At 34.9% G+C, this 69,498-nt stretch overlaps 4 protein-coding genes across 17 annotated transcripts; 2 read left to right on the top strand and 2 right to left on the bottom strand.

The window, feature by feature from the left end:
* Positions 1-27,982: 27,982 nt before the first annotated feature.
* Positions 27,983-32,247, top strand: LOC133300451 (UBP1-associated protein 2A). Of its 7 annotated transcripts, none has more exons than XM_061500002.1 (2): positions 27,983-29,490; positions 31,846-32,247. In XM_061500002.1, the coding sequence occupies exon 1, from the start codon at positions 28,093-28,095 to the stop codon at positions 29,488-29,490; it is 1,398 nt and encodes a 465-aa protein (XP_061355986.1). In that variant the 5' UTR covers positions 27,983-28,092; the 3' UTR covers positions 31,846-32,247. The 7 variants fall into 7 exon arrangements, with proteins under 7 accessions (XP_061355986.1, XP_061355985.1, XP_061355988.1 ...); XM_061500001.1 differs by having other exon boundaries at positions 27,983-29,501; XM_061500004.1 differs by lacking the exon at positions 31,846-32,247 and adding an exon at positions 31,266-31,768 and having other exon boundaries at positions 27,983-29,466.
* Positions 32,248-42,738: 10,491 nt separating this feature from the next.
* Positions 42,739-46,405, top strand: LOC133300457 (ABSCISIC ACID-INSENSITIVE 5-like protein 3). Of its 4 annotated transcripts, none has more exons than XM_061500014.1 (4): positions 42,739-42,752; positions 43,328-44,241; positions 44,353-44,424; positions 46,129-46,405. In XM_061500014.1, the coding sequence occupies exons 2-4, from the start codon at positions 43,432-43,434 to the stop codon at positions 46,207-46,209; spliced, it is 963 nt and encodes a 320-aa protein (XP_061355998.1). In that variant the 5' UTR covers positions 42,739-42,752; positions 43,328-43,431; the 3' UTR covers positions 46,210-46,405. The 4 variants fall into 4 exon arrangements, with proteins under 4 accessions (XP_061355998.1, XP_061355997.1, XP_061355999.1 ...); XM_061500013.1 differs by lacking the exon at positions 42,739-42,752 and adding an exon at positions 42,907-43,099; XM_061500015.1 differs by lacking the exon at positions 42,739-42,752 and having other exon boundaries at positions 42,907-43,594; positions 43,664-44,241.
* A 1,929-nt stretch (positions 46,406-48,334) lies between these two features.
* Positions 48,335-52,324, bottom strand: LOC133300450 (protein PHOSPHATE STARVATION RESPONSE 3-like). Of its 3 annotated transcripts, none has more exons than XM_061499997.1 (7): positions 51,953-52,324; positions 51,488-51,713; positions 50,537-50,613; positions 50,387-50,435; positions 50,221-50,278; positions 50,058-50,127; positions 48,335-49,107 (listed from the first exon to the last, which is right to left on the bottom strand). In XM_061499997.1, the coding sequence occupies exons 2-7, from the start codon at positions 51,591-51,593 to the stop codon at positions 48,733-48,735; spliced, it is 735 nt and encodes a 244-aa protein (XP_061355981.1). In that variant the 5' UTR covers positions 51,594-51,713; positions 51,953-52,324; the 3' UTR covers positions 48,335-48,732. The 3 variants fall into 3 exon arrangements, with proteins under 3 accessions (XP_061355981.1, XP_061355979.1, XP_061355980.1); XM_061499995.1 differs by having other exon boundaries at positions 51,492-51,713; XM_061499996.1 differs by having other exon boundaries at positions 50,393-50,435; positions 51,492-51,713.
* Positions 52,325-54,223: 1,899 nt separating this feature from the next.
* LOC133300456 (translocase of chloroplast 34) lies at positions 54,224-58,225 on the bottom strand. 3 transcript variants are annotated; one of them, XM_061500010.1, is made up of 8 exons: positions 58,195-58,223; positions 57,732-57,849; positions 57,492-57,599; positions 57,245-57,369; positions 56,833-57,097; positions 55,142-55,210; positions 54,893-55,054; positions 54,224-54,793 (listed from the first exon to the last, which is right to left on the bottom strand). In XM_061500010.1, the coding sequence occupies exons 2-8, from the start codon at positions 57,828-57,830 to the stop codon at positions 54,680-54,682; spliced, it is 942 nt and encodes a 313-aa protein (XP_061355994.1). In that variant the 5' UTR covers positions 57,831-57,849; positions 58,195-58,223; the 3' UTR covers positions 54,224-54,679. The 3 variants fall into 3 exon arrangements, with proteins under 3 accessions (XP_061355994.1, XP_061355995.1, XP_061355993.1); XM_061500011.1 differs by lacking the exon at positions 58,195-58,223 and adding an exon at positions 58,099-58,121 and having other exon boundaries at positions 57,732-57,846; XM_061500009.1 differs by having other exon boundaries at positions 54,225-54,793; positions 57,732-57,846; positions 58,195-58,225.
* Between the last annotated feature and the right edge of the window lie 11,273 nt (positions 58,226-69,498).

The raw sequence follows: 69,498 nt of genomic DNA, 5'->3' as shown, positions 1-69,498 counted from the left end.
AGGTGAATAGTCCCACGAAGCAGAACTCGTAAAGTACTCGAAAATTCATTGTATTTTTTCAAAAAAACCTCCTGACTTGTTAAAATCATAATAAATTGGGATTTCAGAATTTCATTGTAAAGTTTATATAATCTAAAATTACACAACTGGAGCTTTACATACATATAAATTATACTTCATTCGGAGGTCTGTAGCCCCAGAACGACAACTCGCAAAGTGCTTGCAAAAACATTTCAAAATCTGAATTTAAATACTACAACAATTCTTTTCGCAAGATAAATACCAGAAACATAAAAGTCATGCTAAGCCTCTTTTCAAAACAGAATATACATCATGGCATGTCGTTCTATAAGAAACTACATCAAGATCAAGTAATCAGAATACACTCAACCGAGACAGCGAGCAAACAGCAAGGATGTCAACAGCATAACTTAAACAGAATAGTCATGTACTCATGTCATCAAACACTTCTTCAAATGCTTCTAAGTCCTCCTGCAATTTATAAAAATTGAGCCCCTGAAGGGGTGAGAAAAATCTCAGTAGTGCGGCAATAAAACCAGTACAGCAACAATATTAGAGTAGGCACAAAATTCCAAAACAGTCGCATCAACATTTAATTTTCCGAACGGATGCTAACATATAATCATAGTGCGTATATAGCGCCAAAGTACTAGTCATATTGCGTATATAACGCCAAAATACTAATCAAGATGCGTATATAACGCCAAAGATGTACGTTCATAGCACCGTCGTGCACGTACTAACAAACACAGTGGAGAATCCTGGGTGGCTCCTCAAAAGGGCTCCAACTGTGACCTAAGCGGACTGAAGCCAAGTGTCCCATACCTGGTACCGGAGGGATGCCTATATGATGCGTGCTCAAACGTATGCTTATTTTTATTATATACTTCAGTCTCCAAGATGAGTGCATGATGTTGTATGCTATGACATGCTTGACACACACAAACAGGCACGGGTGAAACATGATGTGCATATGCATGACTAGATCATAATCATAATAGTATATATCTCTTGTATATTTAATACCAAGCTGCCGAATAACAAATACTTCCATAGGCAGAATTTTCTATCATGACAAGTCCAAGGGCAGATTTCATATAACATATAACAGAATACGAATCATACGGCACATGTGAGCATCAGTTCAAAATTTCATACACTAGCTCATAGTCACAGTAGGTCTCACCACCAAACACATACCTCGAGTCTTTACAGTCGTTTAACCAATTATCATTAACCAGTCACATTAGCTAGGACCTTGCGTACCTAAATAAACATATAGACCAAATCAGAATTTATTACATTCATCGTCTACGCTATATAGCTTTTCCATTCCCCTAAATTCTTGGTTCACCAACGGTTTCATGGTTCTTAAATCAAATCAATTTACTGACTTAAGGTTGCATTACCCTATGTTCTCAAGTGACATAATCCAAAGTTTCCTTTACTAGCAGATTCGATTTTCAGCCTTAACAGTGTGCCCTTGATTTTTATTTACATATACTACTCCTTTAATCTTAAGGATACACAAAAGAGGCTCTTATACATGTTGTCCAACAATTTAAAACATGCAAGGCTGCATAATTATTTTATTCTAATTAAAAGGGGACAGTCCAACAATTTAAAGGCTATATCCAAAATTACATATGCCCACCGGTTCGGTTTCTTATCAGATAGAGGTGCTCATGAGATTTCTGGTTTACATAATCAACTCCCCTAGGTCATGTGTGCGCTAGGGAGTGGCCTAAAGCATGCTGTCAGTTTCATTTAATATATACAGAGGTAGAGGTACGGTACAATCTTACCAAAACAGTCCAATATTCTCCCCGTAGGTCTATTTATATGCCCACAAATCTGTTTGGCTTGCATGCATTAGGTTTATGACTTATTCAAATGAACAGCAACAGTGGTTGAAGCAAGGAGTGGGGAATTTAAACTAGCTTTCTAATAAACGAGCAAGGATGACTATATGTGTACATGTGTCACTACTTGACCAATAAGGGTCACCCAGGCAGATTTCCTTTTTATCCTTAAGTGTAAATCCTTATGTGTACATGCTATATGTATGCTGCCTATGAATGTGACAAGATGGAAAATCATGTATGAGAAGTAATTGTTATGTGGCAGCTTGGTCCGGAAAGTACATGAAAGATATGCTATTATGATGATGATCTAGTCATGCATATACACCTCATAATTCATTTGTTTCTTGTTTGTGTGTGAAGCATATCATGGCATACATGCACGAATTTCATGCTGCTCGTGGACTAGAATATTTATATAAATATGCATACGTTTGAGCACGCATCATATAGGCATCCCTTCGGTACCAGGGTATGAGACACTTGGCTTCAGTCCGCATAAGTCACAGTTGGAATTCACCTTTGATGGGAGCCATTATAGAATATCCACTGTGTATGTTAGTACGCGCACGACGGTGCTATGAACGTAATGATGGCGTTATATACGCACTAGCAAGGAAATGGCGTTATATACGCACTAGCAAGGAAATGGCGTTATATACGCACTATTATGACTATTATGAATATACATGACCATGGCGTTATATGCACGATAAGATGATGATTAACAGCTGTACGGAATTTTAAATGTTGATGCGACTGTTTTGGAATTCTTTGCCTAGTTTAATACTGTTGCATTATTGGTTTTGCTATCATCACACTACTGGGATTTTTCTCACCCCTTCGGAGGCTCAATTTTTATAAATTGCAGGAGGACTTAGAAGCAATTGAGGAAGTGTTTGATGACATGATCACATGAATAAATCTATTTGAGTTATGCTGTTGGCAACCTTGTTGTTTGCTCACTATTTCTGCTGATTGTATTCTGATTATTTGACCTTGTTGTATTTTCTTAAAGAATGGCATGCCATGATGTATATTCTGTTTTGTAAAGAAGCGTAGCCATGATGTATATTTCGCTTTGAAAAGAAACGTAGCATGATTTTTATATGTTTGGTATTTAGTTTGCGAAAATGATTCTGCTGTATTTTAAAAATTCAGAATTTTGAACTGTTTTTGCTAGCACTTTGTGAGTTGTCGTTCTGGGGCTACAGACCTCCGATTGAGGTATATTTTATATAGATGTAAAGCCCCAGTTGTGTACTTTCAGATTATATAAAATTTACCATGAAATTCGAAAATACCAATTTATTATGATTTTTACAAGTCACGAGGTTTCTGGGAAAATACAATGAATTTCGAGTATTTTACGAGTTCTGTTCGTGGGGCTATTCACCTCCGATTCGTGTATAATTTATATGTACGCGAAGCCCCAGATGTCTAGTTTCTATATATCAAATAATATTTTTTTCAAACTGTTGATTTCGAATTTACATTATTTTTGCAAGACAGGCTATTTTCGGGAAAATCAAAGTTGCGCAGCGAAAGCCTTTTAAAAATTTAATTGTTGTTTTTATTTTTCCGAGTCAGTTTTCTAGGCAAGCTTTTCTAATTGGTGATATCAAAAAGATTTTGGAAAAAGAATTTTACTCTTTAACATTTCAACTCTAATCCGCTTAGCAGACAACTCCCTTAGATGCATACAGGGGAGGGTGTCACACTAAATCAAACCTCTTAGTGATTTAATATCACCCACTGTCTTCAATAACAATCTTAAGACAATTTGGTGTTTTGAACCTGTGATCGATATATTCTGTTTCTTATTTTATATATTGTTTCTGTTTTATTTACTGTGTGATTAATCTGTATTATTAATCTGTGTGATTAATTAATCTTTGTGATTAATTTCAGATTCTGTTTGTGTAACAGGAATGGCTAGTGTAAGTACAAACGCTGCCAATCTTACTGCCTCTGTTCCAATGCATGCTGACAAGCCTGAAAAACTGAATGGAACAAATTTCAAAAGTTGGCAACAGAAGATGTTGTTCTATTTGGCAACTCTGAGTCTGGACCATTTCCTAAAGGAAGATGCTCCTAAACTGAATGAAGGAGAAGAATCTGACAAGGAAAAGGTTGCTGCTATTGATGTTTGGAAGCATTCTGACTTCCTTTGCAAAAACTATATTCTCAATGCTCTGGACAACACACTGTACAATGTGTATAGTACCCTGAAAACTAGTAAGGAATTATGGGATAGTCTGGACAAGAAGTATAAAACTGAGAATGCTGCCTTAAAGAAATTTATAGTTGGCAGATTCTTGGACTTCAAGATGCAAGGCTCCAAATCTGTTGTGAGTCAAGTTGAGGAACTTCAAGTGATTGTGCATGAAATTGATGCAGAAGGAATGTCTCTTAATAAGTCTTTCCAAGTTGCTGCTTTCATAGAAAAATTACCCAATTCTTGGAGAGATTTTAAGAATTATCTCAAGCATAAGCGCAAAGAATTGTCACTTGAAGATCTGGTTATGAGATTGAGAATAGAAGAAGACAATAAGATGTCTGACAAGAGGAATGGCAACAATCCTATTATCTCTAAGGCTAATGTAGTTGAAGAGGGATCAAAGTCAAAGAAGAGGAAATATTCTGATGATGGAAATGCTAAGCAAGGAAAGGGCAAAAAGTTCAAAGGAAACTGTTATAACTATGGGAATCCTGGCCACCGTGCAAGGAATTGTAAGAAGGAACAAAGATCAGAGGAAGCCACAAAATTTCAATAAGAAAAAGAAGAGCACTCAAGCCAACATGGTTGATATTGCTGATCAGGTTGAAGAACTGAATCTGGCAGCAGTGGTGATGGAGTGCAATCTGATGGGAGATACTAAGGAATGGTGGGTGGAACTGGTGCCACCAGACATGTGTGTTCAAATAAGTGGATGTTCTCCTCCTATACTCCTACTGATAATGATGAAAAGCTTTATATGGGTAACTCATCTACTTCAAAGGTTGAAGGTGTGGGTAAAGTGGCTTTGAAGATGACATCTAGCAAGATAATGACACTGAATGATGTGCTCAATGTGCCTGATATTCGCAAGAACTTAATTTCTGGATCTCTGTTAAGCAAGAACGGCTTTAAACTTGTATTTGTTTCTGATAAATTTGTACTTACTAAGAATGATGTGTATGTGGGAAAGGGTTACCTTAGTGAGGGCCTTTTCAAACTGAATGTGATGACAGTAAAACATTCCAATAATATTAATAATACTACTACTTTTGTTTACTTGCTTGAGTCTTCTAATTTATGGCATAATAGATTAGGACATGTTAATTTAAAATCAATTAAGAATTTAATTCATTTAGATTTACTACCTAAATTTGAATGTGTTAATAAAAAGTGTCATGTACGTGTTGAATCAAAATTTTCGAAATTACCTTTTAAATTAGTTGAAAGATCAACCGAGTTGTTAGATTTAATACATATTGATATATGTGACATGAAATCTACACCATCTAGGGGTAATAAGAAATACTTTATTACATTTATTGATGACTGCAGTAGATATTGTTATGTGTAATTACTTAATAGTAAAGATAAAGCTATTGTTGCTTTTAAGCAATATAAGAGTGAAGTTGAAAATCAACTTAATAAGAAAATTAAAATGGTAAGGAGCGATCTTGGGGGAGAATATGATGACCCCTTCGAGGAATTTTGTATAGAGTCTAGTATTATACACCAGACAACAGCTCCATATTCACCGCAATCAAATGGGATTGCAGAAAGAAAAAATCGGACATTGAAAGAAATGATGAATGTTATGTTAATTACGTCCGATTTACCACAGAATTTATAGGGGGAAGCCATTTTGACAGCTAATTACATTATTAATAGAATGCCTCACAAAAAGACAAACAACATACCATACGACATATGGAAAGGAAAAAAGTCATCCCTGAAATACTTTAGAGTGTGGGGGTGCTTGGCTAAGGTTGCGGTTCCTAAACCTAAAAGGTTAAAAATAGGACCTAAAATCGTGAATTGTGTAGTCATCGGTTATGCACTTAATAGTAGTGCTTATCGATTTCTAGTTTCTAAATCTGATGTCTCAGATATACACGTTAATACGGTTATTGAGTCAATGGAAGTTACTTTCTTTGAAGACGCATTTTCATATATTAAAATACATGAATCAAGTGGTAACAATGATAATAACGATGTGATACCTCAGGATGCTACAACTAATACTGATCCTGTAGAGGATGTAGAAGATGAACCTAGACGTAGTAAGAGGCAAAGGATAGCACATCCTTTGGAACTAATTTTATGACGTATTTATTAGAAAATGAACCTCGGGCGTATTAGGAAGTTATAACGTCCCCAGAAGGACCATTCTGGGAAGAGGCTATCAATAGTGAGATAGAGTCTATCTTGTCCAACCACACTTGGAAATTGGTAAACCTTCCTCCTGGCAATAAGCCTTTAGGAAGTAAGTGGATGTTCAAAAGAAAAATGAAAGAGAATGACACTATTGATAAATATAAAGCTAGGCTTGTGGTAAAAGGCTACAGGCAACGTGAAGGTCTCGACTATTTCGATACTTATTCACCTGTTACAAGGATCACATCCATCAGGATGTTGATCGCGGTAGTTGCATTGAATGGATTAGAAATACATCAAATGGATGTTAAGACCACCTTCTTAAACGGTGACCTGGAAGAAGAGATATATTTAGAACAACCTGAAGGTTTCGTTGTTCCAGGACAAGAACGAAATGTTTGTTGCTTAATAAAATCCCTTTACGGGTTAAAGCAATCTCCAAAACAATGGCATGCGAAATTTGACAAAGTTATGTTATCAAATGGATTTCGAATTAATGAATGTGACAAATGTGTCTATGTTCGAAATACTGAGAAAGGATTTGCCATTGTCTGTCTTTATGTAGACGACATGTTGATCATGGGTAGTAATAATCAAATGATTAAAGCTACCAAACAATTACTTAAAAGTAAATTCGATATGAAAGATATGTGGATAGTAGACGTTATCCTAGGAATTAAAATTCATAGAACATCTGTAGGGTTAACCTTATCATAAGCTCACTATATAGCTAAAGTTCTTGAGAAATTTAAAAGTTTGAATATAACCTCTGTGAGGAACCTTGTAGATTCTAATCTTAGTTTATTAAAGAACTCTGGTAAAGCTACAGCACAAAAGCTATATGCTCAAGTGTTGGGAAGCCTTAAGTATGTTATGAACTGCACCATACCTGATATTGCTTATGCAGTAAGTCTGTTAAGTCGCTTTACTAGTAATCCAAATGAAAATCATTGGAAAGCTATGTTAAGAGTTTTGGGATACTTGAAGTATACTCAAAATTTTGCTTTGCATTACGAGAAATACCCCACAGTTATAGAAGGGTATTGTGATGCAAATTGGATCACCGGCTCTAACGACACTAGATCCACAAGTGGATATGTGTTCACCCTGGATGGAGGTGCTGTGTCTTGGAAATCGTCCAAACAGACCTGCATTGCAAGGTCAACCATGGAAGCATAATTTATTGCTTTAGATAAGGCCGGTGAAGAATCTGAATGGCTTCGTAATTTTATTGAGGATGTTCCTAATTGGCCAAAATCGGTACCAACCGTATGCATACATTGTGATAGCCAAGCAGCTATTGGAAGGGCCAAGAACGTCATGTATAATGGTAAGTCTAGACATATACGTCATAGACTTGATAACGTATGACAACTACTCTCGAATGAAATCATTACAATTGACTATGTTAAGTCTAAAGAGAATATAGTGGATCCGTTAACCAAAGAGATTCCAAGAGAGTTGGTTGAGAATTTGTCGAAAGGAATGAGTTTAAGGCCTATCAATTGTTGAGCATTGCGGTAACTCTACCTAGAAGAGTGGAGATCCCAAGAACTAGGTTCAAAGAGACAACTAAGTGATGGTCGACTGTTCAAACACTATGGAGTTTTTAAACTCATACTCATTCCTATAACAAGACAATGTATTTATGAGGGTAAGCATTTTGACTTTTAATGATTTCTTAATCTATTGTGTTCAGATGATGTATAGTAAGTTACATCAAAAGAAATCACCTATGTGAGTGTGAAGGGCCGCTTCTATGAGAATTCTTCAAATGCCGATTCTCTAAAAACACTCGCAGAACCAGGCATGTGTCCCACGGCCAAAATGGGCACAACAAAGGACCAACAATGCTAGAGAAGCAATTGTGTGACTCCTATTGTCTAGGTATACACTAAAGTTTGACGGTTCAAGTTGGCCAGACCACCGATTGACCGAGTATATCCGATAGGTTTTCACTAGAGAAGGTTCAAAGGTAACTCCACCTATCTCGATGCAGTTGTTTTTCGTTGAGAAAATTACACTTTGCATTTATACTCTTATGCATTTTTTGCCACGATGATTTGACTTCTTAACCATGTGGGGGATTGTTAAAATTTATGTTGATAATCCATTGGTTATGAATAAGAAGTGGGTTAATAAAGAAAAGAGAAAAGGAAAGTTGAAGGGGTGTATGGGTTAACAAGTCCCACATTGGACAACTAGTAGGAAGTGGGAGAGTTTATAAGCTCTCACCTCCCTCTCCTAGATTGGCCCTTGGGTCACTACACATTTTGTGGAGGGGGAGGAGCTAGGTGGACTTTGGTCCACCACACACACACGCATGCGCGTCGCTGTCGCCATTCGTCCGTCCGGCCGTCTCGATTCGGCTCGGATCAGATCAGTTCGGTTCGGTTGTGTGTAGAGCTGGAAAAATGGGCTCAGCCCGCCCCGCCCGCCAAACGGGGCGGGGCGGGCTGAGTTTTTCAACTTGCCAGCCCGCCAAGCCCGCCAGCCCACCAAGATTGCCCCGCCACGGGGCGAGCTAGCCCGCCAAACCCATTTATTATTATTATTATTATTTTCATTTATTTTAAGTTACTCAAATCAGATAAGATCAAAATATTTTCTTCATTCACACACGCAAACAATCTTGAATCCTGACCCACGTGACATGACAGCGCTGTTCACGAAAAAGTTTTTCTTCGTTGCTAGAAATCTTTGAGCATCACCGTCAGCATCATTTCCTTGTTACTCTTTCTCGACGCCAGCTCCTGCAAGGAAACCACATGGTATATTTGGTTTAAGCGAAAGCTACACATGCATTAAGTCATCTTCATTCTTTTGATAAACTATCGATTAAGTCATTTGGTTTATCAAACCGCATGGTATATTTGATAAACTATTGTAACCCATTTTTTTTTTATTATTTTTGTTCTTTTTCACTATCGATTATCTGCAATCATTAAGTCATTTTCATTCTTTTTTCTTCTTCAGTCACATCTTCATTCTTTTTTACTTGTCAAAATAATGTGTAATGAAGTAATTTTTGTTTTATGTAGGATCCTTTTAATGAACTTTGCTGCAAATCGTTGGAAGTGTCTGCTAAGGTATGTTTTGTATTGTTATGGTTTTCTATCATACTATCATACTATTTTGATTGCACCTTTTCATCTATTGTGTGTTTTGGAAGCTGTGATATGTGAATGTAATATTGAAATGGCTATTGCTATTTTGTTCGGTTTTGTTTTCATTTGTTTTTTCTTCTTCTGTGTGTCTTGGTTGAGGAAACTAAGAGATTTTTGGATTTTTAATTTTTTCTTGTGACTTATCTTTTTAATCTGAATGCTTGATATTATGTTTATAGTCTATTTATAACACTGAATAGAACCCTAAAGTTTTTTTGATGTTTAATTGATACCAGTGTTGTCACGTAATACTTAGTGAGAGTGATGTTTAATTGATTTCACATCATAACACTAGTACCCAATCTGCATTTATAATATGCTCTTCCTTCAGCGAAAAAAATGTGCACATGGATGATAGTACTCTGCATCCTTGGTAGTCAATAATGCAGATGAGGAAATTGATTTTGAATTTTTCTCTTTCTTTAAGGGTTAAAAAAAATCTAAATGCTATATTATGTTTGAAATGAGGTCACTAAATTAGTTTTGTATATTTTGATATTTGCAGAATTGCAGTTGATTATTTTATCTAATATTTGCATCGAAATGGAAACTGTTACAATTGATATCCCTATTGATATTGAATCTAATGATGTGGAAAAAAGTCAAGAAGAATCTCAAAGCAACAAAAGGGTCAAGATATCAACAACAGATTGTTGGAAATTTTTCACAAAATTAGGACCCAATAAGGATGATGTTGAAAAGGCAAAATGTAATGCTTGTGGTCAAGAGTATAAGGCTGGTGGAAAAACACATGGAACAACATCTTTAAATCGACATATTGAAAAGTGTAAAGAAATCAAATTTGAAGATATAGGTCAGAAGGTGATAGATATGCACGGTAGATTGAAGCCGGGAAAGATGGATCAAATGGTGGCACGTGAGATGTTGGCAGTTGCAATTATTGAACATGATTTTCCATTAACTTTGTTGAATATGAGAAGATTAGAGAATGTGTAAAATACTTGAATCCTGACTTTGTTCCTATTTCAAGAAATACTGCCAAGAGTGATATCCTAAATATTTACAAGAGAGAGAAGGATAAGCTGAAGCTAACAATAGCTAGCATTCCTGGTAGAATTTGCTTAACTTCTGATTTATGGACATCTTGTACAACTCAAGGTTACATATGTTTGACAGCACACTTTGTAGATAAAAAATGGAGGTTAAATAGCAAAATTCTCAACTTCAACATATGCCTCCTCCTCACACTGGATTTGAATTGTCTAAAAAAATACTTGGTTTCTTGAAGGAATAGGAAATAGAGAAGAAGGTTTTTAGCCTTACTTTGGATAATGCATCTTCCAATGATAATATGATTGGTCATATTTTAAAAAGTCAACTTGTTATGCAGAATATGTTGTTATGTGATGGAGAATTTTTTCATGTGCGTTGTTCTGCACACATTTTGAATCTAATTGTGCAAGAAGGGTTAAAAGTAGCTAGTGTTTCTTTGATGAAGATTAGAGAGAGTGTCAAATATGTTAAGGGCTCAGAAGGTAGAGCAATAAAATTTAAGGAATGCATTGAATATGTTGGAGATGTTGACAATTCAATTGGCTTGCGCCTGGATGTTCCTACTAGATGGAACTCTACTTATTTGATGCTCCAAAGTGCTCTTAGTTACCAATGTGTGTTTGCATGCCTTCAATTGAATGACAACCATTATAAATTTTGTCCATCAGCTGAAGAATGGAAAAGAGGAGAAAAACTTTGTATTTTCTTGAAGCCATTTTATGATATTACCACCTTGATTTCTGGCACAACTTATCCTACTTCCAACATGTATTTTGAGCAGGTTTGGAAAATTCAATGCATTCTAATTCATCATTTGAATGATGAAGATGAGGTTTTAAAGACTATGGCTAAAAATATGTTGTTGAAGTTTGAGAAATATTGGGATGAATATAGCGTTCAACTTGCATTTGGATTTGTTCTTGATCCCCGGATGAAGTTAGATTCATTGAAATTTTGTTACTCACAAGTTAATGAATCTACAGCTGATCAAAAGGTAGAGCAAACAAGGAGAAAGTTGTACATGCTCTATGAGAAATATGCAAGTAATAATTCTTCTACTTCCACTTCCACTGATCAAAGTGATATTACATCTCTGTCATCAAGTGGGTCAAGGTCAAGGGATAAGAAAGATTGGGAATTGCCAATGTTTGGTGTAAGTTTATATAGTTTATTTACTTTAAATTCTATCCTTTTGTAAGCATAATCTTACTTATAATTTCATTTTTCATGTTACAGAATTTGAAGATGCTCAATCATCACCTTGCAATAAAAACTGGAAGGTCTCAACTTGACATTTATTTGGAATAGTCATCATTGTGTTTTGAATATTATGAACATTTGGATGTATTGCAATGGTGTTTTGAATATTATGAACATTTGGATGTATTGCAATGATGGATGGAAAATAGTAAACGCTTTCCAGATCTATCGTTAATGGCTCGTGACTTATTGAGCAATCCTATCACCACTGTGGCATCTGAGTCCGCATTTAGCATTGGGGCACGTGTCCTTAATAAATATAGAAATAGTCTCTTGCCCAAATGTGTAGAAGCTTTGATTTGCACCCGTAATTGGTTAAATGATTTTGATGCCAATGGTAATTTATTTAAATTGAATGTATTTGCTATATTATTTTCAACCATAATTTTTTGTTAATATGATTATTTTCTTTTTTGAATTATGATTTGTAGATAAAGATGTTGAAGATGAAATTTTAATTGTGGCATCAAATAATGAACAGCATGGTGAATCGTGATTGTGTTGGAAGTTTGAGTGATTTTTTTGTTTATGTTTTTAGTGAGATTAGTATTTTGGATATATTTTGGATGTATTTTGCTAATAGAATTGTCAAATGTTGTTCATGAAACCATAGTCCTAGTCCCACTGTCAACGTCAAAGTTACGACTTTTTGGAGAAAGCAAATGCAATCTGCCAAGTATTGTTATCTAATACTCTTTTCCTTTATTGTTTTTGGTGTTTGCAATTTATATCTAACTTAGCATCCATAATGGAGAAACTTTCAGGTTGTTGCAACGACCAACAAGTGATGATGGCTAAGATGATGATAACTGGAGTGATACGTGATTTTTATTTCAGATTTTTTGATTTTCATACATGAATAGTCCTCCATGTTATTTAGCCTCTTAAAGTGATGTTGCATAAGGCTTTGTTGTATTTGTATGTACGTTGTACGCATGTTTGAATCAATCTTGTGTATATATTATTAAGTATATAGTGCAGCAGCAACATCTAGTTTCTCTAATTTCATTTTCAATCGAATTTGTCTTTACATGTAGTTTTTGCTTTGATTCTTTGAGCAGGCTGATTGGTGATTTCCATAAAAAAAAAAGATTATTTAGAGTACTCAAACAAGTAATTAATATTGTAAAATCTCAACACATAGGCGGGCTGGCGGGGCGGGCTGGCTTTCTTAGCCCACTATCAAAAGCGGGGCGTGGCAGGCTGACTCATTTTTTAGCGGGCTTATGGCGGGCGGCCCGCTTTGCCACCTCTAGTTGTGTGTAATAAAAGTAATTTTTATTAAATTATTTTTTAATTTTTGTCCAAAAATGTATCCGTTGCTTTCCTCCAATTTTCAAACCCAAACGTTTCTACCCGCCGGTTTTTTGAGCAATTTTGAACCGAACCGGTTCTTTCTTTTTGCGAACCGGTCACCAGTTGTGTCTGCTCACCGAATCGGTCACCGGTTGTGTCTGCTCACCGAACCGGTCACCGATTGTACCTGTTCGCCGAACCGGTCACCGGTTGCACCCGTTCGCGGCCGTCAGATACGGCGGTTCATCGTGACCGGTCAGTGTCTATTTACACCTTCAAAAATTTATCGATTTTTTCTGCACTGAAACTCTGCAGCAATTTTTCTTCCTTCCGGTTTGCATATTTCTGTTCATCCTCTAGTGTGATCCCTCTGGCATATTGTTGTGTTCGTTTGGGTTGTTGACTGGTATTGCCACTATTCTTCAGACGAAATCTGTTATATCCCAGGAGACAAGTGTCCATCAACCTTTGGCACCAGTGAGAGGGCAAATTCTCTTAAGGAGACACGTTCTGTGGGCTCGGTTTTTTTCCCTCTAATTCTGCATATTTTATTCCTCTGATATCGTCATCTGTCTGTTTCATTATTCGGTCTCAACTATCTGACAAGTAAGTCCGTTCTTTTATTTTTATAATTGCACAATGATAATTCTGATCATCTATCTCTTCTGCTTTATACATGGGTTCAAACCTCTTAGTGATTTAATATCACCCACTGTCTTCAATAACTGTAACAGACAAAAAAATTGTTGAAGTGGGTCGGTGTGCCTAGTCTGTATGAGATAAGGATGTGTGCATTGGGACTAGAAAGCCTACTTACAAAATAGATTGTCAAAATTCAATAGGTATAATTCAATTTGCAACGGTTTGAGTAGGTGTGAGAACCTTGGTTCAATTTACATTAAATATATTTTTGAGGAGAGATAAAAAAATTTAATTATGACTAAATTTTGATTAACAATTTGTTTGGTAATCACCTCAAAGAGTTTGATTCAAATAATATTTTTTAATCATTAATGATAAATAATAATTAAATGGGGCGATAAGAATTGAATTAATAATATCAATGCTCCGATATCATATAAAGAATCAATTCAACTCAAAAGCTCAAGTTATTAGGTTAGGTTAAATTAATAGTTTTATTCTTCTCTACCATATAATAATAATAATATTATTATTAATAATAATAATAACAACAACGTTTCAATTCAATTTATTTTTTATTTTTATTTTTAATTTGAGTAAATTATTTTTTATTTGAAAAACTTAAATTTTTTTAAGTTATAAATTCAAACTTAACTATGTTGAGCTCATGATATTTAACTGGTATAATGTTGTTTATTAGCTCATCAAACTCGAATAACTTGAAATCTTAAAGTGAATGAAGTTTATGTCAAGTGAGCTAAATATCTTATTGAATTAAACTTGAGCTACCTCTAGAATGATTTAGTTTTATAAACTCATGTCCACGCTAATGGGTAAAGAAAAAAACATTGATAACAACACAATATTAGCGAATTTCACGTAAGTCCACTAAATAAAGAATAGGCATTAAAAATATGTAAAGTGTATTAAAAATAATATATTCCTAATATTTTTCAATTAAACAAAAGCAAAATGAAAGAAATTGCACTATTTAGAATTTAGTACTTGTCATTTGATTTTGACTCGAGTATTTTTACGGGGTATTTGGTAAAGGAAATTTTTTTTTATTTCTCGGAACCATGATTCCTAAGAAATTGTTGGGAAAGTGAATTTTTCGGAAATGTTACTATAATACCCCATTCTAGAACTGATTTGTTAACATTGCTTATGATATTAAATGTAGTTACAATATAGTATTGAATTAAATTTACGGATAAAATTTTCTTTTTACTTTCTTTTCTTGCATAAACATTGATTCCATTCTTAAATAATTCAAACACGTAATCCAACTCATAAATAATGCGAAAACATATTACATTAACTTTACAAAATGCATATGGTCAAATATCAACTCACGAAAATACATAACCATAATATAATATAATGTCCATTTACATACATCATTGTCTCTAGTACATAATCATCATTCCACTTTGGAATTACATAATCCATATTCATTGTCATCTAAACAAAATGTACAAAATGGATTACAAATCATTTATGACCATCATCTAGGCCTCAAAATACATCTTTTTCATATAAATCCTAAAAATATACCAAGTCTCATGTGAATATATCAAAATAAAGCTATCTACATGTCATCTACGCATCATAACATAGAGCAATATCCACATGTCATGCTATCTGTGGCCTCTTGTCAAGTGATGTGCCTTTCATCATCTGTGGTGTACCTAAAATAAATTTTCCAAACACGGGATGAGATATACATCTTAGTATACTAAGGGTCATTGGAGTGTCATTCTGCCCTATAGTTCACTTACTTCACAGGCATAACAAAACATAGCATTCTTATATAATCTCATAACATACAAACATTATCTCATATCCAAGGAACTCTTAAGAGACTTTCGATTCATCCCCTAGGCTGCTACCCTTATAGAGGTCATAATATCATACCCATGGAAAGTTCCCCTCTAGTATGGTCCTTTTATGAGATATTTTGTCTCATAGGCTGCTACCCTCATGGAGGTCATAATATCATACTCACAAAAAATCATACATACCAACTCAAGGAGGTCATACTACCATAACCATGAAAGGTACCAAACACATACATCTACTGGCCAGATATTCTCATCATACACACCATTATATCATCCATCATTCATAAACATATTCTCAATCATTGCATTATGCAACTGTATATGCATTCTACCATGTTATGCTACCACTATCCATAGCTATCAAACAACCATTACTCCAAAGGAGCATGGTGGAACACACAAGAGGATTAACTTCAAGGTCCAAATATTTACCTCTTTTGGTAGACTTCTTCCAAGCTCTTCCTTTTCTCGAATGCTCAACCACCAAAAGCTCACAAATACAACCTATTTCAACATTGTGGTAGGGTGATTAGTAACTCATAAAACACACAATTATTAAGTCAATGACTAAGATTTTCTCATAATTTCAACATACACAACTCACCTCTTTGTCAAATTTCCAAGAAATTCAACCTTGATCCATTGAAGCTTATAAGGGAATTTCCTCAATCAATACACCACTTGGAGCAACTCTACAACAACAACATTACCAAATTAACCATCAAAACTCACTCAAACACCCAATTTTCGGAATGTTATTCACCCAAAACCTAGTATTTTTTACTATCATACAAATCATCAAAAGAAGAGTGATTTCTTACCACAAATCTTCTTGGGATTCTTAGAGAGGACAACCCCAAGCTTGGGTGAGCTCACAATACTCTCAAACTCTCAAAATCTCCATGAATCCAAAATCTTTAGAGGAATGGATCTCTCTTCGCATAGCACCCCACACGAAAATAATGGTAGGAATAGATTTCTTGCAAGTTTCCAAGCATGTTTGGCTTTGAAATTACTTAATTTGGTGGTGTGTAGGTCAAGATATGGAGTTTTTAAGTTTCTCCCTTTCTCTCTCTTTTCAATGGTGAGTTCAAGTTTGGAGAAGAAAAAGGAATAGTGGGCTGATGTGTTTTGGCTTTTTGGTGACTTGATAACTTAATTTAAGTCACTTGAACTTGTATCAATTTAGGCCCACAATATCTTTGGTAACTTACTCATTTCTTGCACTTTTCCACTTAATTTCTAGCTAAGACTTAGCATTTTATTCAAATATGTGTGTTGAACTCAAACCATGAATTTGCTCATTGTAACACCTCATGTGCATCCGGTGTATTAACATACATATGATATTAAGTGCAATATGTTTAAATAATTAATTTCGGAAGCTCAACTGTAAATTCACTTTTAGTTCTTATATGAAATGTGAATAAACTTTTTCTTTTTCCGTATGTATTGCAATTCTTTAACGTTTCTTTGGACAAAATAAAATGGACGGTATTTTGGACCACTGGGGATAGTTCTCACCATGATAATTTCAACTTGATTAACAATTTAATATGATCCACTAGTCCAACATAGAATCTATACATGATTCTTACACATTGTGCTCAAATAAACATACATGCAAAAATCATATTGCCCAGCCGTCCATGGTCCAGGCTATCTCATAACCATCATGTCTCAAAATAATGCCTATAATGTTACTTACATGATTACATCAAATAAACAAAAGAGGTGAAATTAAATAAGTAACATAGACTTATGCATACATTTCTAACAACATAGATAAACTATCAATATGGCATAGACATCTCCTATGCAATCCAAAAGAATAACATGACATATATGTAAGAACCCGCACCGTTAATTAAGGAATTTAATTAATAAATTATGAGAAAATAGGAAATGATTCCATAATTGACCCTAATAATTATTATGAGGCTTTAATAATGATAGTAAGTGAGTAATAATGCTGAAAGTCGTTTTTCGAAAGAAAAGTGCAGATACCGGTTCTGCTAGTCGGTATAAATGAGTACCAAAAAAGTGTCCCAGAAAATTAAGGTAAGTGCATGATAATTACTAGAATGATATGTAGGACTTGTAAAACGAGTTTCAAGTCAAATAATGAGAACTGATGCTAGAAACCGGTACTGGCTTGGAAAAGCGCGTACCGGAAAAGTGCTCAGAAAATTATAAGAAAAATATGATAAATCTCAGAAAATTGTGTAGTTTCAGATTTCAAAGTTTGGGATTAAAATGCTAAGCGTAGCAATTAAAGTTAATACTGTGTGTTTAAGTGCGTTTGGGCTATAAATACCCTTATTAAGGGCACATTGCCCTAGATACCAGATTTTGCTACGTGAGTTGTGTTGGTGGCTGACTAGAAACACAGCCTTTGGGTTTTCTCCTTCCTTTTCTTGAGGTTCAAGGCCTTTTCTTCCTTGATTCTTCACTTTTTCTCTTGTAAACACATTGGGTGAGTGTGAACAATCCTTGTGAGTGAGAAAGAGACTTCATTTCTGAGTTTGGCTTCTGTCTTGAGAGGGTGAGCTTGCTGTTTTCATGTTTTGGGAAGGAGGGAGCTTTCCTTAGGTGTTTTGAAGCTTCAAGGAGCTTCCTTGTTGTGTAAAAGAACCACCTTTGTGCACTATTTTCGTGTACAGTGAGAGACAGAACATTGGAGCTGTTGTGTGAGCTCCAAGAGCACCCTTTTCTAAGTTTGAGCTTTGGTAAGCTTCATCACCTTTGATCTTGAGTCTTTAAGTTTAAAAATGAAAGCTTGATGCATGTTAAGGCTTAAAGATGATAACTTGTTGTTGGGTAATGTTGAACACACCTAGAAATGCATGTTTAGGTGCTTTAAATCGTTAAAAACCCAACCTTGGAAGGATATCTTCACGAAATGCATTTTCTGCATTCTGTCGTGAAATATCCGGATATGTGCCCGATGAATATCCGGATATGGGTTTTGAGTATCCGGATATGGGATTCTGGATGTCCGGATATTGAATATCTGGATATGGTCCCGAGGAATATCCGGATATTCTGGGATTTTGCAGAACAGTAGTTGTGATGTGTGTACAGTAGGCTATTGGGGGTTTGTGGACCCTAGTTTGATGAAGTTGAACTTCTGTATTTAATGGACTAAGCCAAAATCATGGGATTAAGGGCTTGTGGCTTTGTTAGAAGCTTTAAAACTTGAAAACGCAATGAAATGGCGTTGTCTTTAATTTGTATGCATGTGGTACATGTCTATTGATTTATATTTGGTCCATATCAGATTGTGACCTGCTGTGATTGGACTTTGAGCTTGTGGCATTGGATAGCTGGCTTAGAGGTAAGCTTTCGTGTCCTCGGTTTAGCCATGTTGTGGTTCCACCATGTCCCATGGGGGTATGGTTTATGCATGTTGTGTACATGCTTTTGGATATTTGATATGTTGATTGAACTTTACATGTAATGGCTTTTAATATGCATGTGTTGTTTCATCTTGACGGGAAGCCTGAGTATGTAGCGCCATACAAGACGGTGTACCGGGGTGAATGCAAGTGGTACTTGCACAGTGTGTAGGTGATAGACGTATACATGCACTGTCTCTGGCCAGTAGATTAGTATTGACACACATAGCATGATTATCTGCTGCATTGCATTGTTTTAGAAATGATAAATGATAAACTGCTTTTGAACTAATATTGCACATGTAAGTGAGCTTAGGGTGGAAGATCCTTGAGGACTCACTGACTTACTGAGATTTCTAGATTAGAGATCTTACCCCACGTCTGGGGAATATTTCAGGATCAGGTAGTATGGGTACTGATGCCTCAGGCGGCAGGAGGCCGGAGCTTAGCTGATTATGTTGTTTCTGCTTATTTGTTAGCATGACTGGATATTGATGCTGATTATATTTTATGCCTTTTATCATTATGTTGTTGTTGAGACTGATGTTGGGCATGTTGCCTTATTTGAGTGAGCATGGGGATTGTCCATGACACTCTCTGTTAGTACTTTTTAGATTGGAGTTGTATAAACTGTTAGATGGTCCGGTCTACATTGTTGTAGTTCCGTGACTAGAGCCATACTTATTTTATCTATGTTATGAGGTATTTCAGTTAGCTGTTTTATTGCAATTACATACAGGCGATGTTTTCTTAATTGATTATTAAACAAGTTGGTAATGTTAATGGCATCATAATTGAAAAGAAAAAGTAATTCCGCATTTTAATTAAGCGCAGCTTAATACGATATTACGATAACATTACCGGATATATACGGGGTGTTACAATATACATCTCAAAAGATAGTAAAACTCCCAAAATGTTAGTCAAAATCATGAATATCATGTCAAATAATATCCCTCTCTCAGCCTCCTGTTGTACGATGCTTCAACACCATCAGCTGCTGTACCTGAAATGGTAATCCCTATAACTTGGGGTGAGATAATTATCTCAATAAATTAGGGATCCTTGGAGGGCTTCTCCACCCCTGGGTTCACTTCAGGCATAACCACAATATAAAATCAATATATATGTGCAACAAATATATATATATTGATGCATGTGTGCAATACTGAATCTTATTAGTCAAAGAACATAATATGTATGCATTATGCAAGAAAAAGTTGCCTTGCGACATACTAAGCATAAGGAAAGTCGTCTTATGCACACACAACAGACATACCCCGCACAAGGAAGTCGTCTTGTGTCATACGATCCATGAGGAAAGCTGTCTCATGCAACATATAAGAAGGGCATGCCCACACAAGGAAAGTCGTCTTTTGTGGCACAAAAACATACATACATATGCATGCATCAAATAACATTTCATTTTCAATATACCACATGAAAGAACCATCCTCTCTCGGAGGCTGGTGGAACAAATGTGGGATTAACCCCAAGGACAAAAGCTTACCAATCAAACAACGTCCTCAAATGTACTCCTAGTATTCAAGGGGTCACAACTATAATCTATCACAATGTCACAACCTATTTTCAAGATGTGAAGACAATTAGTATATATACTCATTTATCACATTCAATTCAACATTATCTTTTGTCTAATTATTTAATCAGTTTAATTTTGTCAACTAGCTTTGTTCTTAACCATAGAACAATAATTTACTCAACAATTGGCTCTAATATTTCATGGGGTTATAGATTTATGTGTTATCTTCACATATGTTCAAACTCCACCAAATTTAGAGCTCTGCAGCTCAAGATATGATCATTTTACTAAACCATGTTTATGCTGCATTAGGGATTCCAATCCTTCATTTAGGGATTCCAATCCTTCATGAAATTTTTGAGACAGAAGCTGAATTTAAGCATTTTGACAGTAGGGATTCGAATCTCTTATGAGAGGATTTGAATCCCCCTGTACAACAACATTTGACAGCATCTTGCTGCATAAAGAAGGAATGAGATACTTTCTCGAAGCTCGTTTTATCATCTCCTCAACACCCCAACCAGTTCTAAACACATGAGCAATCTTTAATCTATAAAATCCCTAATCTTTCATACTCAAAACTCCATTTACATAGCCTTGATTTGACACTTTCCATAAAACACAATAGAGGATATGGTATTTACCTTGGGGCTCCAATCCACAAAATAGGAGGCAACCCAAGCTCCAACAAAGGTTCAACCCTTCCCCAAGCTCCAAGTCCGAAAAAATAGCAGCTCTTTGAGTGAGTTTTCTCCTCCAAATCTTTCAACTCTAACTATTCTCCAAGAGGGTATAATAGAGGATGAAGGTGGGTTAGCGTTTTCTCTGGCTTCTTGGATGGTTGAGTGAAGCACAATGGAGAGGAGAAGAAACAACCTTCATTGATTGTGAAAGAAGGCAATCCGCGAGAGAGAAGGAGAGAATGAAAGTATTTTGGTGTTTTAAGTGAGTTTCACTATTCAAGTAGGTATAAACTTATCTACCTTGCTCAATTAACTTTCTTTCAAACTTGACACATTAACTTAAACTATTTTTTGTGGTAACTGTCACTATTCACACTTTTTTACAAAAAGGTGATTTTAATTCTTTTTTCACAAGGGATTTCAATTTACTTAATTAGACCTCTCATCAAATTAATTTTTTATTAATTATGATTATTCCTTAATAAACTCGTAAATTCACAATCTACAGGTTAGGGTTATTATACTCATCTATCATGAAATTTTAACATTTACTAAACTCATGAGATATTTTCTCATTATCTCGTTTAAATTTTTTCGGTAACTGTAAAATCACCGTATTCTACCTAAAATTATTGAAATTTCACTTTTATCTGAAAAGTGATTTTATTATCATTAATTAAAATTATTATCTAATTAATCTCTTTTAAACATGGCAAAAATCCTAATTTCTCATTTTACCGGTGTGTTATTATAGTTACCAATATTTTTTTTGATAGGTCAAAATATTACCAGGAATATTTGCTAAAGTTGCTGATTCTATGTTTGGTTGATCATCAAATATTGCTGGGAATGTGGAGAGATTTCACAAAACTAACCTTAGCCATCATTCTTTGTGTCCTCACCACTATTACTACCACGACCCTCTTTCTTCTCGCTCTTTTTTTCTTTCTTTCTTTCTCTCTCTACATATGTCGCCATTTTCCCGTTTCTCTCACTCTCCTTACTTCGCTTTAAGTTCGGCATCGCTCCTAACTCGTCACTCTTTAACATTGTGATTCTCCTTGCTTTTTCACCCTACTTTTTCCACTTCGATTCTTTCTTTTTTTGCTTATATTTTTGGTTCAGGATTCTTTGTTGATTTTTGGAACTATTTGATCTGTCTGATGCTATTTTTGCTTGCTTTGCACTCAGATGCTAAGCTATGCTGTAGAATTCATTCAGTTTGATAGCTATGATCTGTCTGATGTTGTCTTTTTGAAGTTTTTTTTTGTTCTTACTATTTTGATTGTGATTCGTGCTTCTTCTATCTCGTGGAGAGCAATGAGCTGAGGAAATCGATAGACTATTTTTGTCCATAAAATATTGGAATTTTTTTCCACTGGGTGGGAATCGAAGAATACCACCCACTCGGTGGTATTCTGAAATGAGATTTTGCTTCATAATTTAAAAGTATTTTTCCTATTTTAAAATGAAAGAAATAAAATAATAAATTCTTATAAATTCTTTTAATCATCTCATTGAATATTATAATCATTATATGAGAGTCTCATTTTAAAACTATAACTTTTTTCCTCTCTTCACTCTAAAATTTTCATCGAAACATATACTTAAAAAAATAAATTAAATTCAATGGTATTCAAGTATGCGAGGATTAAAAAAAAGAAAAAGAGGAAGATAAATGATTAAAAAAAATTAGGAAGTTTACCCTTAATTTTATGAGATTAGTATTTTTTGTTATAAGAAATATTTTATCTTCTACATAATATAAAAGTAGTCTCCATATTTTTCAAAGGGAAAAATGTTTCTGCAGTTAATGCAGCAGATAAGTTATCTGCATTTATTTCCAAAATGACATCGTTTTGGTATTGAAATCTTAAAAAATTATAAATATAAAGACTATTATAACTTTGAAATAAATTAAAATTACAAAAACACTACGATTTCCGTCCAAAACGACGTCGTATTGGGCTTACTGCAGATAACTTATCTGCAGTAACTGCAGAAAAAGCGAACCCTTTTTCAAATGAGTCACAAATGTTTTTTCCTCACCTCCAACTCTTTTCTCTCTCCTATTTATTTGGGTATAAGATAATACTTTTATCATGTAACATAAGAAAAATATTACCTTTATTAATATGTGGAATTTATATTTTTTCTCTCACTCTTCTTTTCATATAAATTTCAATTCTTGGGGAGGGGGCTGAACCTTTAGCCATCACTGTTCCCCCGTACTCCGGATTATTCCCATAGCCAGCTCAAAGAGTCGAAGCTCGTGGGGATACCGGAGGGAGCCAACTCGTCTCAAAGAGATAATTAGGGTTGGGTAACTCCAAAAAAAAAAAATTCACATAATTTTATAGGTTCATTTTTTTCTGCAGTCACTGCAGATAAGTTAAGTTATCTGCAGTAAGCCCAATACGACGTCGTTTTGGTGCGAGAATCATAGTGTTTTTGTAATTTTAATTTATTTTAAGGTTATGCTAGTCTTTATAATTATAATCTTTTAATATTTCAATCGCAAAATAATATCATTTTGGGAATAAATGTAATAAATGTAAATAACTTATCTGCAATAACTACAAAAATATTTTCCCGTAACTTTATATCTATAAGTGATAAACATTAATCTTTAATTTTAGGGTAAAATGTGTGTCATTTTAAAGGATGTAAGGTTGTGTCATTTTAAGTGAGAGAAAGAGATAGATAAAGGAGGAGAGATAGTGGACAAAAAAAAATAAAAGTGTGGGTCCCACCTCTTTGTGAGAGTGAAAGGATGTAAGTTGTGTCATTTAAAATTGCAAACATTTTCCCCTTAATTTTATATATAATTTATTTTGTTTTTAAAATACACTAATTAACCACATCATTCATTAAGAAAAGAGTAAATATCCTTTTTCCACGAAGGCCTTTTCAGTCCCTGGCAATTAAAAAGGACCAAATTGGTCCCTGAAATAACAAAAAAAGGGCCACGTTAGTCCTTCTGTGAAGTCCACTGTAACAGCCAAACTAACGGTGCCCATGTGGCACGTTAGTGTGCTGACGCGGCTTGGATGTGGGAAGCGTGGAAAAAGAAACGAAGTCATTTAGTTACTTTTTAATATATATTTTTTTCTTTCTTCTTCTTCTTTCTTTCACCCATTTCCTGGTTTCTGATCTCTTTCTGGAACAGCAGCAACATCTCTTTCTGGGACAATCTCCCTTGAGCCACTTAAGAAACTCTTTTTTTTCCTTATTGACCTGAAGGTTCAAAATCTACATTAAAAAAAAAACAAAATCTCAACACCATAACGTGGATCAATCTCGGTTTCCTTTGGCTCCAGATGAGGTGGCATGTGACTCCGGTGGTGGAGGTCACATGCCCTCTCTATAGGATTGTGGCATTTCTGTTTTAATTAAAAAAACATAGGAAGGCAATCATACTGTGACAAAGTTGGGTTGAAGAAGGGGCCATGGACTGCAGAGGAAGATAAGAAGCTCATTAACTTCATCCTCACTAATGGGCAATGCTGCTGGAGAGCTGTCCCTAAGCTATCAGGTCTGTTATACCATTTCTTAGACATTCATGGTCACATAGACATATAGTACTATATATATATATATATATATATATATATATATATATATATATATATATATATATAGCCATTCAAATCCTTAATGAATGAAGCTAAAAATGCTGGAGTTTCATGTTTCCTTTCCCATTTGGCTATTTAAAATTCAGTCGAGATCTTTCACAGCAGAGATCAGTGGGGATGCGATGGTTGCAATCAAACTCAAAAACAGGTTGCATTGCATCATCCCTGACACAGGCTCGGAGGGAGGTCATGTAAATACAATATAACTGTTATGTATTGAAAGTCTTATTTTGTGCAGATAATGATTATTTTGGTTATGATATGGGTTGGTGGAAACAAGCACTCCATGCTTGTTTATTTTTTTTCGCCTCTATATCTTCAGCTTTCTTCACCCAGCTGACAGCAAAAACCTAATGCTTCTTCAATGATTGTACATGGAGGAAGTAAGGTGATATCATTATAAAACTATGACGGCTTGTATACCAGTTTTTTTCAGAGCATGTGTTTTTTCACTTACCATTCTGGTTGGTTGAAATGTAATTTCTGTTTGTAGCCGCTTTGTTTCCCAAACATGCTATAGGTTTAAATTGCTTAAGTTCTATCATTGGGTAACCTAACTTTTGATTTTCAGTAAGCAGTAGTTCATCTTTGTTGGCCTAAAATGAGTAAGGTTAATTTGTTCCATATAGAAGCATGGTCGATATATCATGATATAAGATTTCATTTCCTTGCTGAAAGTTCTTTGAATGCTAAATTCACTACAATGAATCAGGGCAATCACCCAAGGTCTTACAGCTCTTAGCTGAAACTATGGAAAGCTAAACTAGGCTTGAAAATGGAACTATTTACTAGTTGAATTTGAATTTCAAAGAATACCTTGTATAATCTAAGAGTTAAAACAGTTACAGTGATACACTGAGAGATAGAAAAGAGAATGGTCACTTTCAACAAGGGAACCTGCGTCTGATTTAAATTGCACCAGGAAAAAATGCGCCATTATTGTACACAATCACTATTAAATATAGGCAGTAATTTTCCAACAGATAAGTGTCAACCAGCTACTCTCTTCTATTGTTAAAATAAAAGGGTAAAATGCAAGTAGTGATAATTCTGTGATTATTTGCAATATAAGATAGTAAAGCAACTCTACAAGTTGACTGATACTTTGAAAAATGGAAACTAATACAGTCATATTAGTTTCATTATTTCGTTACATTCTAAAACTAATATTATTCAATAGTCATCTCACACGAAATCACATCATTAGCTTGACAAAAAGATCAATAAACAAGGAAGGTAAAGAATAGAGTCATGATCATTACAAACATAAATATGTAATGTTATAAAATGCATGTATGTTGAATCAGATTGAAGTACAAAGTAATCAACAAAGCTGGAGTACTTAGTAATATTAACTATTACCCGTATGCAAGTATAATAATATTAATACATAAGGAGAATGCACTTATTAAGTATAACTATTATCGAACTATTTCGTTTAAACCTGTTCAGAGAACCAAGCGAACTAGTCTTCAACTATTAGTATTTTTTTCCTCTTATAATTGGTCCTCAACTAGTTCAGAACTAAAATCAGTTCAAAAAAATAAAACTAATTCAGTTCGCCGATTTCCTGAATGAAACCACTAAAACTGGTTCGGTTTGAATCAGCATAAAAAAACATTGAGCAAGCATTGTTTAAATCCCCATTTTTTTAGAAGGAAGGATAGAAGATGCTAAGTTAAGCTATTGAACGAAGAAGCTCTTGAGGAAAGGAAGAGAAAGGTAAGTTTGTGCTGCTAGTGTTCCACTGCTGCTGTTCCAGAAGGAGATTAGAAATCAGGAAATGGGTGAAGTTTCACTGAGTCTGTTAAGAAGAAAGAACGAAGAAGAAGAAAGAAAAGAAAAGAAAAAATTAAAAGGTACTTAAACTACGTCGTCTCTTCTTCCATGCTGTCCCACATCCAAGCTCTGTCAGCACACTAACGTGCCATATAGGCACCGTTAGTTTGGCTGTTACGGTGGACTTCATAGAAGGACTAACGTGACCCCTTTTTTGTTATTTCAGGGACCAATTGGATGGCAAAAAAATTAATTTATTGCTTTTTTAATAAAAAAATTACGAATAAGTAGTCGTTTTGAAATTAATTACGAAAATATAATCGTCAAACACGCCTCATGGGGGCGTGACCGGTTGGAGAGAGACACGCCCAATGTTGGGCGTGACCTAAGCGTGACTCACGCCCACATGGGGCGTGACCAAGTTGGAGAGAGACACGCCTAATGTTGGGCGTGACCGAGGAGAGAGACACACCCAATGTTGGGCGTGTTTCACCAGGTGCTGCCACGTGTCACAAAAGTCAATAATTTGACCGTAAAACTTTGGAAGTCCATAACTTTTGACTCGGGTATCCGAATTAGGTAATTTTTTTTTGATTCCACATAACTTTTCGAGATCTACGTAATGACACCTAATTTGACCTATTTTGTCTCTTACAAAAAAAATTGAATTTACAACAATGATACCATAATTATTAAAAATGACATGACTTTGTTACCTTTTAATTATTACTAAAAATAATCTGACATTTTTATAATCACGAACAAAAACTTAAAAATCAAAATAAAACGAAAAGCACTCACTTAACTTTTTAATATAAATTATTTGATATTCTGTCACCGACAGATGTTAACTTTTATTAATTATAAATTTCATAAAATTCTTCACTCAAAATTTTAATATATATCTCAATAACATACATAATTAACCTTATCATAACTTACCATAATCATAAGTATCTTTATTATGAATGTTTCTAATCATAACAGTGGTTTTCTGTCCATTAATTTTTGTTTAAACGATCTTATGGTATTATTATTGTAAATTCAATTTTTTTGTGAGAGACAAAATATGCCAAATGAGGTGTCATTACGTAGATCTCGAAAAGTTATGTGGATTCAAAAAAAAAATTACCTAATTCGGATACCCGAGTCAAAAGTTATGGACTTCCAAAGTTTCATGGTCAAACTGTTGGCTTTTGTGCCACGTGGCAGCACATGGTGAAACACGCCCAACATTGGGCGTGTCTCTCTCCTCGGTCACACCCAACATTGGGCGTGTCTCTCTCCAACCGGTCACGCCCTTATGGGGCATGTTTAACTGCTATATTTTCATAATTAATTTCAAAACAACTACTTATTCATAATTTTTTATTAAAAAAACAATAAATTAATTTTTTTGCCCCAATTGGATCCTTTTAATAGCTAGAAACTGAAAGGAATTTGTAGATATTGTGAGACACTAAAAAAAGTAGTTAAGAAAACGCTAGCATGGTGATATAATAAATAAAAAATATGTTACAGTGTGGTCTGGTACGCTAATTGTGATTGATTCTGAAATCTGAAACCCTAATCGAGCATGGGGAAGAAGCGAAAGCTCGCACCGAAATCCACTGAAACCGCTGAACCCCCACTGAAGCAGCATCAATCTCAACCTCAACCTCAATTGGAACCTGAACATGACAATGCAGCTGAAGAAGAATACGAAGAAGTCGAAGAAGAAGTAGAGGTCGAACAAGAGGAAGAAGAAGATGAAGAACAACAACAAGATGATGAACAACAACAGCAACAACAAGAAGAAGACGAGGAACCGATTCAGAAGCTTATAGAACCCTTCGGCAAGGAACAAATCATGAACCTACTATGCGAGGCGGCGACCAAGCACCGTGACGTGGCGGATCGGATCCGCAAGGTCGCCGACGGGGACGCCGTCCACCGGAAGATCTTCGTGCACGGCCTCGGATGGGACACCACCGCCGCAACACTAATCAACGCTTTCAGCCAGTACGGCGAGATCGAGGACTGCAAGGCGGTGACAGACAAGGTCTCCGGAAAGTCCAAGGGCTACGGTTTCATCCTCTTCAAGACGCGCCGCGGCGCGCGGAAGGCCCTCAAGGAGCCGCAGAAGAAGATCGGCAACCGCATGACGGCGTGCCAGCTGGCATCGATCGGCCCGGTCCAGCAGCAGCCGGTTGCCGCGGTGCCACAGCTGCAGCAGCCGGCGCAACCAGCTTTTTCGGCTGGAGTTTCGGAGTACACGCAGAGGAAGATCTATGTGAGCAACGTTGGGGCGGAATTGGACCCGCAGAAGCTGTTTGCTTTCTTTTCGCGGTTCGGTGAGATCGAGGAAGGGCCGTTGGGGCTTGATAAGGTCACTGGAAAACCGAAAGGGTTCTGCTTGTTCGTTTACAAGAGTGCGGAGAGTGCGAAGAGGGCCTTGGAGGAGCCTCACAAGGAATTCGAGGGCCATATTTTGCACTGCCAAAGGGCAATTGATGGTCCCAAGCAGGGGAAGTTGCAGCAGCTCGTGAATCCTCAGAGTCAGAGGCCCCAATTTCAGAGAAATGATAGTGCTGGTTTTGTTGGTGGTAGTGGTGGTGGTGTTGCCCAACCGGTGGGGCACTTGATGGCTCCGGCTGGACCAGCAATCGGGTTTAATCAGTCAGCTACTGCTGCGCAGGCTCTGAATCCAGCTCTCGGGCAAGCGCTGACTGCACTGCTTGCGTCCCAGGGTACATTGGGGCTTACTAATTTGTTGGGGAGTCTCGGAACAAGTGCGGCGGTTAATCCCGTTGTTCCAGCTGCGGGGCATGGAGTGCAGGGTGGTTACAATGTGCAGCCAAATATAAGCCCCGGTGTTATTGGAGGATATGGGAATCAGGTAGGATTGCAGGCGGCATATCCGAATCAGCAGATAGGGCAGGGTGGCTCTGGAAGAGGCCAATATGGTGGCGTTCCACCTTACATTGGGCACTAGGTACGTGGCAGGTATGGATTGGTGTATATGTTCGTATTCTTTCCTGAAAACATTAGCTTCTTTTCCTCTTTAGCTTGTTTTTCTATCTATTGGGTACTATACTTTTTTTTTTTACTTATAGTGAGAAACAGGGATGATTTTAGACAAAGTGAAAGCAAGATAGTTTTTTATGGTCTGATCGGGGTGATTTTAATACTAAGTTTTCAAGGGTGTTATATAGGATACATTGATTGCATAGCATGAGCTAAAATTGTTGACTCTTTTTTCCTTTTGCCTTGCTGAGTTCCAGTTTCGTTCCCTGTTCTTGTTGCGCTCTAGAATTTGTATTTGTCTGTCAGGAACATAGTGTTTTGCTGTCCGCTCATATTTGTTATATCTGACTGTAGTTGTTTCCATCAGTGTTGCTGTACATAGAGTATAAAACTATTATGTTAGATGACGAAGATGTGAAAGGTGATGAAATGATGTGAAAGTACATAATCATTTTGGAAAGTAAGGTAGATGAATGAGGTACATAAGGAGTTCGAAGTATCTGAGGATGAAGAATGATAGTGGACAGGGAACATGCCAGCATTGGAGTTGGACAGAGATGATCTATGTGGATTTTCTCTCATCAGCACTCTTGTTTATGCCTTGCCTTTTTTTTTTTTGAATTAAACAAGCAGTAGTTCCTTGATTTCTCTTTTCCATGTTCATTGTTCCTTTGTGGTTGCTCCTCTCCCATCTTTTCTCTCCTCCTTTGTGGAGCGGTTATGGGCTTGTTAGTATGTTTTGTCTGTTGGAGTTCCTATTTTCTGATTGGTTCATGTGTGATTTGGAGGACTTTTTTTTAAAATAGTTGCAACTTTTGTGAGTTTAGTAGTATCAATTTTTTGGTAGCTTTTTTTTTTTTTTTTTTAAAACATATAGCTTTATTACTTTAGATCAAATATCAAAGTAGCATACATTCAGATCATAGAAGAAATGTTATTTAAGCTATAATTTGATTGAAAATTTTGAATTTTGACTATAGAAACAAAATGCTGATAAATGTTTACTTAAGTTTTGGATATTGGCAATTAGGGTGACTAGCAGTGTTAATTTTGTAGAGATTGGCAAAAAGACTGATTAATGTAGCCCCTTGTGTATGTAACAGTGGGCTTTGTGTCTAACCCTCTCCGGATATCTGTTTGTCAATTTCACGAGAATAGAGGAGATTTGGCATTATTTGTGACCTGAAATTCTGGGAGTAAATGAATCAATGAATCTTTTGAGTTTATTGCATATAATGGTGTGCTTTTTTGGAAGCCACTCTGTTAAAATGTTGCTTTTAGTTTCTGTTCGATTCTGTGTAGGCTTTGTTGTTCAGATATTTTTCTTTCTGTATATACCGCTAGTCTTTGCACCAACATTAATGTACTTATTATGTTCTCTCTTTCATGTGCGATGAGGAACAGATCAAGTTTTACTCATTTATTAAATTCCAATTAATGTTTATGGCCTGTTTAGTTCATTACTAAGACTTATGGAAAATAATCTACCGTGGTTTCTTCTCACTGAAACGTTATTTTTGCTGCCCTATATTTAGTTGGTCAGTGGTCTTCAATTGTTGTTGGATAATGTTTGCAACACAGTTTTTAATTTTTTATTAAAAAAAAGCTTTGTAAAACAACTTTGTGATATTCCCAGCATGTTGAATTGTCAAATCATTTTGAGCTTGGTGTTTGACTTTCAATAGCTCTCACCAATTTTACTGAAGTTTGGTTTTTGGACCCTTCTTTTTATTCCTTTTGCAGATTCCACATAAGTGCATCAGTCTTTTATTACTGGCCTGGTGATTCTTCTGAAGTTTAAGGAGCTGATGCAATTGGCAGTTTTATAATGAAATGTTACTTACTACAATGATCAGAATATTTAAATTACCAAAAGGAGTTCTGTTTTCGCCACCTACTTTTTCATCTTTAGTACCATTTCAAAATATTGTAGTATTTTGACTTTTAAATTATCTTCAAAAAGTCCTATGTTTTTGTTTTGTAAATTATAGTTTTAACAGTATTATGAGGAGTTCGGGTGCTGAGCTAATTATACGTTGAACTTTGTTTATGTGAACCATTGTTCTTAAATTTGGTATTCAAGAGTTGCTTGATTGTGTTTTTTATGGTTATTGGATATTATTTTCTCTTGTTTTTAATTTTTTTATTTATTTCTTACATACTTGATCTTTCATTCCTTTTTGAACACAGAATGATTGAAATGAAACGTGCATAATATGCTATGTGCTTTTTGTCTTCAATATTGGTTAGAAATCAATTTATCAAGTTTTTGGTTTTGATTCTGTTAATAGTATGTATACCTAATTTTGTGGTTATTTTGCAGGTTTGACAGCCATAATTATGTAAACATGCACCAATAATGAAATCAGTGTAAATTAAAAGGGAGAAAACAAATGCTTTTGATTTAAGTTTGATTTTGACCTTCTTGTAAAGTTCCCACATTTTGAGAAATGTTTTTATGTGGTATAATTCCTCAAATAGGAACCTGATGCAGCTTTTCTTTTCTCCATTCTTGCTAAGGAAAAGCACAACAGAGAGAACTCTTTTCTCAAGGCTGTTTTTCCATTTTAACCGAGGTTTTCCAATCCTCTTTTGTCATGGTCATGCTTATCTAAAACTGACTTTGAGATGTGTGGAGAACTTTTCTTCGCCAGTACACGGACTGTCTTCTCTGCTTTCAACCATATTTGTGTGCTGTGCTTTCTCTGTTGTGCATTAAGTTGCACATTTTCTTTCTTTTGTTCCTCTATTTCCTCTTTTCTCAAAGGATCTATTTGTCACTTACTTCAAAAGAAAATCTTTACCCTTGAGTGGACGTGTGAGGACTTTGATTATCACTTTCAAAATACTTCATTTATATCAATTATTGGCTGAAGCAGTTTAGTTTCATAATGTTTCGGATGGCAACATGGTTTTTTGACCTCCTTTTGAATGGTCTGCATTCTTTTCAAACTTGCACATTGTTGCATGTTTATGTTCCAGAACACCAAATTTTTCATTCGTGTTGGGTTTTATGGGTGTTAAATTTTCAACGCAAATCCTGCTTCTGAAGTAAAAGATGAATTTGGCTTAATCATAATGATAATGGACTTGTTTGTAGCTGATTATCCTCAAATAAAATAGGTGACTTTGGTGGACTGGAAGGTAAGTTGCAGTATATTATGTCTATTTTCTTATCTTGATTATCCTCATACTTGGTAGGCCTTTTTGCAGTCTTAAAAGCTTTTTATTTTGGGATCTGAAAAGTGCTGTTGCTCACTGTTTCTCAATCTTAACTTCTTTGGTAGATATCCATTACCTCCTGCATATTCGCTCTTTTCTTCCTTCAATTAAAAAAAGGATAATTAATTATACTTGCTTTGTCAAAAAGTAGGCGTAGAAAATATAACGTCTACCAGAATATTGATACTTTGATTGCTTGATGAAACTGTGATTTGCTTCCTGTGTATAGAAATCAAAGTTCCAAAGCACCATGGACATAGATAAGTTGAGGTACAAACCTCTTGTTTACTTCAGTTGCATGAGACAACCCTGATTTACCTCCTGTGTCTAGAAATTTAAGTTCTAATTCACCATGGGTTATTGACATGGTTGTCAAAATCATGAACCCTAGCCCACCTTTGTGATGCTGCTGCTGCATTCCTCTTCTCTTCGGCTGAATCCGAACCCCCCTTTTCTTCATTTTGAGCCATGCTGAATCCCTCTTCTTTATCGCTACTGCTGTTTTGGCTAGTTTTTTTCTTCTTCTCTGCTGCTACTGGTTTGGCCACTACCCTTGTTCTTTGGCTCTACACCGGTGTGAAAATAAGACGTCTTACATTCAATGAAAACCATTAATCTACTGGTATCTAATAACTCATATAACTACTAAGTGTATGACATCTTGTTCTTACAATGTAAGTTAATTCTACCCCAATATATATAGGGTTAGGATCATTTTATACCAGTATAAGTTATACTCTTATTCTTGGGTGTCGATTCCACTTACATCTAACGATTGTTTTTTAGTTATATGAACAATTGGATACAAGTGGATCAATGGCCATGAATGAGTGTAAGATCTCTTATTTTGACACTGGTGTAACAATAACCTGCTTCATACATACATACATGTTGGCCATGAATGAATATAATTTTGTATCTTAGGTAGAATCTTATCTGTATTATGATCACTGGTTTAAGTGTTTCCCTCCTTGAAGGTAAGATGTCGATTTTGACTACTATGGATATTGATAGGTTGAGGTAAAAATCTCTTTTACGATTTTGATTGAAGGTAAGTTGGATTTATGACTGTCATTTGATTGGACCCTTGACTCGTTCTTATTTCATGATTTTTTCACCTTGTGATTTGGTGTGATGGAAAAAAGAAATTATTGTAATAATGCAATGTTTTTTAACTGTTACATTTCATGTTGTAGCTCTTAATCTGCTGAATAGAACTAGGGGTTGAGGCTTCCTTTAGAAGCCTGCTTTGCATTTTAGCGAGATGTTTAGCTTTTCAGACTGCCCTTGGTTTGGCCGCTTCAAGATATATGTTTGACTTATTTTCACTTCTCATAAGCCTTCAAAATTTGTAATGGTGTTGTAAAATGAATACAAACTTGAAGACCCTTAATGCATATTTACTACGTAGCAAAACAAGATTGTAGAAGGGATGCTACGTTCAAAATGCTATTTTACAACTGTTGAGTTGTATTGAAGTTGCTTATCAAACCCAAAGGGTAAATGTATGGTAGAAGTTGTTCATAAATTCAAGACAGTCGAGTTTTTCATTAAAATTTCAATAACTGTTACGTGTGCATATATACGAGGGGAATTACGAACGCATATATTATGCTCTTGGTGCTCACTGGATGGCGTTTAATTATTATGAAAAGCCAAAATTGAGTACCCACTGATGATGATATCTATATTTCATTTCCGCGTTGTGAAGTTTTCTCCCTTTTAAATGTAAAATGAAAGCAAAGTTGAACGTTTTATTGAAGTTATTTGTTTGTCTTGCTTTGCAATATCCGACAAGTCATACTAAAATGTTTGTTCAAATGTAGATCTAGGTCTTTTTGGGAATCGGAATGAGGCAGTGTTTGCTAATTCTAGGTAGCCCCTTCGTGCTTCTCTTTTCTTGTGAACAATTCGTTTGGCCAACTTGTCAAATATGGTTAAACGCTTATTTGTGCAAGTGTATTTTAATCTGTCTGCTGATGAAATATGAAAATATAATCTTTATCGAAACTTGTCTCGTGATGCTGAATTGGTCGTTTGTGCTGGAGAAATCGTAAAAACAATCAGGCTATGAGATGAACATAGACACCGCATTGACTTAAGAACAAGTGCCTGATGCCCGTAAAGAAAAGAGCTTTCGAGGGCTAGCAGGATCGATTTTCATAGCCTCTATCTTGAAAGACGAATGTAGATGATGGTGGGCAATATCAAAAGTAACAACTTCGTTGTTTTAATATCAGCATGAGAGAAGTACAATGACAAGAAAGTAGAGTAAATTACTTTCTTTTCGTATATTTTATATGGGATATATTTTTCTTATGTTGTAGGAAAAGAATTACCTCATGTTGTAGAAATAAAAGTATAAGTGGGACCCACATGTAAGAGGAGAGAGAAAAAAAAAGTGGTGGGACCCAACCCTTTTTGTGTGTGTAGGAGAGATGTTTATCTCATGTAAAATGAGATAAACATAACCCATTTTATATTTGTTACACGTCTTTATCACTGGAATTTATACACTTTTAATCTACTCTAAAATATTTACAAATTTAATATGGATAAAGGATTTCTCCGGTCAACGGAGATAAATTATCTCCGGTGAGTTTAAAACGACGTCGCTTTGGGACGGAAATCAAGGTATTTTTGTAATTTTAATATATTGCAGGGTTATATTAGTCTTTATCATTATAATTTTTTAATTTTATAATCTCAAAACGATGTCGTTTTGAACACACCGGAGATAAAGTTATTTTCATTGAGCGGAGAAATATTTTTTTCTTAAAATATTTGTTAATTCGGTTATTATTTCGTAGAAGTTTTATTGTGAAATGTAATTTTCATCGTTCAAATTTATGGGCAATGATTTTCTCCTTTGAGAAAATAAATGCATTCCTACTGAGATAAAAAAATGGTGGGGCCATTGATTTATAAAAAAAGAAAAGAAAAGGAAAGCTCAGAAAACCGTTTATTTTAACCCCATATTTATATGCTGGAATAGTTCGAAGAAATCTTTCATTCGATGTATGATAATTGTAGTTCTACAAGTGTGAAGTTTACTGAGCTTTTATTGTACGTCACTCTGTATTGTGGTATTTATTGCACTTTACTCTCCTTTTCCAAATTTCTTCTTCTTTCTTTTTGTTGCCAATCACAATTTCCAAATAACTTCTTTTTTTATAGTAACTTATTTTTTAGTTCTAATAAAAACGAGGAAAACTAGTTTATTTCTTAGTCACTTGTGTTGGGCAGGTTAATTTGCTATTGTGGGAGCAATTTTCTTTTGGAATTGATTGTGTCACAGACTATACAAAAGAATTTCGGGCATTAATTTGTGGGGAAATAGTGAGGGAGAGAGAAAGGAATAAGAGAATGAATGGCAGATTGGCAATGATTTCACTTCTATAAGTGTGTGAGGATTTTAGTATTGTGATGTTAACCAAACTCATTTTATTCATGATATATTTTGAATTTCTTAAGGATCACAAATAGCTTTTTTATTTGTTAGGGACTAAAGCGAGCATCATGAAATTTGCTGAGGACCAAAAAAAATATTTACTTTAAATTTTATATAGATATTTGATAAGTTACAAATGTCTCTATTTAAGTTTTTTATTTTATTTCTCATTCTTCTTTGGTCACATTGCATCAACTATTCATAATATAATTCTGAAGTTTCTAAACTGACTTTTGTCTATACAATTAACTTTTCCCTTTATTTATACAAAGAGATATATAGTGGCGAGTCATGTATGCATTGGGATTTTTCAAACAGCGGGGATATATACCCTCACATCACACAATGTAGATTCACACTTGCTTCTCTCCACCTGAGTTTGACGTGTAAATGTGTGATTTATCTGGTGAGGAACCATCATTCATCAAGAACATTGATATAAGTATGGAGGTTTAAAGTGGTTGGGTAGGTCAATTCATTCAATGAATACAGATGCAAAGTTTCCAACTTACCCCAACCCCATGCACATTCTAATTAAGCTGCATTTAAACTTGACATATTATTTTTATGAAATTTCATAGTTAAATATGGTATGGATTATATTAGTGACCATTTGATACGTATTAATAATTAAACCATTATCTCACCCGGTGGTGGATAGGGTGTTCATCAACCGATCCAAACCGACTCAAACCGCGGTGACCGAACCGAAAAATCGATAACCGAAAAATCGAAAACCGATTAAAAACCGCAAATTTTAATTGGATTGAATAGGTTTTTGGATGGGTTGATGAAAACCGATCCAATCCAAACAAATCCAATATATTAATTTTCCTCTACCTACTTGGGTATTTCTCTAATCATAGCCTAAAAATTTCTAAACCCAAGACTCATTAACCCATTAACTAATCCCAAGAAAAATTCTAGTCATATCTCATCAACAAAATTTTATCTTTGTAGCGCTTCATATCTCATTGTCAAAATTAAAAAAATTATATTATAGTTTACTAATGCTTTTGTATTTCAAAAAAAAAATTTACAAAGCCAATATATACAAAAGATGTTATTTGCGCAATAATCATGAAATAAATTTTAGGATTTTCAAAAAACCGAAAATCGATCCAATCCAAACCGGAAAAAATTGGATTGGATCGGATTTGAAAAAAAATCAAAACCGAATGGATGATCACATGATCAAACCGAAGAGATTGGATCGGATGATTTTTGCTTCCAAAATCGATCCAATCCAGACCACGAACACTAGTGGCGGAGCCAGCAAAGTATTTTAGCTAGTGATAAAAATTTCAGTTGGTGCTAAAATAGCTACGGTTATATAGCTTCAAAACGTGGCTAGTTTTCAAAAAATTTGAAACATGATTTATTATGTTTATTTAGCTACGTTTTTGAACCGTGGCTAAATTAGCCAGTGCAAAGTCCCTTAACGAATTTTGTAGAAAGAATACAAGAATGTCTTCCGCGCAGAGGGAATTGGATGAATAAAGATTAAAAAAAAAATCAATCTCATTCAAGTCACAATCTATATGAAATTTTCAAAGTTATTAGTCGAGGCTAACACCAACGTGGCTGCCCCACTTAATTCTCACTTAAAACTCAAGCTGTGACACAAAGTTTACTTTAATAGCTTCGTATTAAACTTTTCAAATATTTATAATAATCGGATATCGGAGGCAATCAATAAACTGCAACATGATTCGGAAGCATACTTACTTTCTAGTATCTCTTTCCACAGTACAGCCAAATATGATTTGCAGCTCTGGAATGTATTATGAGTATAAAGACTGCACTCTTTATATTGAAGCAAATATAGTTCCACTTTACCATTGACAGTTAATTTCATTAGGGACAGATAATCTTTCTTTTAAATATAGTCCTCTAACTAATGAAAAGACACCAGCAATACGGTAAAAGATAGAAAATGGTGCAAAAAATAAACATACTAATTAAGCATCATATTAATCATCAGATTCCAACCCTCCTTTTTTTTTTTTTTTTGGAAGAAAGGACAACCCTCTTTTCTTATGGCTATTTCCTCAAAAAAACTTAAAGAAGGCTTCAAAAGTTACACATTATGAATACGGAAATTCTAGCAATTGATAATATGATATAAGGGAATAAAGTTTGTCAGGTAAGCGTAGATAAAATTATTTCTTATATATATAAAATATGAATTTATTTTTTTCAGTAACTGCAAATAATTTATTTATATTGAGTTTCAAAATGATATTATTTTAAGAACGAATACAAATAATTTATTTGCAGTCAATGTAGACATTTTTGTGTAAAAATATATAGAGTTTAATTTTCTTTTTCTCGTATAACCTTATACGAGTCTTATATACTTTTAGAAGATAATTTTTTATTTTAAACTTTATATACGCTTGATGTATAGCAGAAACTCGGATAAACGAATGTATGTCTTTTCGTTCTTTGAAGCAACAATCACATTTGCCTATGACTTGAATATGCTTTTTGCAGGTAGTGAATATTCGACGACAGCTCAGCTTATATTCAACGCAATCATATCCTAGTAGGAATTATCGTAAAGTGCCAAATTAAGGAAGACATACCACTAAATAATACATGCAATTGAATTTTAAATTTGATATAATAATAATTTAAAAGAATGTTACAGTCATTTAATATTTATCACATTATTTAATAAAATTAATATTTCATATATTGTTCAAATCATTGAACAATATAATAAATTACTAAATAGTAGTATAATTCTTAGCATTTAAATTAAGGGTTTGGTGTTTGTCATTTTAAATGACATACGTTATATCATTTTAGGATAGAGATAGACACAGAAAAACAGAAATTATGGGAGAGAGAAATTGAGTGATTTTTTTAATTTAAAATTTAAATTTTCTGTGTCTACATCTCTTAAAATAACATAACTTTCTGTCATTCCTTGAATTAAATTCATAAAATTCCTGCAAAAAAGTTTGAATAGAAATGGGAACAAGAATAAAATAGGAATCTCTAGTACCTGCCGCCAGCCGCTTGCTAACACTAGTAGTGGTCTCCGACATCTCTGTTTCTGACAGAAGAGTGGCCTCCAACTTCCTCGAGAAAGTGACTTCATTTGTTAAATTGGGAATGAAGTAGACAGAGCAGGGACAATCTCTTCTATAGTGATATTATATATTTAGTCTTAACAAGACAACTAGTAAATATTAAATTGATGAATTAATTCTATTTTATATATAAAATATATGAAATCTTTTAATATATAAAATATATTAAAATCTCACATAAAATATATATATATATATATATATATATATATATATATATATATATATATATGAGATTATATCACATACTTATAACTATTTTTCCCTTATAATCTTTTTCCATAAAAATTAAATCAATGGCTCTGACTTGGAGTCATTTTAATTTGATCTAATGATAATAAAAATATTTATGAAATTATAAGAAAAAAATTGTTATATATATATATGTGTGTGTTACATGTTATGTGAGATAATTTTATTTTCTACATATATATAAAAGTGTGAGAGACTTATATTTTCTTTTTTTTTTCTCTTCTCTTCTCTTAACATGGCTCTACATGGGTCCTTCACACTTTTATGTTTGTGTAAGAGATAAAATTATCTTCTATAACACAAAAAATATTAATCTCATATATATATATATATATATATATATATATATATATAGGGGAATAATCCGTTTACAAATTTTTTTTACAAATTTTTGCAAATTACACTGTGTACTCCTGGGAGAACATAGTATAACCTAATGTTCTCCCGGGAGAATATAGTGTAGTTTGTAAATAAAAAATTTGTAAATATAACCCTCCCCATATATATATAAGATAAAGGGAGATAAAGATTATTTCCCACGACCAAAAATAATATTGTTTTGAGATTTAAGAAAAAAATTCATAGCGTTTTGGTAAAATACGTGTTGCAAAAAGAAACAAAATTCTCAAAAAAATACAATACTTTCTAAATTTTGGAACTCTAAAATAATCTCATCATTTTAGGTTTTAGGAGACAATTCTATTTACTTGTGAAACATTTTTCTCCATATATAAGTATAGATATAGAAAGAGAATGTGAGAAGAACTAACTATTTGATCTTATGTGGAGTAAAAATTAACTTCTACCATCTTTAATGGACTTAAGGATGAAAACTAGTCAAGCTCCTAGGTTTCATGTTGATATGTGAAAAAAACACATGCACGCCTAGGTTTCGTGTTGATATATGATAAAAAAAAGAAAAGAAGAAAAACACTTGCACGTGCATGAACTCCTCGGTGGAATGCGCACGCGGATTCTTATGCATACATTACATGTGCCTTTGAATGAGTTTGTCCGTTTGCTGAGCCTTGAAGCTCACATGCTGCTGCTGCTACTTCAGCCTTGTGAGATTCCTATAATCCTCACGCTAGCTGCAGCCATACACTATAACTTCTCTTCAACATGCACTGACACAAATATCCAAGTGTAGAGTGAACACACTGACAATGTAATGTGAGAGTAAATCCATACCAAGTAACAATTAGAAGTTTCCAAAATCGTCAATGACTGTATTTTCCTTTCTTTCTATTTTCTTTTTTTTTTTTGCTAGTTTGATTTAGTTATATATGCAGGTAAGTGTCTGTTGTTAAGTCTCAATCCTTGTGATGAAGTGTCCCTTGACATTTTTTCAAAGTGCTTGTTTGGTTTATGGAAAAAATATTTGTTATTTTAAATGACACAACTTTATGTTATTTTTATTAAAACTACGTCGTTTTGGTATGTTTCGCATTTTTTCTCCTCCACTTTCTTTTCCCCCCTATTTTTATGAAAAAGAAAAAATGTAAAAAAATATCAAAAACACGTCAAAACGACATAATTTCATTAAAAAACGATACAAAATTATATCATTTAAAATGATAAACACTTAACCCTTGGTTTATATATCTGTTTGGGAGGAAGTGTACTTGCAAAATTTGATGTGCCTTCATAGGGAAAAGAAAATAAAACAGGAAACATTTGTCTATAAAAGTGCTCAAAACAATGTCATATATATAGCTATTTCAATAAAAAAGAGGGTTCCAAAAATTTTGTAAGCTTTTGTTGACCAATCTATCTTCACTAAGTATCTCTATTTAGGTAGGCATAAGATTTGTAAAGGCCTCTCATCTTTCCAAATTTGATCAAATGCTTGAGCCTGTTATAGTCCCGATTCCTAGTACTCTTTTGGATTGTTTTCACTCAATATCAAGACACGATCATTCTATCCTTTTTATTTTTTTGGTTATTCAAGTAAGGCTCACTCTATCTTTATGCCTGTAAATGCTCAAGCAGCATAAAGGGGATATTGACCTCCGTGTAGTATCTTTTTTCTGAATCCTATTGAAGCTAAAATTCCTGAACAAGTACCCAACAATTTCTTAGGTACCATAGGGATGGAACTAGAAAATTATAGGGGAGATGGTATATTCAGTAAAATCTTTGAAGAAGAAATAGATTTAATCTATATGATAGTATGAAAGGTGTTATTATTGCCTCTTGACCCTGCACCTAAGTTTGCTTATTCCTAGGTACATAAAGGTCAGCTTCCTATTGGTGTTTCAATTGCACCAAAATGACATCTACGTGGGCCATGCACAGCACCAATGGATGCCCTTCATTGTATGTACAATGAGGGAACAAAAAAAAGGAACTAATATCATGGTTCACTTTTAGTACAAGGTTAGAATTTTCTTGCCATATTCTTTGCTCTCGGCATATATTTTTGGAACCCCCCCAATCCTTTCAAACAAGACCGACCAAATTATACCTCACTAACAAGGTGACTACTCAAGTTAGTTAATGTAAGGGTAAATCTTAGTACCAAGGCTCCTCGAGAGGGTAATGATAAGAGTTGATTGTACACAATACTTTTTATATAGAGATTATTTTTCGTATTCAAACTCATAATCTTTCAATCACAAGGAACAATCTAATTATCGCTCCGAAACTCATTTTTAGTACTTAATGTCCAAATTAAATGAAAAAAAAATTGTAAAACAAACACACCCTTTACTAAGGGTTCAATATTCAGAACTTCCTCCAATTTGAATGTTGTAGAATGTGAAGTTTGAAGTAACTACTTATTTTCGGAAGTACATAATTATAATGAATGATAATAAAAAAAATGAGATAATATGAATATCCTGCCTTTACGGAGACCGAACAAAAGTAGCAGAATAAATTTCTAGCTGAATAAGATATGCAAGAGAACACATCAAGGCTTTGCATATCTCAGCTATGTCCCGTGTGATATATGCAATATCAAATCTTTATTATTCAATTATAACTTTTTATCATTTAAAAGAAAGAGAATGTAGGTTCTTTTCCATTTACTATTATATAATAATATAATACATTCATCTTTTTCTAAATTTTTTTAATAATTCTTCCTCGCTTGGCGTGATTAATTGGTGGTGACCCCACTCTCAAATGAAAACTTGAAAGGCCCACTTTTGTTTTTAAGATTCAGATTGGATCCTGCAGCAAGTAGGTGAAAGGCTGAAAGTATAGTACCCTCAGATTTTGTTTTGTTTTGTTTTAAGTTAGGCAGTCAAAACAATCTATTCTTTAAACAGTTTCCAAAATTTATTTATTGATTTATAAATTCTTCTTTTTTTCCTTTGAAGGGAAAACTTAATCATTCTTTTGGTTCATAGAAGCAATGTTCTCCTATATTTTATAGAATGTTTTAAGTTTCCTCTTTCTAAGACCAAGAATAGTTTTTTTAATGCTGAGGTTTTTGCAGGATCAAATTTTGGTTTTTGTTCTTGGATACACACAGTGATGATGATAGGAATGAAGACATGCATATTTAGTTGATGCCTTTTTCTCTCTGCTATCATCCACTATTGGTTTCTAGTTTCTAGAGCTTCTGTTCTGCATCATTTTCTTCCTTTCCTATAATTCCCTTTGATATCCAATTTTAGACTGCTTGCTTTGTGTTTGTGAGTTAGTCTCACCAAATCTCAAAATTCAAGAGAAATTGTTTGTGTTTTGTTTCACTGGTTTAAAATTTGGTGCCAAGTTTGTTCATTTGGATACAAAAATCACAGCATAGATACTTTATTTTGGGTTTTCAGGTCACTTTGTTGCAATTGATACTGAGGTGGTTTCTGGGTATTTGGATTATTTTTTTGGCAAATGAAACAAATTGGGTAGTAAGGCTGGTTCTGGGATTCAGAAAATGGGATCTCAAAGTGGGGGAATCCAAGAGCCAAAGACAGGTTCTTTGGCTACGCAAGGGTCCTTGTACAATCTCACCCTTGATGAGGTGCACAACCATCTTGGGGATTTAGGGAAACCCCTAGGAAGCATGAATCTGGATGAGCTTGTCAAGAGTGTGTGGAGTTCTGGAGCTGGTCATGCCTCTGGATTGGATTCTGGTACTGAATCTTATATGCAGCATGGTCAGCTAGCTTCTTCTGTGTCATCTTTGAATCCACAGGGAAGCCTAACAATGTCTGGGGATCTTAGCAAGAAAACTGTTGATGAGGTTTGGAGAGATATGCAACAGAAGAAGAGTACTACTCAGGAAAGACAACCTACACTCGGTGAGATGACTCTGGAAGATTTCTTGGTAAAGGCTGGTGTGGTTACTGAATCTTTTCATGCTGAGGATAATGCTATGTCAGTGGTTGATTCCCAAAATAATGAATCACAGCATGCTCATTGGATTGGATACCAGCTTACTTCTGTGCAGCAACAGCAACAGCATCAAAATCAGCAGAATAATATGATGTCTGGTTTTCCGGGTTTTATGGCTGGCCATGTGGTTCAACAGCCAATCCAGGTGAATACAGTTTTGGATGGAGGATACTCTGAACCAATGGTGACTATGTCACCAACTTCTTTAATGGGTACCTTATCAGATACACAAACTCCAGGTAGGAAAAGGTTTGCCTCAGGGATTGTGGTTGAGAAAACTGTGGAGAGGAGGCAGAAAAGGATGATTAAAAATAGGGAATCTGCAGCTAGGTCACGGGCTAGAAAACAGGTTATATTTTTTTGCATGGTGTTTTTCTTTAAAGTCTTTTGTTTTCGTTTTGTTTTGTTTTGTTTTGTTTTTTTCAATTTGATACAAGGCTATATATATTTCAATGGACAGGCTTACACACATGAACTGGAGATTAAAGTTTCACATTTAGAGGAAGAGAATGAAAGGCTAAGAAGGCAGCATGTATGTTTCAACTCCTTGGTCACTGTGCATCTTTATTCTTGTCTGCTGATATTTGTTGGTCAGACTCATATCTTTTCCTACCATCTTGGCAGATAAATAAATGGTTGAAATGTTTGTTGTTAATTAAAACTTCAAATGGCCTTTCTTATAAAATGGAATGCTTGAACTGGTTGAACTTCCAAAAATACAGTTTAATGATTGGTTGATCTTTCTGTTGTCGTTATATATTTTTTGGATTCCTCTCTTTTTTGGGGTAAAATATTATAGTTGAAAGTGTTTGAGGTCTTTATGTTGATGACTTGAATGGAGAGTTTGAGGGTTAGAAGACAAAAGTGTAACATATGAGTGTTGAAATATTACAGGTAGCACATATTTTCATCACTAATTAGATGAATAGATCAGGGTTCTTTGAAGTTGAATATAAATTTTCTAGGATTTTCAGATTGTATCAGGTGCAGAAAAGAGTGCTTTGAAGGATCATAAGGAGGTAGTTCAGCAGGCTTCTCTACTGCTCATTGCTCTGCCAAAAGAGGACTTGTAACTGGGAGTAAAGACTTAAGAATATTTTTTTAACCCTTGATTAACACCTCTAAGAAATTTGGTGTAACAAAATAACTCCAGACATTTAAATTGTTTTGAAACTTGAGAATAGGTATTTGACCTTCCTTCCTTACTTATCTGGAAGTATCTTCTGTATAATGAAAAGAGATAGGATGATTTCACTCGTTAAAGTAGATACATTTGGCTAAGATAGCCAGATAACCAAGTTTGGACTTTGGAGAGTACCTTGTGGCTTCACGATTTGTCCAACCATTTTGTGAGCAGTTTGTCTTACTGAATACTGACACATTTCAAGTAAATGCTAAAAGAACCAATAGTAATGCCGAATCTGAACTAGGTGCTAGTGAAATTGAATGAAATAATCTTATATTTCTGCATTCTGTTGGTGTTTTTGACTAGTACCATTCTTGAATAATTTGAAGCATTTAATTATGTGTTAGAACTATGTTTGCAACCCAGACAAATATCCACACCAGTAATAAGCTACAACTTTCTTGAACAAACTTCAAGATCACAGAACTTGAAGGACATGGCACTCTGTGTCTGTGATATGGCTTTACCCAACAAAAGTGATCTTTGAACCAACAATTTGGTATCTGGTTAAGTGCTACTTTGAGTTTGCAACTTACTAACCACTTTCTTGTACTTGTTTATCTTCAGTTTACTGAATTATTACTGTTGAGATATATAGTCCCACATTGGTTGTATGTGCAACTAATGTGGCCTCTATAAGGCCTTGGACACTTCCACCCTTTGAGCTAGCTTTTGGGGTGGTGTATCCCAAGGTTCTTTACATGGTATCAGAGCCTCGCCGTCCCCCACTTTCTCTTGTGGAACTTCTTAGCACAGGTAGGCTGGGCCTGTTGCATCATCCACTCTTCAAGTCCAATGGGCTCTTATGTGAGGGGGCAACTAATGTGGCCTTTATAAGGCCTTGGGCACTCCCACCCTTTGAGCTAGCTTTTGGGGTGGTGTATCCCAAGGTTCTTTACAATTACATTGTTGAAACAAAAACAGCACATGAATGATGTTTTAGATAACATCATTAAAGATAGTTTTAGATTATTATAAAAAAGAAAAAGGTAGTTTTAGATGATTTATCTCTGCTCATTGTAACTCTTTTGTCATGAATCTTTCTCGCAGGAGATAGAGAGGGAGTTGCCAAGTGTGCCACCACCTGAACCTAAACATCAGCATCGCAGAACTAGTTCAGCTCCCCTTTGATGGCTTCGTTGCAAATGATTTCCTCACAAACTTTCATTCACTCCCATAGTTCTCATTTGCAATATATATTCACCACTCAAGTTTCCAACATTTGGAAGGCTATTTTTCTCCTCAGCTTGCTCTCTTGTAAGAGTGATTTCCTGTATGTAGATTATATAAACCCTGACTTCCAATTTACCAAGCACTATAAATATGCTTTAGTCTAATTTTTCGACACATTGTGGCTTTACTTACTACCATTTTTTGGGCTGTTGTATGTGTGGTGCAACTCATAAGTCATAACCATTACCCCATTGCATTTGCATAAACCAGTTAAACTTGTTTTAAACTAATTTCATGAAGAATGTACTTTTGCCTGCTAAATAAGTGTGGAATCACATGTATATATCTCCAAAATTGGTTTCTGCTTCGAGGTTATTACTGCTTAGTTAGTACGCTCTTGGGCTTCATAGGAGCAAAGTACTTTTGAGTTAGTGAAGAACCACTGTTCCATTGTAATTGTAAATTTCTATCGCTTGAAGTTTTATAGGATGCACCTGTTTCTGTAGGATGAAAGCGTGAATATAAAGTATAAAGTGGAAGGAAAGTACTTTATTTTCATTCTGTTACTCGGCAAAGCTCACAAAAGAAAAATTCATTTTCAACTACTTTCATATCATTTGAATGGCTAAAATCAGCAGGATCGAGTGCAAATATGTTGAACTTCACTTTTCATATTCTCACTTTTGTGTATGTAGTAATAGTATTTATTTTTTAAACCTTTATTCTTTATCTTTTGAAACAAGTACACAATTTCTGTTTGCCTGATTGCTACTGAACATAGGAGAGGGACAAGACAAGACAGTCATTAACCCCATCATGAACTAAGAGTGAACAGTAAGATCAGTTACAATGGAAGTGGTTCACAGGTCGGATTGATAGATCAATGGAAGTGACAAGACTCTATGCCAATTTTAAGAAGGAAAAAAAAAATGCTTATCAATCCATCCAGTTGGTTTGGCTTAAATTCTAAATCTGATCCACTGCAATTCATTTTGAATCGATATTTTGGTTTTTAATCAGAATAAATTAAGGGTTAAAGTTTAATTACGTGACAGCAAGTAAAAAAATTTTGCTGCACACACAAAAAACATCACATCACTCTATTTTTTTTTTTCTTTTTTTAATCAACTGTAGACCCCACCATTGATTGTGTGTGCTGCAAAAAAAAATTATTCCGTAGCAACATAATAAAATTTAAACCCATAAATTAATTTATCAAAGTACACTAAATATTAGTTCGAACAAATTCATTATAACATATTAAAACTTAAATTCAAATTTTAAGTTTAACTCTAAATTGTGAATTTGACAATATATGTTCAAAATCAAGAAAGAAAATAAAGTGGTCTACACACATATAAAAATATGGGAACCCATATGGAGCCATGTGAAGAATAAACAGAGAGAAAAAATATGAATCTCACACACTCTTATATTTGTATAGACGATAAAATTATCTCTTATATTTATATAAACGATAAAATTATCTCCTACAACATGAGAAATACTAATTCCAAGTATGAACAATGTGAAAATTTCTAAAGCTTAATATTATATGGGGTTTGATTTTCTCCATGAGAATTCAATTCTCATGTTGTGACTCAACTAGTGGTGGACTCCACATTTATTAAAAAAAAAAAAAAAAAACTTTGCACGCAAATTGAAGGATCACAACATGAGAATTGAATTCTCATACAACATGAAAAAATATTTTCCCATATATATATATATATATATATATATATATATATATATATATATATATAATATATATATGGGTCGGGATCATTTTACACCAGAGTAAGTTACACTTTTAATCTTGACCATTGATCCCACTTATATTTAAGCGCTCTAATTTTTAGTAATATAAGCCATTGGATACAAGTGGATCAATGATCAAGATTGAGTGTAAGACTTCTAACTCTTACACTGGTGTAAGAATATCCTGCCCTTATATATATATATAATATCCTGCAAATTATTTTATTAAATAAATAAAATACCAGACCACACGAGAAAAATAAATTTCAACATATGCCAAACAACATTAACTTCGAAGATAACATAATTAATGTAAGGGGAAGCTTGTCATTTTTATCCCAATACTAACAACCACCAAGCCTTATAGGACTAAGATGAGGTTGGCTACAAGGATCAAACAATGCCATCACTAGCTAATTGATAACTTTGATAATTGACTAGAACATGACAACCTGAACATTGATAAGTATCCTGCTTCCAACATTCATCATCCATGACCGCATGTATAATGCATGTCAATGCATTTTTGTTGGGCGTGAGAGCGCAGTGTTTATCACTCTCACAACAGGAGACAAGAATGCATCTATATCTACATTACTATGTACAAATGGATTGCGTGAAATATAATTTACAAAAGCATTATTTGTATTTTCTAACAGAAAAATGTAACACTAGACATTACAATAGGATACATGTTGACCTACAAACGGAACCTAGTTCTTACTGCTCACTCTCCTTATCTTCAACCCTTTCTTTCTCCAAATCAAATCCAAACTCAGCATCATCTTCATTCAAGTTTGGATCCAACTGACCAACATTAGAGTCATTATTCTGTGCGGTCTTTCTTGGCACTTGTGAAGCAGTGAAGGTATCCTTTGAACCATCATCGATTCTCTGTTTTTTAAGTGGAGGCAAAGTGCCTGCAAGGGTATCACTAGATCCAGAAGGCTCTAACTGGGGATGATTTTGCTTATCATGGGACAATGGAAGTGTTTCCGAGGTTGTCAAGGTACTACCTAATTTCTGCTGTTCCTCTATGATCTTCTGCAAGTATTTACCCTGTGCTTCAATCCTCATTTGTAACTGCTTTTGAACCTGGAGTATCATTGAAGTAAATGAAAGGTTTTATCATTAGAAGAAATGCTTACTCATAGAAGCACAAAACTATGAAATTTAAGAAGCAGCATTCATCTAATTATAGCACACAAGTCCTGAGACGAAATAGAAGCTAATTATTCTTCTTCATCAGAAGGCTAATTTAATATATATGTGATGGGTTTATCCAGCCAGCAAAAGATGCATGACTCACAGATCAAACAAACAAAAGATAGTCCGCATATTTTACAGAATTACATAAAATTTACAGGTCAAACAATTAAGCAGTGCCTTCTGTTTACTCCCACTGTACTAACGGACTGTATTAAAAATAATTGGTAAATTACGGGAAAAAATGAACTTTGAAGTTAAGATTTAAAACATTTAAAAATCGGCCCATCTCTTCAAATTACTACAGTAATATTTAAAGTTTCTATTGTAAATTAAACTTAAACTAATCACTCAGATTAGCCACATGAAAGCTTACTCAGTTATTCCTCTTTAAGAAACATGTCACTCGTTCTAATTTCTATCAATCAACAAAAAGAAGAACCATCCATATGGTAATAATGGTATAACTATAACAAATTTTACTTTATTTGTCACTGACTGAAAATGTTAAGGAAATAAAAAAAATAAAAGGATGGTTGAGGTAGAGTATCCAAGTTTAATCATAAGGAGGATGTACTAACTTGTAAGAGCTTTCATATGTGGTGTGAAAAGAAGAGGAATGATCAGGGTGCTACCATTAGTGAGTTACAGGAAGTATGCTATGTTTTCAACTAAGCATGTATTATCATTTTCTTTTTAAAAACTTTGCTTTTGGTCTTTCAGCATTAGCTCTTTCTAAACCTCTTTCTAAACTTTGCTTTTGCTTTTTAAGAGTGTTTGTGGGCCAAAATAGTGTTATCTCTCACAAATTGGAAAAACAGTAAGGCCAGGTACCAAACCTCAAGCTGTTCATGCAGACGTTTCTGAACCTCCATCTGCATTCTTAAAGCGTCACTGATTTGCAATCCCCTGAAGGCCATGAAGGTTTTCTTAAAATGTTAGAAGTAGATGCAGCATATTTTAAGGAGTTATAAATTATCTTAAAACAACTAAGATACCCACGGGGAAGAATCTGCGCCAGAAATGCTGTCTCCAGAATTCCTTTTCTCATCTTTAGAGTCTGAAAAAAAAAAATCCCACAGACTCAATTGAAAATGTGAAATCAAGACAACATGATGCTTGCAGTTAATTTGTTTCTAGGGAGGAAGGGAAAGAAAAATTAAAGCACCTTTACCATCAGCTGATGATTCAGGCAAGTACTTTGCAAGGCGATACTTCTGCATATAGTGATATCAAAAGAAATTAGAATCAATGTCAAATTAGTAAACAAACTGTCATTTAATGAATGTACCTAAATTATTAGACCAGATGACAATACCTGTAAATGGCTTTTAACGTGATAAATGGTCAGTCCAGGTACACCCATCACTCTCAGAACACCTTTCGGTGTTGCTCCTGTCATGAATAACTAATTTTTTTTAAAAAATTCCCAGAAATCAGCTAAATTTTTGCAGATCATCAGGCTAAAGAAGAAAAGGCCAAAACAAAACAGGGGAAAGAAAAAGTGTAGCACTTTCCGTCAATGAGCCTACATTCAGTAAAATAGTCAGCAACTGATCTGACTATTTTTTCTTAAAAAGTATTAAAAATTAAAAATTCAAATGACTTCCTAAATTGAAAGTGCTTCGCCTGCCAGCTCAGCATGCACACGGAGTTGAACCCAGCAGTTTTAAATAACAATCTGTATTGCCAAACAATTGTGATTCACTAGAAAGAAGAAACAACAGGAATTGTTCGAATATAACTTAGCATTGCTATTTTTTGTTTCACTCAAGAATGTGCATCTGCTCTGACTATTTTTTGTTCCAAAATATTTAGCACTTGAGAAAGCATTTTCCAAAAATTATTAAAAAGGTTGCAAAAATCGAACGGAATTCGAGGCAAAATAAAACTTCCCGAGCCCGATAGGATGCAAAAAGTAGCATTAACTCTCATTTTTAATGGCTACATTAAATTGAATTCATTCCATCCAGTCCAACATGGTATTCTCAATAAGCGTGCAACTCAATGCAATCCTTGGGACGCAAGTAGAAAACACGAGCAATATCTCAAATAGATACAGGAATAAATTGATCACAGCTTTCGAGAAAACAAAATAACCATCCTTTATATGTTGAACTACGTGATACTTTGCACACAGCATTACCTACTCGAAAATGTAACAAGCAATTCCCTAAAAAGCATTCTCTTGGGCACGTTATAACCAAAAAGAAAGACTTTAATTTTTCCATAGAGGACATGTTTTAATCTCAATAATGGAAAGAAATACCCACTATCTGGTCCACCAAGTTGTGTGATTGCATCCACAAAACGGTCATGAAGATCGCTTGTCCATCGTAAACGATGTTTCCCAATTCCACCAGCAGGAGCGGCATTTTTCACTGCAGATCCACTCAAAATCCCAACATTTGCAAGTTGTTCAGCACCACCTTGAGATTTATGTGGCACCATGGTTCCCGGCGAGAACTTCTTTGGGTGATACATAGTTACACTACCTACAATTCAAAAGGAAAAATATCATTTGAAAAATCCTTCAATTTGTACTGAATTGATCCACCATATTGGTAATTTAACAATAGTAGTACCCACCACATATGCACTTCACATTAATGAAACCTAAGTCAAACATAGAATTAACTAAAATCCTCAAATTCATTAGAGAAAAAAATAAATCTTCAGGTCAATTTATGGACACCAAAACAAAACTAGAAATATAACAACACATGAGATTTACCTAAGAGACACTCAAAATTGAACAAGCGAATCTGAACGAGAAGATTGTTGAGGGTTTGATGAGAGATCTAGGGCAACCAATAAACAACCAGTAGAAGTTCTCGGAGCACTCATTCTTCAACACGAAATCGATGCATCCGGAATCCAACAACAACTTGTTGGAATTGGATCGTTGCGGATCGAAAACGACGAATTGAATTGGCAGAGGAAGCAGGAGCTCCAGGAGTGGTGAAAGCTGAGATTTGAATTTTCCGGGAATCTGAGATAGAAAATGGAAATTTTCTCGGGAAAAGTTTGAGATTGGGGATTGGTGGTGTGTATGTGTATGTGTCTGAACGCAAGCTTCTTTCGTTTTTGTCTTTCAGGAAATGATTGGATTTTAGAGAGAGAGCGAGCGTTGAATTGAACAGAAGGCGGCGTTTTATTTGGACGTTGTCGTTAACCAAGGTGATGGGTCCCACACGAGAATCACGTATCAGTGCTCTTTGTGTGTTTTTATTTTGTCGTCGTTTTCCTAGATTCGGTGCCGTTTAACGCTCCTGAAAACTCAAGATTCCCAATGAAGACGGGTGGGGTGAAGATGTGGCCAGTGGCCGACTAATAATATTAATATATTCGTTTTATTTTATATTTGTTTTATCCTTAGTTGGTTTCCATTTTTTTTAATTACTTTATTTTATTCTTGTAAACTTATCCTTTGTTTTATTCTTTGTCGGTACGTTGAAGTAAATTTATAAAAATAGGAAATATAAGTTGGATACTTATGTAGATATAATTCTGAATTTTCTTCCCTCCTCGATCTTCTTGTTGTAAAAGTAAAACTTAACAAAAAAAAAATTATTTTTGCGAATACTACATTCATGAAAAAAAATAATTCAAATTTATATAAGAATCAAAAGTTTTGCTAAGCATAATGGAATATATTGAAGACTAGAATATTGAAATTACATTACGATCTATTATATTAGTAAATTATGGTGATCTTATTTGCAGCATAGGAGTTCGAAACCTTTCGAAATTGCAATGTAGTTAGAGACTACATTATCAAACACTAATTACTGATACATACAAAAAGTACGATAAAAACACTTAAAGGAGATCTAAAAATTGTATTTCTTTTATTTTAAAATAATTGTTATTTAAGATTTTGTCCAAGTGCAAGAAAGTCATTAAATATTCTTAATTGAGAAAAATATATAATTTTACTTTATTAAAATACCATTTTCTTCGATTAATGTTATCTCTTATTTTCACTAAGTAATGATACTAAGAAATTAGGATAAAATTAAAATAGAATAATTAATTTTTTTAAAAAAAAAACAGAAATTCCTCTATTTTCGATAGACCTACAGAAGAAATGAAAGACCGTATCATCGTATGAACTATGAAGCCTTTTTCTTATTAAGCTGGAAGCCGTTAACAAAGTAATAAGCATTGCCGGGAACTGCAATTAACTTATACCAGAGTCCATGTGAAGAAATAATCAATTCAAATGATAAAAAAGCTTATTTTCTTTAACCAAAGATTTTGAATTCGATCTTTGGAAATGAAATTTTTTATCTTGGAAGAGTCATTTATAAATGAGTCCAACTGAGAGCTCGAAGGTAATTGATGAACCAGTTGAGAAATTCATAAAATCCAAAGTTATGAAGTTAAAAAAACAAGTAGTTTTGTTGCCTCATGGAGGTAACCGATTTCAATGGCAAGTTTTGAAGGGATAAGTGCTTTATAAAACGTACTTTTTTATTCCTTGTTGTGCCATCAAAGGCCAGCTACAATGTGAGTGGAAGCATGCTGTAGGTAGGTGCAGTTCCTTCAACTATTCGATCACCAGAGGATATTTACGTGGTCAAAGGAAGTTGATCTCAAAATCATAGAAATGAAAGCCACTACAGCCAGTAAAAATGGACTGGCGGCGAGAAGTTTGAGTAATTTGTATGAAATTATAATTTAGTGTCGCTATTGTATATAAAAAAAATTACAATGGCAGATTCAGGCATGTAACAAGTAGAGAATGTAACCATTTGGATTTCAAGATATATTTTCTAGGTATAAAACATTTCAATGTGATTTTTCGACAAGAATACTGCAATGTGTCATCCTAATTCAACCAAATAATAAGCGTTTAGAGCGAAATGGCTTGAATATTGGACTATCTTTTGGATACAATGTTCACGTTGGTTTGAATCCATAACATTATGCAAATTAATTATGAAAATATTTTTATTTTGAAAATGTAGTATTACATGGATACTGACCTTTATTTATCACTATATGTGTAGCAAACTAACACCAACTGGACTACTCTCGTTTGGTGACAGTCCAAATCATATCAACTCTTACTTTTGAATGAGATAAAGAAGAAAAACTACGAAAGGTAAATTCAGGATTCACCCCAGTATCACCTAGTCTCTGTTGGGCTCTGTAATAGTTTTCAATAGTTCATAAAACTCAAGTTCGTGGCTAGTGTTGTTGGATATCAAGCTGTGAACAACGGTAGCCGAATCTAATGCCAAGTTTAAGGCATCAAATACTAACAAACTGAATTATGCAAAAAGTAAACAACTTCCCAGCACACAAACAATCCTCTCAAAATCACAAACATTTTCCTATGCCGCAAGACTACTAGCAATTGCAGTATAAGGAAACCATCTAAGTTGACTCAGAAAGAAATAGACAATGGATAGATGAAACATCAATGGAATTTTATGAAGGCAAAGGTGCCCAACTAATATAGATCTCTATTACGAAAACCTGCTTCACGCTTCTCCCATGATGGCCTACTCTCGTTTGCAATGTCCTTCTTGATCAGTCCTTCTATTGGCTTCATGATAAAGAGATACTGTAGACAGGAGCAATAAAATAAACAAGATAATGAATACATAATAAGAGAGGCAAATACGAGAGAAAACACGATAGGCCTCAAAGTTCACAAGCTTACTTGGATAGCAAAAATAAGAGGAATCCATAATTTTCCCCTCTGATTTGGATTTGGCCCTTCAATCAAATTCTTGTCAACATGAATAGACTCACTTTTGTTTAATGCTATTTCTGTGATTGTTTGGACTAGATGAGGAATCCAAGCAGTCCCATTTGGAAGAACCTGTCACCAAGAAGCACACATCCTCTCAATGCACATAAATGAGCGAAAAAAAGGATAAAAGGAAATTCCATGAAGCAAATCTCCAACCTTTTCCTCACTATCATTTTTGTTGCATCTCCCACTGTTCTCGATCAAAACAACAGGAATAGTAGAAGCCTAGGATTGAAAAAAAGAAAAGAAATACAAGCATGAAAATTATGAATTAGACACACACAACAGAAGCAACAAAATGATCTTGACATTTAAAATTAAATTTAAAATAAAAAAGAACAAAGGTAGCACAAGCTGGACAGAACTTTTTTTTAAAAGTTAGAAACGAACAAATATATTATAAGTTTATAACCAAGTACCAACAAAGAAAGTAATTTACACAATAGAGTGATGCTCTCCAAACCCATAGAATATCTAACAAATAAATCCCGCGAATGAAACTGTGTTCAGACATTAGAGTTTAGGATGAAAGAAGAGCCAAACAGACAATCCTGTTCCATAACAAATTAAGGAAAAGGTATCTCCTTGAAGTTCCATACATTTCACTTCAACCAGATAGACATACAACAGAATAAACAGCATTCTCCATAAAGCTTTGAGCTCTTCACCTCCTATTTGTACTCACCCAACATTCAAGAAAAACCCAAAGGAGCTGCTATACTATATATAGAGGTCAATGGGCAATATAATAAAGCAGGTTACTAGCAGGAATAAATACAATTACGGATTAAGACCAACTGAAATTTTCACATCAAATACTTAGGCTATGTCTTTGTACCAATGTTTTTATAACTGTACCAATCTTTGAGATGGTAAAGAAAGAGGTTCCAGGTTTTGAGGTCGGACAGCGGTTGAACAAGATAAAACTGGAATTTATACACGTATATCCATTATCCCATAAATAAATGATACTATGCAAAAAATATAACTAAAAAATGTTATATATATATATAAGTAAAATTATAAAGAAAAAATAATAAATTATATTTCTAACATGATTGAATTGATTCATGACTATATGATAACTCAATATTAAATATATATTACACTACCATATTAAACTAAATATACTAACTATATAATATGGATTACATAAAACATAATAAAAATATATTCTGAGAAACAGAGATAAATGAAAGGCTAAGTGGTTGGAGTCCATCACCTTTTAAAAATGCCCAGGTTCAATTCTCATATTTGCCACATTTTTAATAAAATTTTTTTATTTCTAAAGAGTTTATCATATATAAAATAATTTGAGCTATAATGTTCAGAGATAGTATTGGTGTGGTGGTTGAATGCCACCCTACCAAAGCACTGCCCAGGTTCGGATCTTGGTTTTACTCTTTTAGTGCAAAATCTCAAATAAATTGATCCAGTTCAACTGGTAAAGCCACATCCAGTTTGCCAATTCCAAATCCAGTTTTCAAAAAACCAAGTTCAGGGGAACAACTGGATCAGCCAGTGGAGCAGTTCATGGTTAACCCGGTCAAACCACCTGTTCGATTTAGGTTTGAAAACACTTCTCTGTACCAATAAGGCCATATATATAAATTAGCAAAGTATCCTAAATGAAGCAATGGAGCTAACTGTACTGTTTGCCACAGACCCAGGCAAACAGATTCCTAGATGACGGAATGCCTTTCGAAAGCCTAGAATCAATTAAACGGCCAATCTTTGTCTATCCACCCAAGGACCAAAGATTCATGAACTGAAATACTCTAACTGCTGATCGATGCCTCTACAGTTTTGACAAATTCAGATGCACATGAAGTTACAGAGATGAATACCTGAAATGCTTCTTTCTTTATCCGGGCACCAGATTTAACAGCTTTCAAGAGAGCCTCAGATCTTTTTGAGAAGAATTCATCATAAGGCAATCCATCTGGTGGAGAGAACTGGGCATGTGTGAGTGCTATTATAGCCTTGTTCCATATTCCTTTGCCAAAACTATCTGTTATAGCTTTGGCGACCAACCTATCCAAGTTGTCCACTCTATATGCATCCAAGCGATCCACGTAAAGCAGAACATCTATGGTCTTGTTCAGAAGAAAACTACTCAAACAAACCCAGATTCCGCCCAAACCAAAAAAGGGCAAGGAGAAAGAACAATAAATTAGTATTTTATTTTATTTTATTGAAAAAAATGCGATCAAAAACATGTTTTACAGGTGAAGAGTTACATGCTAAACATAAGCGTACCGTTTTATTAAACTGAGAGCCATATCATTGATATATCCCCCTTCAATGAGACCAGGAGTGTCAATAATGTTCAATGTAAAACCCGCCCTTGATCGTGATACCATCACAGGTCTTGGCCCTTCCGACTTTTCAAGATAAAAATAAAAAATAAAAAATAATAAAAAATAAACTCACAAGTAAGCATAACAAACTGATAACAATGAAATAACCACCCCATAAACCATCAAAGGAGAGCATCAACACAAACCTGAAAGGGACTAATTGAAACAACTCTTTCCCCAATGATGGAGTTCAAAGTTGAAGACTTTCCAACACCACCTTTTCCCATCACAAGTATAGTCAAAGAGTTCACATTCTACACACAAAGCAAACACAGAAATTCGCAAAGCAGAATGAAGCCTTCATTCAAATATAAACCCTAGCTAAAAACATGTATACAATTAATAAAAACAAAACATACAATCATTAAAAAAAAAAAAAAAGGAACCTGCTGTTTAAGTTGTCCCAAGAGCTCAAGCAACTTATTCTGAGTAGCAGGTGCGAATGTATTGATCCCTGACCACTCACGAATGACTTGAGATGCCATTGACGGATGTAATGTTCTACTAACGCAACATAGCCAAAAAGAAAAAGAAAAAACCAAAATAAATAAATACATAATTAAAATCGTGTTTTAGTTAATATTCAACAAGACGCCATAGAAACCTAACAAATAAAATTATATATATTATAAACCAAAGATTCAAGACAATTGGGACATAAATAATCCCTAACAATGGTGGAATAGAGAGGTAAAATGCTGAAAAACCCAATCTGGAAAATAATGAAATTGAGAATTGGGGGAGAAAAAGAACCTAAGGTGAAGAAAGAGAGAGGCGCATGAAATGAAAGAGTTAATAAGAAGAAAGGGAAAGAGGGGTATGAGAGCAAGAGCAAAGCACCGCACTTACCTTCTTCTCCTTATCCGACTATTTGAGCTTTTTTGATAGCACTGTCCGTCTTTGGCTCTTGGCTTCGACCTTTAAATACTACCTTCTTCTCGCTATCTTAGGAGTGAGAAAAAAAAAAAAAAAAACCCTCAGTTGTTTTTGTTTTTTTGTTTTTATACATGCAAATATTATGTTTTAAAAATTAAAATTAAATGATTTAGTGACTGTTTGTATCTTTTTTTAATGAAGAAAAAAATTGAAAGTTAAAAGTTTATAAGAGTAGCTTTTTTTTTAAGTTCTTATCTATTTTTCTTGAATTGTGTATTTTTTTTTAAATGAAGAGTTATAAAGATAGAGAGAGATAATTTTATTGATATATGTGTTTTTAAGCTAATTTTTTTATGTAATTACCAAAAGGCTTTTAGCTTTTTTTTAAGCTTTATTTTTAGCTTTAGCTTGTAAGTAGCTTATAGCTTAAAAAAAAGAAAGGATCCAAACGGGCTCTTATTTTTTAAATAGTATATGACTTTAATGTTTCTATAGTGAATGTAAATAAGTTATTTGTATTCACTCCCAAAATGACGTCATTTTGGGTTGAAAAATTAAAAATTATTATGAGAAAAACTATTATAACCCTGAAAAATACAATGGTTTTCGTCCTAAAATGATGTCATTTTGTGCTTAATGTAGATAACTTATTTATATTGACTGCAGAAAAAACAAACTCATGGTATATATATGGGTTTGATATTTTTCATGTGTGGAAGATAAAATTATCTTCTACAACATGAGAAGCATTCAATCATATATATATATATATATATATATATATATATATATATATATATATATAAGTTTACGATTAAAAAATAAGAATTAATTTTATTTTTATTAATCCCCACATTTTTTTTCAATAAAGCTTTTTCTAGATTGAAAATTTCTTTTTATTTTATTTTATTAAGGGCCCTAAGCCCAAAAAGAAAAATAGTTAAGCATTACAACAATTAGTTGCATCTATGTTCTCATCAATCAATACTAAGATATCATATGGTACATTAATAAAAAGGGTTTAAATTATACAAAAAAAAAGGGTTTAGTTTCTCTCATATTTTAATAGATAGTTTTATTTCTTATACATATATAAAAGTAGGTGGGACCCATATTTTTTTCCTTTTTTTTCTCTACGCATGGTTTCATATGGGCCCTCACACACTTTTTTATGTGTATAGGAAATAAAATCTCTCATAACATGAGAAATATTAATCCCTTAGTATATCTTGGCAGTTTCCCAATTCGAGTGTTGTCAAGGTTAATACTAGGGCCGGCAAAATGGGTTGAGCCCGCCGGGCTGGCCCGCCCCGCCTGCCAAATGGGGCGGGCTGGGTTGAGTTTTTCAACCCACCAACCCGCCAAACTCGCCTCGCCAAACCCGCCAGCCCATATGGGTCAGCCCGCCAAGTCCTTTTTTTTTTTTTTTTTTTAGGTTACCCAATTGTTATGTAGCTCCGTATCTTAGATTTCTCTGCATGCAAGTGGCTTTTTTGAATTGTTGTTGACTGCTCATACAACACTTTGTTACTTGTTTTGTTACTCTATTTTATCCTGATATGATTTTTTTATTATTATTTTTGGATTGAAAGATGCATATTTATATGCAAATTATTAAACACTGATCTTCTTGGTTTCATAAGCACATTAGGATTTTATGCAGATTTTTGTATGCTTTTATGCAGATTTTTTTATGTGATTTTATGCAGAATTTAATTTTTTGTATTTAATTTTTATATTTTTATATTTTAGGCGGGCTGGCCCGTAGCCCGCCAGCCCCCTCATAAAACGGGCCGGGTTACTCAATTCAACCCATTTTGTCAAAACGGGCCGGGGCGGGCCAGCCCATTTTGGGCGGGCTAGTGGCGGGCCGGGCCGGGCTGGCCCATATTGCCAGCCCTAGTTAATACGGATAAGGCTGCGCGTGGTAACCCTGGTCCAACTGCTTGTGGGGGTGTCATTCGTGATGGGTGTGATAAATGGCTTGGTGACTTTGCGTATAAATTAAGGGAGATGTTCTTCATTCAAAGTGTAACCTCCGATCCAAACTCAAGCTTTGTCCTTCAGAATACCTCCACATGCACTCTATTGATATGAATGTGAGAAGCACCATCAATTTAAATTCAATTTCATCCAGCCAACAACAAGTGCAACCCAATGAATATCATTTGAAGAGTTAGAGTTAAGATCATAAGTCACTACTAGAAAATTCGTAAATACCGACAAAAAATTATGAGGGAAAAATATCCCTGACAACCTACGACAGAATTTGCGACCACGAGACAATTGCGACGGTAAAAAGGCCAACTTTCCATCACCAAAATACCATGCAGTATCCCTCTCATTTCGGTCGCAATGTCCGAGGGAAACAAAAACCCTCACAATAATTAAAATTTGTGATGGATAATAGCGACGAACAATATTTAAGACGAAATTTTCACCGCAAAACATAGGAGCAAAAGTTCCGATTGAAATTTCATAATATCTGCTCGAAAATTGCGTCGGCCTTTACGATGGCATTAGTTGCGAGGGAATAACAACAGATATATTACAAATAGTTGCGAGGGAATGAAATTCGTCGCAAATTTCATAAATTTGGAAAGTACCATTATAGGTAGGAGAAGACTATATAGAAGAGATGCAATATGCGTATGAGAAAAAGTCATTAAATACGTTCTCGCATCCTCTGTCACGGACATTGAGTGCGAGTAGAATGCCAGTAGTGCCCATATAGGCTAATCTAAGGAGAGATAAGACAATGTAGAAATTTATGTTGTATGTATTTTGAGGTTTGGGAGTTTAGGTTATTAACAGTTTTGCCTCTTTGATTTTTTTTTCTTCGCTAAGCCATGCTTCTTTGGATGATATTTTTGTCCAAAAAGAGATGCAATGTGCATGGGAGTCTCATTGAGTGCGTCTAGGATGGAAGTGTCAATGTCGAAGAATCTAAAGAGAGATAAGACTGTGGTGACAATAAAGTAATACTTGTCAGATATGGGCAAGAGACAAAGACAAGACGCAATACTCAAAGATACCCACTATGTTGCAGCGAAGGACCATGAGTAGTTAGCAGTGCAATGCAACTAAACATGACTAAAGTACTTTAGACTAAGTTCAAAGTTTTTATTTATATATTAAAATAATTTTTTTAAAAATAATGTGTTCATCCTTCTATATTCTTCAATTGTTTACATCTTCTGGACTCTGCTAAAGAACATTATTTAGCACGTGGAATTGTAGGGTGAGAGTGAAAAGAGGAGGAAAATGCCTGAAACAGACATGCTCCACCCATCCTCATCACTATACAAACGAATGAAAAGTGACACATGCTTCCGATGCTACCAGAAAGGGCAGTGGTCATGGTATTTAGTTTCTCAACTTTCTTTTTATGGCTTTACTGTCTTGGTATCCTTTAGTTTGATAACACATTTCAATTTTTATTATTTTTTAGGGTTTTTTTGGAATATACTTTGACAATGGAATAACAATTCTGTTAAATGGCAAGTTTGATATACTATAGGATTGTTGGGAAGGAAAAATAAAATAGTAAGGTGAGGAGGAAACAAAAACAGAAATGGTGTTTCATTAAATGGTGAGGAGGAAACAGAAACACATGTATTCTTATTTTCTATGTTCTCATCACATGGCCCACACATTTCCATGTGAGTATACGAGATAAAATTATCTTGTACAATATGAAAAATATTAACCACACACACAAATATATATATATATATATATAGAATTTTAATTTTTGGTAATTTTTTGTTTACAATTTGAAATTTAGCGAAATTTAGAAATTTCCTAGTTCTTTGCGAGGGAAGATACTTCAATCGCAAGGTGCGACTGAATCCGCGATAGATATTGGTCATTTTTTATGATCGTTGTGATTATTTATTATCATTAATTAGGGGTTTGCGAGGGAAGTAAGTTCCGTCGCAAGGTGCGACGGAATCCGCGACCAATATTGGTCATTTTTTATGACCGTTGTGATTATTTATTATCATTAATTAAGGGTTTGCGAGGGATGCATTTTCCGAAGCAAATTGCAAAATTTAGGGGAATTTTGAAATTTTAAAAGGCAAATATTTCCTACTTTTTTGCTAGGGAATATTTTATCATCGCAGGCTGCGACGGATAATGACGAGTTTGTGAGGGATGCATATTCTGAAGCTGACGACGACAAAATTGGCTACGATATATGACTTGGAAGATGAAACGATCTTTGCTATGGATATTGTGATATCTCAGAGGAAATATGCTATCGATATTCTTGAAGAGACTGTTTTGTTAAATTCTAAGTCTGTTGATACCCTTATGGAAGCAAGTGTCAAGCTTCTACCAAATCAGGGGGAGCCATTTCAAGATCCTGAGAGGTAGAAAGGATTAGTTGGAAAACTGAACTACCTCACAGTCACTCGGCCTAACATTTCATTTGCAATTAGTGTGGTAAGTCAGTTTCTTAATTCTACATGTCAAAAACACTGGAATGTCGTTATTCGTATTCTTATGTATATCAAAGCATCTCTAGAAAAAAAAGGCCTTGAATATGAAGATAAAGGTAATGTTAAAGTTGTTGAATCCTTTGATGCTGATTGGGCCGGTTATCCTACTGTTAGGAGATCTACTATTGGATATTGTGTCTTCGTTGGAGGCAACTTCTGAAAAAGCAAGAAGCATAATGTTGTTGTCAGATCAAGTGCTGAAACAAAATACTGTTCCATGGCTATTACTACACATTTCATCCAATCTAGTGTTTCATGAAAGAATCAAGCATATCAAAAGAGATTGTCACTTTGTTCGAGGGAAGATCCTTGGTGGTGAAATTACAACTAGTTTTGTACCTTCTAATGATCAATTAGTAGATATATTACAAAGTCTTTGAGGAGTTATCGAATAGAGTTTATATTTAATAAACTTGATGATTATGATGTATAACTATAGCTTGAGGGAGAGTGTTGGAAAAAATTATCTAAATTAAACTTGATGCTTATGATCTATAACTCCAATCTAGAGTTTTCATGAATATTAGACAAAATTAACATAAGATACTTTTTCCATATAATTTAACTAATCAACTTGTCTAATTGATAGAAAATTGCTTTATATATGATTTACAATATTCTAGTCAACTGCAAATATCTAGAAGTTTCCATTGCTATATACTTAGAAGACGATTTATATTTACTACTAAAAATTTTTATCACCCTTACAATAAACTTAATCATCATCGAATGAAATTAAATTAACGGTGAATAAAACATGATGGAAAGAGAAAGTTAAGAGAAAGAGTAGCAGAAATCATGGAAGCCAAAAAAATAATTTATATCAAATGACAATCGTTGATTTAATTTTATCCAACAATGATTAAATTGACTGTAAAGGTGTAATATTTAATCTTATTTGAAGAAATGTAAGTATTAAATCTAGATCGTTTGCTATAGAATTAGGATAATGAACAAATAATAAATATTGATCTTTTTTATTTATTTAATTCGTGCCATGCATATGATTTTGTAACCTAGTTTAATAAGTAACAAAAATGAAAATATTTACGTTATAGTTAAAGTTTTTTCTTCTTATGTTCATGTTATTTTAACAATTATATTAACTATAACTTTGTTATAATTTCTGTTTGTTATGTGGGGTTTTTGACCCTTTTGCCCCTAATTAAATAATTAATAACCAATTTGCCCCTCCCCCAGAACTATCCACCATCCTGCCCCCATTTAGTCGATTATGTTACACTTGTAATCGACTAAATGGGCTAAACTCAGAAATTATGAAACGCGAATTTTAGTCGACTAAAAACTCACCTTAATCGACTAAATTGTTTGCACTTTTAGTCGACTAAGCACATTATTTAGTCGACTAAAGATCGCGAAAAACCCTATATCCAGACCTCTCTTGGGCTCATTTTCAAAATATTCGAAATCAAAACTTCTCTCTTGGTCTCTTTCTCTTGTTTGTCAGCTGGGAACCTTCCAATCACCCTTCCATTTCATCCCACCACCTCTAAGACATAGTAATTCTGAAATCATTGTCATTTTCCTTTATTTCTCAATTGTTTCCCCCAAATCCGAACCCTAACCCCTAAAATCTGATTCCTACCCCCAAAATTCGTGTGAAAGATGAGCTCAAGTCCAAACATGTATGTTACCATGATTTACTATGATGGAAAGCATTATGAAGGCCCCAACGGTGTTCAATTTGAAGGAAAAACGAAAATGTTGAAAATCAAACGGGGCACTACGTACAATGAGCTGAAGGGGAGGATTAACCAAAAATTGGGGCTACGGAGCCATGGCGTTCAACGGATGATCGCCAGGGTAGAGTCTACAGTTGGTAAGGATGCTATATTCTACATTGGTAATGATATATGTGACGATGAAGATGTGGATTGTGTCATAGATGCAATTGTGGACCGAAAATTTCAAAACTTTATTGAGATATATGTTGAAATAGACTGTGGTCAATCTTCATCTGCACCTGTGCATTGAAGAAGTCAAAGTCAAGAAGACAGAGTGGTCGATTTATCTGCACCTGCACCTGTCTTAAGTCAGATACCACTGAGGGAAATAGACAAGGATGAGGATGGGTATGACGAGGATATGGACAGTAAAGACGATGGTGAACCCGAGAGTGTTATTCCGCTGGGTGACACCTCAGATATGGACGTAGAGGGGAATTTTGACGCTGATATTAGTTCAGGAAACTTGAGTTCCCAGGTTATGCCACCGCTCCGTGTTGACCCTGTTAGCAGTGGTAAGATTGTAATATAAAGTTTTAATTTTGCATATATATATTTGTGTTTTCTTTCGTACTGACGGATAAGTTTAAATTTGGACGTAGGGTCTGAGATTGAGCCATTTTGGAACGACAGCCCACACTATTCGTTCATTAATTAGGCTCACCCTAATGATGAGACAGAGATATTGTATGGCGACGGTGACATCCACGGTGGCTGGCATTTAGGAGATCCATTATATTTGTACCAGGAGTTTCGAACTAAATCTGAAATGCAACATGCTGTCAAATTATATTGTATGAAGTCTCATCGTACTGCTGTGGTGGCAAAAAGTAATGACCATAGATTTGTGATGAAGTGTCGACACCATAATGATGGTTGTCCCTGGTACGTGCGGGCTATGTTGCCCAAGAATGGAAATAGTTGGGTTGTTAGTAAGTGGGGTAAAAAACACACCTGCCTAAACCAAGGCCTTACTCGGGACCATAGACAGCTGGATTCTGATGTAATCTGTGCAGCCATTATAAGTATGTATTACATTCATTTTTGTTTATGGTTTAATTTTTCGGTATATTTATTGATTGTGTTGACTTCGAATTTTGTGTAGGTATGTTAAAAGAAGATCCATCCACGAAACCAGTTCTTATTCAGGAGAGGGTACAAAGTTTGTATGGATACAACATATCTTATAGGAAGGCTTGGAAGGCTAAAATGAAGGCCATTGTGAAGTTGTTTGGCGACTGGGAAAAATCATATGTCATCTTACCTGGTTGGTTGAACTACATGACACAGATAAATCCTGGTTCTGTGTTCAAGATTGATACGGATCAGTGTTGTGACGAACGACGAGTCTACATCGATAAGGCTGTCTTTCGCAGGGTATTTTGGACTTTTCACCAGTGCATTGAGGCTTTCAAATATTGTAAACCCATAATCCAAATTGATGGCACGCACCTGTACGGGAAATACAAAGGTACCCTCTTGATTGCTACGTCACAGGATGGTGATGGATTCATTCTGCCTATTGCGTTTGCCATTGTTCCACCGGGTGAGAGATTGGATGATTGATTGTGGTTTCTTAGCCAGATGCGTTTCCATGTCACACGTAGGCATGGTATCTGTCTAATATCCGATCGTCACCCCAGCATCATCAGGGCTGTGAAGGATCATGCCGGTTGGCAGCCTCCATTTGCGTATCACGTGTTTTGTCTTCGTCACATTGGAAGCAACTTCAACACTAAGTTTAGGGACGTGGAACTGAAGAAAACGCTGATGAAACTAGGTAACCTATTTACATGAATTTTGTACATGTTGTATGTAATGTTGTTTATGTATAACTCATTGCAATTTGGGTTCATTTTTTGCAGGTTACATGTGTTCGAAGATTCACTTTGATTTAAGATTTCAAGAATTTGTCGACAGTAACCCACAAGTAGCCTCATGGATAGATCAGATTCCCAAAGAGAAATGGTGTAGGTCTTATGATGAGGAGGGCCGAAGGTTTGGTCATATGACGACAAACCTATCTGAGTGTATCAATAAGGTCCTACGGGGTGCACGTAATTTGCCAGTAACGACATTGGTCAAGATGACGCAAAGTAGACTTGTTGAGTATTTTGTGAAGAGGCGTGAAAAGATCCAAAAAGTAAAGGACAAAGGCTGGAGAATTGCAAAAAAGGTTGAGGACTTCTTACAAAAGAATGATCAGTTAACTGTCAGTCTTCGTGTCCGTGTTTTTGATAGAGACTTGCAGTTGTTTGAAGTTGAGGATGCCTACAATCAATCTACGCATGATGCCGACGACATTATGAGGGTTGACTTGCTAAATCGTAAATGTCAATGTGGACGGTTCACAGCTAGACGATTTCCTTGCATTCATGTGCTAGCGGTGTGCAAGGTTGAAAAATTGAACCACTATGACTATGTCGATCCTGTGTTCTCAATTACACAAATTGAGAAGGTCTATGCTGCACATTGGTTTCCAATGGGTAATGAGTTGTTGATCCCAGAAATAGATGGTCCAACATTAATCCCAAATGCATCTTTGGTTCGTGCACAAGGAAGACCGAAGTCTTCAAGGATACAGAATGAAATGGATTGGGTTGAGTCCCAACCCAAAAGCAGTCAAACTAGATGCAGCACCTGCAAGCAAATTGGTCACAATAAACGTACATGTCCTATGAGGATTAATCCTAGCTGAAGCAATGTTGTGCATGTATTTAAGGTCTTTTGTAAGAGTTCATGTAATTTTTGTAAGACATTGTGATGTTACTTTGTGTTACTGTTTAACTCATTATGTAATTTGACATTTCATTTCTAAGTCCATTATCTAACATTGGTCCATATTGATAGATTGAAACTCATAACTAATACTAATATTACCAAAAAATGAAATCACCAAGTTTCGGGGAGCGTAAACAAACGGTTTGGGGTAATACGTACCCAATCGCATACGAATCCTGTACAATACTATTTTGTACCTGAAAGTGTGTTCCCCAAGTCATTATATGCGTGTACATTGATATTCGATCGGTTCCGTGCCAAAAAAAACGTGCAAAACAGAATGGGGTGTCAAAACCAGTTATTTAGTCGAGCAACCCGTACTGGTTTAGTCGACTACACAGTTTAGTCGACTAAACCAGTACGGGTTGCTCGACTAAATAACTGGTTTTGACACCCCATTCTGTTTTGCACGATTTTTTTTGGCACGGAACCGATCGAATATCAATGTACACGCATATAATGACTTGGGGAACACACTTTCAGGTACAAAATAGTATTGTACAGGTTATAAACCACGAATGTGCATGTACTGCATAAATGCAATAATTAAGGGTATCCGAAACTTGTGTTCTTATTTTAACTCTGTTAAGGTCACCTGTTCTGAATTTCATTGGACATTTTAGACCCGTTGGACTGTGATTAGACACAAATTGAAAACATGAAGGTAAAAGATATTTGTTCCTTCATTTGGTAAACAAGAAAACAACAATAATTACGTAAACGGTTCACAACATGATGGGAACATCAAATAGTTCATTTCATAACCATAATATTACATAAGCTACAAATGTAAAATAGGAAGACCGAAGTCAATTACATAACAACATACACTAGAAACGTAAAATAGAAACATAAACCCTAAATCTAATCCTCATCCTCCTCGGACGCCGTCTCCTCGTCATCCTCATCTGACACATCAGCCCCCTGCCCTGCAACATCCTCAATCTGCTATCCTCGTCCAAGCTCTAGACGAGCAAGCCTATCTTCAACACCCTTGAACCGTCCCTGTATATGTCTAAATCTTTCATTTCCCTTCTGCACGTGACTCTTCCTCCATTTTTTGTGTTTCAGCGCCATTTTTCCTATTTTCTTCAGCGTGGCGTTTATGCCCTTCATGACATCACGTAATGAAAACCCACCCTCAGGCTCAGCTATCTCCTGCTGGTCACCCTCATCATCATCGTCATCATCATCCTCCACCTCGGGGTCAACCATGTCTACAACTGGAGCAACATCAGGAACCTCAACATCAGCCGCACCTGTGAACTGCCACACTCCTGTTTGGGGGTTCTTTGTCATCTTGCACTGCTCCAGTAGACGTTTTCCAAACTTATGATTATACCCTGTGGTCTTCTTCAAGGTCACATTACCCATGGGAACATCAAAATGCTCCAATATCCTCTGAACAAGACAAGCAAATGGAAGTGCACCCTTGTGTTTGGCCTTATACATCATCCAACACACGTAGTGCCTCCAGTTCACCGAAGTACCATGTCGGATAGCCCACATGATGGGAATGTCATGCTCCAACACCCTGGAATGATTGAACGCTCGCGGAAACAAAATGTGGGTGATGACATAGTGTAGTATGCGGGACTCCACAGTAAGCAACCCCACCGTATAGGCAATGTGTTGCCCACAGACTCTCCTCTGCTCCTGCACGGCATCACCGCGTGTATATCCTGGAAGTATGGTCCCGCTGTCTGCGTCATATTCCACAGTCTGTGCAGAATCAAAGTCATACCCCAGTAACTCCAACCATACCGGAGCCGTCATGATGATGTCCACCCCGCAGACCCTAGACCTCAGCTCACCGTGATGGTAGCTGAGATTATGGTAGAAGGCCCGTACATGCAGCTCAGAATATGAACACGACAGTTCAGCCAAGGTCCTAAGATGTGATTCCTCCAACCACCTCACAATGTTAAAACCTTCTTGTTCAAAAAAGGCTGTAACAAGTGATTTGGCCCCACAAATCGATCGGTTAACAAAGTCACGGACAAAAGATTCATGAACCACCGGGTCATTCTCGAACAAGTATCCGAATGGGAGGTCCACAACAGCGGGGTCTTCCTCTTGTGGCCTTGACGAAGACGGATGGTCTTGTTGTAGCTTTTGTCGTCTCTCATTTCCAGTGCTAGACGATCTTCTACGGCCAGCCATGGGAACAACTGTACCTACAATGCAAGTGGAAACAAAAATCAATGAACAATAACAATATCAAAAAATTTAAAATTCAATATAAA

Source organism: Gastrolobium bilobum, unplaced genomic scaffold, assembly GCF_033153095.1.
Source record: "Gastrolobium bilobum isolate Gb01-03AN ecotype WA unplaced genomic scaffold, APGP_CSIRO_Gbil_v1 utg83583, whole genome shotgun sequence".
NCBI classification, from domain to species: domain Eukaryota; kingdom Viridiplantae; phylum Streptophyta; class Magnoliopsida; order Fabales; family Fabaceae; genus Gastrolobium; species Gastrolobium bilobum.
This window is presented reverse-complemented; position numbering and strand designations above follow the sequence as displayed.

Coding starts and splice junctions, on each gene's coding strand:
- LOC133300450 (XM_061499995.1), bottom strand. CDS start 51,702: ATGTATCACCCAAAGAAGTTCTCGCCGGGAACCATGGTGCCACATAAA. Junction 50,614..51,491: donor ACAACTTGGTGGACCAGATA/GTGGGTATTTCT, acceptor TATTCATGACAG/GAGCAACACCGAAAGGTGTT. Junction 50,279..50,386: donor ATCATCAGCTGATGGTAAAG/GTGCTTTAATTT, acceptor TTTTTTTTTCAG/ACTCTAAAGATGAGAAAAGG.
- LOC133300456 (XM_061500009.1), bottom strand. CDS start 57,830: ATGGCATCTCAAGTCATTCGTGAGTGGTCAGGGATCAATACATTCGCA. Junction 57,600..57,731: donor TGGGACAACTTAAACAGCAG/GTTCCTTTTTTT, acceptor CTTTGTGTGTAG/AATGTGAACTCTTTGACTAT. Junction 55,055..55,141: donor AAAATGATAGTGAGGAAAAG/GTTGGAGATTTG, acceptor TCTTGGTGACAG/GTTCTTCCAAATGGGACTGC.
- LOC133300457 (XM_061500014.1), top strand. CDS start 43,432: ATGGGATCTCAAAGTGGGGGAATCCAAGAGCCAAAGACAGGTTCTTTG. Junction 44,242..44,352: donor GGTCACGGGCTAGAAAACAG/GTTATATTTTTT, acceptor TTCAATGGACAG/GCTTACACACATGAACTGGA. Junction 44,425..46,128: donor AAAGGCTAAGAAGGCAGCAT/GTATGTTTCAAC, acceptor TCTTTCTCGCAG/GAGATAGAGAGGGAGTTGCC.
- LOC133300451 (XM_061500004.1), top strand. CDS start 28,093: ATGGGGAAGAAGCGAAAGCTCGCACCGAAATCCACTGAAACCGCTGAA. Junction 29,467..31,265: donor GAAGAGGCCAATATGGTGGC/GTTCCACCTTAC, acceptor TTCCTTTTGCAG/ATTCCACATAAGTGCATCAG.